Source organism: Necator americanus, chromosome IV, assembly GCF_031761385.1.
Source record: "Necator americanus strain Aroian chromosome IV, whole genome shotgun sequence".
Lineage (NCBI taxonomy): Eukaryota > Metazoa > Nematoda > Chromadorea > Rhabditida > Ancylostomatidae > Necator > Necator americanus.
In genome coordinates, this window is record NC_087374.1 from 9,545,063 (window position 1) to 9,616,115 (window position 71,053).

Sequence of the window (71,053 nt, forward strand, 5' to 3'; positions counted from 1 at the left end):
TTTTTTTCAAAGAAACCGTTTTTGTTTTAGAAATTTCAAATTAGGGTAAAATGTTAGACTAAGTGTCATAGGCACTAATTTTAAATAAGTTTGTAAAATCTTGGAATGAGGTCTTTGGTCCGTTAAATCTATCAACTAAATCGTTCAAAGTTCCCAGAACCTCTATCTTCTCTACCGTATCGATGTCTATTTGAACTTTTTGAATAGCTGAAATGAGAAGATTTCTCAGACATAAAAAATTTTTTCAAGGATTATCATGATTAATCAAAGCTCTTATAAGTAAATCCTAAACACATCCTTCTCGTTCGACACTTACACCAATTCATCAGCTGCATTTTCAGAAAAGAATGGAACTATTCTTTCTGTTGCTTCTTATGGTAGCAAAATCGAATACGGAGGTGGTTTGTTATCATTGTTACGGTAACTCCACAGATCATGGACAATTGTGCTCCATTGACAAATTATGCCTCGGGGAATCCTGCTATTTCAGTAAGTTTCAGCTTTATTTCTTTACGATCACAAGCGTTCGTTGTATGTCCGCTAACGTAATGAGGTTGATTACATCGTTAACTGAGGAGAAGGTGAAGAGTAAAATGTTTTACTAAAATATTTCGTCCATTTTGGGAAAAGAAGAGAAAAACTACCAACTCTCTAACACAGCTGAGTTATAGTTGAAATACGTGAATTTAAGAGTTCAATTGGTGGGAGGTTTTCATTTTAAGCGTTGCTTTTGATAGAAAATAAATCTTGTCTTTCCTGGAATTACAGAAACTCAACTTAGGAGTGGAAGAGAACGGCGAATGGTCAGCCGGTTGCGGTGAACAAGGAGCACCACCGATCCTCGTATGTGCAGCGAATGAGCTCGAAAGAGCAACCAGCTGTTACTGTGGAACTGATCTTTGCAATCAGTTCAAATCCGCCAACGAAACATTGAGAACGTTCTGGAAAAATCAGACAAATTTGTGAGTTTTTTCCCGTGGACTTCCCGTCGAAAAATCCCTTTTGATTCAGAGGCAACGTAACTTTGCAACTTCCGGAACTATCGGTGAATTGTATCGAATGCGGAATTGTTAGCATCGGTGGCCGTGATCTGAAAATTCCTTGTGCTGAAAAACATATTTGCAGAGGAGGCTACTGTATTATAAGTGAGGTTATTCCGGATATGGCTAGAATATCAGCGAATATTAGTCATTGACTCTTAAATTCTTTTAAGAGCGCGGCCTGAATCCACACTCCTACTGTGGAAGCATCTGGGAAGGTGTGGGAGAGGTAAGCCTTTGACTGGTCAGGATTGTTCCATAGATTAGCTTCTATCGCCACAAAACCTAAACAACTTGTTTGGTTTCACTTCCATTTTCTTTCATACTTCATTCTTTTCCTTTTTTCTTCTTTTTTTCTGAGTTTAGGCACGTTGTTTCAAGACACCCGGTGAAGAGGAGCAATGCGTTTGTACAAACAATATGTGTAATGTGATGTTATCCCCAGAAGCAGCTGAGGCAATGATGAGTAAGTAACAAATTACGCGACATACATATGTGGAATAAACATAATTAAGAATAAATACAAACCAAAAAATATATAGAATATATTATTGGGTTTTTCCATTATTGCCCAAGGGCCACTTATCCGGTACATACTACCAAGCGACACCGTTCTGGCTCTGACTCTTGGTCAGCTTCAAAACTCTTAGGAATTTATTATTATTTATTTTTATTCCAAGCTTAAAATTTTATCTCATCGCAAAAAAATTACCTTACCTTTTTTGCAATGAGTTAAACAATAGGATTTCTTCCAAGTTAATAAGCCCTAGAATAGTAAACTATGGAATTTATGATCCCTTCACTTCCTGTCACCTAAGAATATGGATTTTGTGAGGGCTCTTCACTACGACTTTTGAAGACACTTCATATTTAAATTACATAGAACTCAACAAAAAGGGATTGGAATGTAGGTATCCCCGATAATAAAAGGAATAAAAAATCAAAAGTGTAGAGGAACTGCTTAATTTCGAATAGCAAACCATTCATTCTTTTCTTTTGCAAGAAATCTCTAGAACCGAAGTAATTCAGTAGAATTACCAACAATAAATTAATATTTTTCCTGCATGATCGATCGGAGGTTCGAATCCGCCAAAGTGCTCACAAAGCCTTTGATCCCTCCGGATCAAAGAGGTCGATGAATTGGTGCAAGACTTCCCTGGGAGGTTAAAAACACTGACTTGACCCATCGGCCAGCCCCGCAAGTCATTGTATGGGCCAGTGACACGTTCATAAACCTCAAACGATTCTGAATTGAAGTGAACGTGGGAGAGCATCCCAAGCGGATTGATTAACGCCAGGAACTTTATCCTTTAAATTACATAGTATGCAGTCACCCCAGAAGAAATGCTGCAATGTATAATTTTAAACCTTTTAAATCTAAATAAGACTATTCTCCATTGTGATCTCCAGATTTCCTTCTAAAATTCACTCTTCTATGACGAAAAATAAAAGAAAAATCTACTTAAAGAAAGTGTATTATTTGTAGAATAATCCTATTAATAGAAACCGACTGCGTCATACGGGTTTTTGCTGGCGAAGGATCTCATTGAAGCAGCATACCACGAACCGGACGTGATGAGCAAAGCTGCAGGAGAAGGTAGAGATGGAGTTATGGATTTAGGAATCTAGGGTTGTTCTGCTCATCTTTCCCTGATCGTCGTAAGAAGCGGCGTGGGAACCGTTTTAGTTCCTACGAGAAACGTTAGAACACCCCTCGATGTCCCCTCAGCAGCTTATTCATTGTTTTCACCTGAATAGGCGATGAGAGGATATCAGCGATCATCGACCGCTCGCACTTGGATGCGGCGCGTGCGAAAAGGTGGCGCGTTGCAACCGAAATCGTAGTAGAAAACGGCATCTGGCACGCTCTTTTTCTCACGATGGGAGAGAGGTGAACAGTCCCAGATCCTGCAATCTATGACCCCATCAATAGCTTCTCCTCCGGATTCCCTCGTCGTTAGATTCGTGCTATGCTGCCTCCACCATCCTCAAATTTATGAATAGCCACATTAAACTGAAATGTTTCAAATAAAGATTGATGGAATTTTGAAAAAGTAGGTTTATTGATGATTATTTCAAAAAATTAGCTTTGTAAGTGACATACAAGAGAAAAAAGCGGTTCTATACCTCAAGGATATTTTTTCGCAGAAACGAAAAAATTCACAGAACATGTATACCATTTTTCAGCACCTACTTCTGCAACTCCTTTCGCCTCAACGATTACAATAAGTGAGTTTTGTCGAAAAAAAGCTCTAGCATTTCCAATTGTATGCTTACTTGCTCTCATAGAAAAACATATTTCTTGAAGGTTACAAGTTTTATGACCTCCAAGAGAACTAATTTGTTGCTAATGTTTTTTTTTTGAGAAAAAAAACCTTACTGGTTACCTAGACGGCAGAAATTGTTAGTTTTCAGTTCAAGTCTAATTTAAAAATATTGGAAATTCAACTCCTAGAGCGATCAAATCCTATGTCGTAATTGGTTAAGATAATATTTTAGAGTCATCCACGTTATCAGAGGAACGTTTTACCTTTGGTTTAACAACGGATGCTATCATTGCATTAAATACAACAGCGGCAGCAACAGCATCAACAACAGCAGCAGCAACAACAGCAACAGCAACAACAGCAACAACAACAGCATCAGTATCAGCAACAACAGCAACAGGATCAGGAACAACAACAACAACAACAACAACAACAGGATCAGGAACAACAACAATAACAACAACAACAGCAAGTAAGCTAGCTCATTAACACTTCAACGGTCTTCGACCTAACTTAAAAGGCTTACTTTAGTATTAGTTTACATTATAATAAGAAAAAAGGTGGGTGTAGTGTAGCGGTTAGAGGTTCCGCTTCCTCCACAATCGGTCGGAGGTTCGAATCCGTCCTAGTGCTCACCAAGCCTTTCATCCCTCCGGGGTCGATAAATTGGTACCAGACTTGTCTGGGACGATAAAAACACTGATTTGACACCCCCGCAAGAGCCCCCGCATTTCAATGTATGGGCCAGTTACACGTTCGTAAACCTCAAACGATTGTGAATTGAAGTGGACATGGTGGCGAATCCCGAGCGGATTGATTAACACCAGAAACTTTATCTTTTATCATTTACAATAAAAAAATAAGTAATAAATAACAATACATAAATAATAATAAATATGAGTAATTGTATAAATAAACGAAAATTGTGTAAATAATATAAGTAATATATAAATAGTAAATTATAGTTAGCAAACGCATGCTTGTGAAGAAACACGCATAGAAAATAGAAATAGAAAATTTTTCAGACCCCATCACGGCGACTCTTATTTTCCCGACGATTTCAATGAGTGAGTATTATCGAATACCTCGAAAATTTCAGGTATCATTGTAAATTCCGTTTTTAAACTCCTCAAACCACAAGAATTGGGGTGAGTTATTCCAAACAGTTGTTCTGAACATCACCAAATCACCTCCTTTTTTTATCATTTCACCGAAGAAAACGAGTGAAAATCATAAAACAATAATATTTTTTGTTCTTCAACAACTTTTCGTACTTTTTTTCTCGAATGTTGACTCAGGATTGATTTCAATTCCAGAACCTAATCAGGATCCTCAACCAAGTGAGTCGTCGATGCCAACCACAAGTAGGTGTACGATATGAAACCCAAGCGATAACTTGTAAATTTTGTTAAAGGCATCACCCCACGAATCTGAGGTGGTACGGATTTTAGGTGGAGCATTCGTATACGGGATAGTAGATTATGGAGAGGGGGACGATTCCCTCCATTTCTTCCTAGTTGCCGTTAAAAAACGGCCCGGAAGATACGGGTTCGAGCGATCCAGCGCGCTATTTTCTACGACGAGTTCGACTGGAGCGCGCCAGCCTTGTGCACGTTTTCTACGGCGATTAGGAAGAAATGGACGGAATCATCCTTCTCTCCATAACATACGATCCCGTATACGAATACTCCACCTGAAATCCGTACCACCTCAGATTCGTGGGGTGATGCCTTTAGCATAACTTATCCTTATTTTTATAGCGCCTTCAAAAACCAAGAGATGTAGGAACACCATGAAATTCTCACCGAACGCCCAGGCCGTCCTCATGGGTCAGAAGTTGGGTCAGCTTATCAGTGGAGGGTTCGGATCCAGCAGCAATGCTGTTCAAGTAAGAGAAACAAACCTTGGGATGAGAAAAGAGAGCCCAGTGAATCATCAATGCTTCGAAACGCTGACTAACATTCACGTTTTCTTTCAGGAATTCGCCCAGGGAATCGACACTCACAACTGCAATTACTCGGCATGAGTACATTAATGGGGGATTCGTGACGTTTCTCATAAAAAACCGTATTATCGTTCAATCGGCGTACCATGTCGAACGTAATAAATGTTTCTGTTGAGTTTTTCTTGTTGCCCTCTACGTGAATACACACGCACCCGCGACCAGTCAGTCAGCCGGCCGAGGTTCGCTGCTCGCCGATCCGTACGGCTTGATTGCCCTCCGACCTGCGGCGGATTGCTGGCCATCAACTCAGCAGAGACGCAGGGAGTCGCTATTGTTCGAGCTGCCCGCTCCGTTCCCCTCCTTTTGTACGGTCGTAAACCATCGATCTACGTCCATAAGTAGAAATTCAATTTATTTATTCAGGTTCACATTATCTGCTCATCTGTGTTTTATTGCAAATCAGTACTGTGATTAATAAAACTGGTTCAAAAAGATTTATCTAATCTATTTTCCATTACCGCGTCCGGATTTCCGGGCAAACAATTCCAGCAGGTTCTACGTAGAAATCCCGTAATGAAGTGGTGATATCATAGAGTTGTGAATGAATGCACGGATTATGACGGGGTTATTAATTTCAGATACTTTTTCAAGATTTCATCGATTTCATAGAATTTAGTAGAAATAGTTCTGCTCTGGTCCTCTTGCTATGACCGTTGATCTTATTTAGCATTAAATAACACTAATTTCTTTTTGCTCACACTTTACCGTAGTACGATTTGTAAGAATTAAAACTATCCAATAGGCGTAATTTTGCTCCAATATTCTGGAATCTTAGTTTTTTTTTAAAGCTTTTGTCGCTTATGGACATTTCTCGTGTACATACTCTCTTATTCTATTTTTTTTTCTAGAAAAATCGTTTTTTTGTTAGTTGAAAATTATTGGTCTAGAAATAAGTAGACCATTTATTATACTAATATTACATAATAGAATTTTTTATTAGGCAAATAGCGAAAAATGTCAAGATGTCCAATATAATACTTGTATCACTTGAATCCCACAAGTTGTGGGAAGATTAATCCGCTGGCATCACCTCTTCAATCGAATTTTTTGGAATGAGTTGACAAAATTCCAACCGTTTGTAGAATTGTCCAGAATTTTTTTGTTTTATAAGAGAACAGAACGTTGAAATTAGTGTTCAGTTATCTCCAATTATTTTTTTCCACCATTTTTAAAGTTTTTTTCTTCGAGTTTTAAATTATTACACAATTTTTCCTTTAATAACAACTGGTAAGAGTTGAAACAGATAAAACTCCGCTGTTTTAATATTTGTTCTTTTTCGGATTTAAATGTACTTACTTTTTGCTTTTGCTTACTTTTTGCTTAAAATGGTAGAACTGTAGTGTACAGTTGCAATGACGTAAACGATGATGTAGAATCGAATCATTTAATGTACGATCCTGAAAATGTATGTTTATATGCATATATTCCAGAGCATTTCAAATTTCCCTTTTTTCCAGTTCCTCAAATTTCAACGTTGGCTAGCTCCAGCCCTCCAGCAAAAATGCTCATTTTCTGACCTTAGTGACTAGAATCGTTAATTTTTTAAGAATAGCCACAGTCGGTCCTTGTGTCCTTTCACCCTTTGGAACAAATAGGAAACGATTACTGATTTACGGTATTTAACGTGAGAAGAATGAACTTTAATCAGCTCGCGAAGTTAAATTAATTTCAACTCCATTATTCATCCATTTTGCCATTTTCTTCACCTTTTCTCTCTACCATTTGTTTATTTTAATTTACCATGGGGCTGGTGTGTGAATCAATGTACCTTTTTCCGAAGTGCAAAGAAAAAAGATGCGTTTACAGTGTGATTACTGGTACATACTGCATTGTACATCGCACTGCTTCATTACGTCGGTTCCCTTCTCATGACTCATTGTACTGTACACAGGAAAATATTTGGAACAATTATCCTGTTCTCATTCGATCATGTCTGACATCACCTACATTTTGGATAAATTGGGACACATCGTGTAACATGACCAGTCCCTAAGTGGCACGCGATTTTTTTTCTGCCAAAATGATGACATGTATTTAATTAATTTTTTATATATTTGATGACGTGCATTCAATTAATTTTTTTAAAATTTATTTTATTTGTTTTGTTTATTTGTATTGTACAAAAAAATAAAAATACAAAAACATATCTGTAATTAATAGCGGAAAAATAATCACCCATAAATTTCCCCATTATGTTGCATTCGTTATCGTATCGTTAGACTGCTTAAAGGCATCGCCCCACGAATCTGGGGTGGTGCGGGTTTCAGGTGGGTTACGCCTACGCATACGGAGTCGTAGATTATGGAGAGGAGGGTGATTCCGTCCATTCCTTCCTAACTGCCGTGAAAAACGGCCTGGAAGATGCGGGATGCACAAGGCTGGCGCGCTCCAGTCGAACTCCTTGTAGAAAATGGTGCGCCAGAACGCCTGAAGCCGCATGTTCTTGGTTGTTTTTTACCGCAATTAAAAAGAAATAGACGGAATCACCCTCGTCTCCAAAATCTACGACCTCGTATAGGCATAACCGACCTGAAATCCGCATCACCCCAGATTAGTGGGATGATGTCTTTAAAGAAATACCTGGAAAAATAATCACCCACAAATTCCCTCATTACATTACATTCGTTATTGTATCGTTAGACTGCTTAAATATACAGCAAAATGATGATACTTTGATTGCAGCTCCATTTTTCTCTTTGATTTGCCCCATTTCCTATTTGCTTCGCATCACATGTAGTTTCGAGATTTCGTTTTTTTTATTATTTATTATTTAATCGATATTTTACATTATTTACTGGTATTTATTTATGTTTGTTATTTTATTTTTATATTTTGTATTTATATTATTTATTATTATTTATTCAATATTTCATTTCTGTCACTAAAGCTAAAATTATACATATAAATAGACAAATCTCAGCAAAACTTTCAGAAATTTACGGTTTTTGTTACGTGTTTCCTTCTGCACCATGGAAACCTCTGTAGCCTCCACGAAAAACTGCACCAATCCGTTTATTGTTTTCATTGACCCACACGACATAACGTGAAATTGGTTAGACTTATGACTTATGTTAGCTTACGGAGGAAGGTAATGTTCACAATGTTTTGAAGAAATAGGAGAAATTTATTGGCTTTCTCTCTACAGAGCTGAAAATATAAGTTATTATGCGCTGTGCAACCCTCCTACATATATATCGGTGGATTAGCACAACAAATAATAATAAAACTATAAAAATAATCATTATTTTTATTCAGCTCCTATTAAGGATCATGAAACAGTTTTTTTATTCAATCTTTTGTCGACTTTTTAGGCTGTATTTAAATTATGTTCCTTTCCATTACTACCTTATTTTCTTTGTTTTTATTTATTTTCTAAGAATAGTGAATGAAGTATGGGTTCTTTTCCTTGTTTCCTAATTTCAAGAAATAATCTATAAAGCTCAAATAGAGTTTGAGTTTTTTCTAATTAAATCTTAAGCGAATATTATACTATATTAATTTATTTCATCATTATTATTATGTTATGTTATTTATTTGAAATAGATCTCATTATTACCAATTTTTTAATTGCCAATTTTAGATCATTACCAATTTTTTCATATAAATATTATTGTTGTTGAAATAAAAATAATAAATAATAAAGAAATATTATTATTGTTGTATTGCTACATTATTCCTTTTTAACGCTTCTCGCCGGACAGTGACTTTATTCGGTTTTATGTCTGTCACATGACATTCCGTGTGTGTAAACATATTTCCGGAAAATTTGCTCAAAATTGTTTTTTTCCTCTGCTGTACATAGGTGTTTCCGAAGCGAAGACGGTGAATCGTCGTTTAGTCATCTTGATCGGTCGGGGAAATCGAAATTTTTCTTCTTCTCAGTGTTGTCTTCCTGCTTTTGAGCGAATATTGTTGTCCGACGACGCGACCGTTCAAGGAATTCTTTAAATCTTCATCCAGTGCGAGAGAATGCTCATTTCCTACGCAGCTCATAGCCAATTGTTTGCGGGACCCTAACTACGATTTCGACGTCATTTGGAGGTATGGATTTAAATGCACTTATTTTTTGGAACGTGGATTACAAACAGCTTTTGTCACTTAATTTTTTTTTTGTTTTTTTCCTAGGAAAATTTTCACGACACTCTTCATTGTTTTCTTCATAACTCGGACTTTTTTCAAATCTTATTTACAGTCCCGAACGTACTTTTTTCCAGGAATTATTGCATCGCGTGCATTCATTATTCCTCCCAAGCGTAAAACTATTATGAGGGGATTTTCCCTCATCTATTGACGACATTTCGGATTTTGTGCGTAACTGGCGTCAATCGAGTTTTGCAACCTGGATTTGAACAAGGAAATAATAGTAAACAATGATAAACCAATTAAGCATGGAACATTGTTAGGAAAATAAGAAAATCATGAAAAAGAACCGCTGAAAAGTACCCGGCCGCAATCTCCGACGCGAGCAAAAAAAGAAAGGAGAGAAGTCCACCGTTTAGCTGCGATGTCGTCAAAGGGTTAAGGGCACCGTGCCGTGAAGGTCCTTTTTACGCAACGTCAGCTTCAAATTTATTTTTAAACGACTGCTATCTTCATCATAGAAGTTCAGAATTGGAAGTTCACCTACCTATCGTCGTAGGAGTTAATGACGGCATAATTGACTGAGAGCAAAAATACGCTTAAAAAATTGACCGAAAACCATGAAAAATTACCCAAATTTTCGATTTTCTTAACAGCACAACGATAATTTCACGAATAAGAAAACAAAGGTGAGAACGATAAATTCCCAGCCATCTCGGATATTTTATGGTCGTTGTCCAAGCGATGTTTACCCTCCCACATACACGTCCACCCACAAAACGATTCACATCGTCTTTCGTGTATTGATCCTCAGCTTTCGTGTACAACACGATCATCTGCTCAGCAGAGTTGACAGTTCACAACAGAAATTCCATAGATAATCTCGGTTGAATGTGTACTACACCGAATTTGACTCCTCCACACCCTCTCCCATACCACCCTCACCTCTTTAGTTCCTCTTCAGTTGTCCACAAACCAATGGGAGTATCCACGGGACGTTTTGTGCCTGCACCATTGGGCCGATGCGAACGTGCTCTCTGTTGGATCGTTTGGCTTTTTCATTCAGCGGCAGCGTTCTTCATAGCGGCAAATGTAAGTCAAGGCAAACTACGACCATGGATTGGACATTGGCTTTCGAACAGCAGGTACAAGCTTTTAAGGATAGCCGGATCCTGAAGATATTTCAGAGATTTTCAGCTATGTAACCGGAATGAAGGTGGATCTATCGGACACAGAATGGCTACATTTTCGAAATACAATCAGCCATATGCTTTTGGATTATGCACTTCATAGTGTGATGTAAGCAGAGTTTTATGGATTTTTATGCAGACAACAGTTGAAATGTTATTGGATGAATTGCTTTTGAACGCAGCTAAAAAAAGGACACTGAATTCAATGGCTCTGATATTTCTCTCTTTCGGTTCATGGGAATTTTTGGAACTGAAATCCAGACAAGGTTCTAAGGATTTCGAAGCATACACTTGCGATCCGCACTTTCAAATCAAAACATTCTACCAGCGGAGGACTAGTTAAACGCAACTGGATCAGCTGCGTTATTTGAGGGCAGCATACCACGAATCTGGGTTGGTACCGATTTCGGGTGGAGTATCCGTATACGGGGTCGTAGATTATGGAGACCGGGGTGGTTCCGCTCATCGCTCCCTGAATCACTGCAAGCAGCCAGCTCCTGAATGCTGTTTCGTACGATGCCTTCTACTGCAGCGCGCCACCCTTGCACGCGTAGCGTCCCTTACTGCCTATCGAAGGAGTGCGAATTAATTTTCGACGAATCGCAGGGCGGAGGCGGCGCAAGGGGTGGCGCGCTGCAATAGAAGGCATCGTACAAAACAGCATTCTGGAGACTGCTGTTTACAGTGATGCAGGGAGAGATCAGCAGAATTACCCCCGTCTCCATAATCTACAACCCCGTAGACGAATACTCCACCTGAAATCCGCACCACCTCAGATTCCTGGTATACTGTTTTTAATGCGGAATTAATATTACAAGCAAAATAAGAACTCAGAGATAGCTGTCTCGTGTTTTTTGGGCCCTCACATACCCTTTTTTTCAACTTTTGATTTCAAATTTTGGCAAGACGAGGCCTCAGATACTGAGAAAGTGGCGCGAGATTCTCTATAGGGCATATGCTAGACGACCGCTTTCACTTTAGCTGTGGTTGGGACCTTGGTCCATTCAACGTTCACTATGTTTCAGGTCCTGAAGCACTAATTGCGCGAAAACAAAAAACCTTCAAACACCGCGAAGACCTCAGAAACGTACTCAACGGCTTTTGTAGTCGCACCCCCCTTTTTTCTGGAAGAGGGAGGCTCAAGCTATGCCCATTAAGTGGTTCGATGTTGCTAATTATGATGGTATTTACATTGTTGATACTTGATTTAATAATCCTTCATTGCCTAACTGAATTTAAAAAAAAGAACTTTTATTTTATTTTTCAAAGGTGGCAAAAAAGGTATGTGAAGATTCAATAGTATTTTCATTAGAAAGTTAAAGTTAAGCGCCTGACAGTTCTAGCTTTGTGGTTTTCAAATCAGAATATTCTTCCGATAAAAGAGACAAAAATCTGCCTATTGTCATTCTTTGTAAATTCAGTGTCATTTTTTAAATTCGCCCTTTGGTGCAGTTTCTGAAAATGTTTCACTTTTTAATATATTGAAATTGTTGAAACTGAAGCTAAAAGATCACTTTTATTCTGTATTCTGTAAGTTTGCGAAAGCAAACACTTTCAAGGAATTCTCCCACCACTTGTCATATTCTCGAACAAGTGACCCCGACCAAGCAAACAACCACTCATATACGGAATAAAATTAGACCGAACCATGTGAAGGTAAAAGATTAAAGAACAAAAATTGCCTCTCGAACAGTAAAGTGTTCTAGTGATCTCCTTTAATTTGAAAAAAAATAACCAATTAAAAAAAAACAATTAAACGACATAGAGAAAAAAACAGTTTTCTTCAATCCACTCTCTTTTGCACTAAACGCGGTCCTAGTTGGCTCACAACTCATAAATACCAGATAGTTATTTTTTTATTCCAAAGTGTTATCTGCTTCTAATTTCACTACCTTTTAAAACAACAAACATTGATATTTATTTATTTGAAGGTCAAAACTTTTTTTGTGCTAGGTTCTACGGCAGATTAAGCAAGAATTTTTAAGAAAAAGTATCGAGAAAGGAATAATAGTGCTCCTTAAAAAAAAAGAAAAATCAAGAAGAAGGAAAAGAAATGATAACCGCTCGGGAAAAAATCTCTGTGCATCCTCTGAAGAAACCTAGTTTTCTAAATTTTTTTCCTAGTATTTTAATATGCTATTACGTTCTGCTGATGTAGAGGAGAAATGTGTACGTGGACGGTAAGGAAAACTCACTGTCAACGTCCGTGCACCTGCTGCAAGCACATTTTCTACGCCTTCATTAATCTTTTTACCTTCCTTACGAGTATAAAGTCCTTACTAAGAGTAAATTAAGTACAATCTAGTAAGAGTAAATTATACTTGTGCAGCATGATAAATCCTCTCATAAAAAGTAACAGAGGAAAATTGATCATTCGTTCTTTTCAACATTTTTATCGGACGAAAAACTCCAAGAAAAATTTGGCTTCCTATCACTCGAGAACGCTCATCAGGAGAAGAGAGAAATTTCGTCCATGGCGGTAGTTTCAAACTTTCACTCGGCCCAATTTAACAAATTTTCACAAAAATTAGTTGTGGATTAGAATTTAATTGCATTGACCATCCAGTGATATCGCTTTATGTTAACTTTAGCTTTCAACTTATTTTGTGGTAGTCGTAACCCTACTTCGTAACCTAACTTACCGTAATCTCACTTCCTGGTAATCCAAGTATTTGGTGAGACTTATCCAGTATTTGTACAATTATTGTCATGCTAATTCCTATTCCAGGTTCTTTCTAATAATTCGCCATGTATCCACAAAATGGGTGAAATTGGCATTGTTTGCTGCAGGACTACTGCTACAAATACACATGACAAGGTACGGTCAAAGCATGTCCACCTATAACCTCCTCCTCGTCCCCAATTTCACTTCCAGCCCGACCTGTGTCATCGTTTTGATCGTGTTCGCCACGGCCGTCACCGGTCTGTCGTTGCTCACTCGAAACATAGCCGTGCCCTGGATATTGTGCATTTCGTTTGTGCTAAAAGCTAGCGATATCGTTCCGTTCACGATGACGAATCACACATATTATCGGGAATTCAATATTTACCTCTATGGCGCCATAAAGGTGAGAAAAACTGAGCATTTCTAAGGATTTATCTGTTCCTTCGCTGATATTCAAATCATTGGAAAAGTCTAGAAGTCTCAAAAAGTCCGTACAAAAATTCCCATTTCAGATCCTGAATTTCTCCTTGTATATGTGTAAAAACAAAGAGAAAAAATATGCTGAAGTCTGGGAAGATCATTTGGTCTATTTATCGTATCTACCGTACTCAATGACGTTAATAGTTTTGTTTGATGACTTCATCATTCAATTACAACGACGTTTACCTCACAAGGAGGACTGTGGAAGTTTCGTGGATCTCAGGTAAGGAACTGACACTATCAAAACGTTTGCATTAGAAAATGCCCATTACAACGAGAAGCTACCCAGATTATAAGGATAGGAAGGAAGCAAATGGTTGTATCCTCAATTATTCCGCCCATTCATAGTAGTAGGGCGGGTGTAGCGCACTCGGCAAGAGATTCCGTTTTGACTGCATGATCGATCGATGGTTCGAAATCGCCCTAGTGCCAACCAAGCCTTTCATCCTACGGAAGCCGAGAAATTGGCATCAGACTTGTCAGAGAGGATAAAAACACTGACCTGATACGTCGACTCAAGTCATTGTAAGGCTACACGCATCATTCACAGGCTTTTCTGAATTGAAGTCGAATGCGTAGGCGTGTCCCTGTAGAGATTGATCAATTCAGTGGAATTTATCCTTTTTTTTTATTCGTACTAGTACTAATACATCCTGGCAGCTGTTACCAGTTACCTGTTACCTTTACCACGACACAAACGAATTAAGTGCCTTACCCACGATAAAATCACCGATGTGAATTATAATTGATTCAGGGGGTATCGAAGCATCTAATAAATGAAAATAATTATCATTTGAAATGGAGAAAGGACATTTGTTACACGGCACCTGAGGTCTTCGATAAACACAATCGAATTTGTTCGACCAGGTGACCGCAACACGCTCGTAAACCTCTCTCCCTCGTTTCCTTCGGTAAGTTAAAGGCATCACCCCACGAATCTGAGGTGCTACGGATTTCAGGTGGATTATTCGTATACGAGATAGTAGATTATGGAGAGGAGGGTGATTCCGTCCATTTCTTCCTAATTGCCGTAAAAAAACGGTCCGGAAGATGCGGCGCGTGCACAAGGCCGACGTGCTCCAATCGAACTCCTTGTGGAAAATAGCGCGCCGAAACGCTCGAAGTCGTATCTTCCGGGCCGTTTTCTGCGGCAATTAGGAAGAAATGAACGGAATCGCCCTATAATCTACGAGCCCGTATACGAATACTCAACCGGAAATCCGTACCACTCCAGATTCGTGGGGTGATGCCTTTAACTTGCGACGATCACCTTCGAAGTAAATCGAAGTGACATCTGTGCAAAATTTTGTAGACCGGATTTACCAAGGATGCTGACTTTGGATAAACCATGACTTTCCTGACTTTTAATCGGCAGACCGGTACTATCGCTTCGCTACAGAATCCATCCATTCGTCACTATACAATATCCTTCAAGATAACAACAAGTGATCCGAGAACCTCACGTCGACAATTCCCAGCTGTTCAGCGGTGGCTTGGCGGTGTTCTGGAAAGCAGCACCTTTTTGTAATGTCTGGGTAACTTTCGCCATGGCAAATGCACTGTGCTTCACGTCGTTTTGAACCGACTATATATAGCTCATGCCTGGTCCCACCTCGATTCCACCGCGTCGCTTCGAGCGCAGCGCTTACGCAACGGTGCGAAGATCCATGTCGCTTTGACCCGACTGTAGCAATCGAACTCGTACGGCACCGAACTTACTATAACCACAAAAACCATAACATGACCCTAACTAGTTTTATTAATTGACCGACAACAAGAAACCGAGTACGGGATTTTTCAACAGTTTCCTCAAATCTATAATTTTGAGACATGCTAGAGGCTAGAAAGCTCTCGTACAGCGACTGAACTTAGAAGGGGTATGAAAACAAGTGTACATTTACCTTATGGGATCTGTTCTACTTAGTACTACTTAGTTTCATTTACTAGGCCAGAAATTTCTTTGTGTGGGTCTTCGTAACTTTACTTTTGTCTATATTCAAAAAGAAGTTGCTTGTAAGCGAATGTGGCTGACTGGCTTGAAATCTTTTTGCATCTTCTTATGAGTCCGTGTTTTTGCTTAACGTATAACGTAAAGTAGACAAAGAGCCCTCTAACACTCTAACAGTAACTTTTTTTGAATTTTACTGAGGGAACTAAGGACAGAAAAAAAAACATTTATTGGTTTTTGATTCGAATATGTTCGCTGAAAGGCGGGTGTGGTGCGGTCGGTTAGAGCTCGGTTGTAGCCACACGGTCGATGGTTCGAAACTGCCCTAGTGCAAACCAAGCCTTTCATCCTTCCGGGGTCGATAAATTGGTACCAGACTTGTCTGGGAGGATAAAAACACTGTCTTGATCATCGGCTAGCCCCGCAAGTCATTGTATAGGCCAACACGCGTTCCTAAACCTCAACGATCAGGAATTCCAGTAAAACGCGTTGGCGCATCCAAAGTGGATTGGTACGCCAAAGGCTTTATCTTTACGTTCGCTCTAAGAAATATGCGCTTTTTAGATCAGCCGCCTTTTTCGGTGTTCGTCTTTTGCTCTGGTATTTTGTGTTCGAGTTCATTCTTCACTTCATATATGTACATTCGCTTTTTAACTCCCCATTCACAATGGTTCAACACCTAGGTAACTATGAAAGTAAGTGAATTACTGTACATCTATTCCAATTAATCGTTACAACCACTTTTCTTCAGAATGTGCAGTGGCTTACGTTATTGGTCAACTATTTCACGTAAAATATGTTGTTCTTTTTGGTGTTCCAGCCTTCTTTGCTAGGATTGACGGTGAGTTCACGAGCGAAATACGGTCCAGCTAAAACCTTAGCGATCTCCGTGCAGTGTTCGAGTGTGTTTACAGCAGATCTACAGTAAAAGTTTGGGTAGGGGATCCTACTTTAACCCTGCTATTGCTGTGGACCCTGCCGATTGGCTATTCCTTAACACCTTGGTGACAATACAACTCACGAGTAGATCGTATACAAGAGATCAAAAATGAAGGTCCTATCTCTTGTCCCACAATGGAACATGAAACTCGTGCAAGCAATGTTGATCATACGGGAAATCTTGCTAAAATATGGAGAAATCCTGGAAAATGGAAAACCTCCTGTAATCGTGTCACCTTACACAGTCCCGTCAAAATGACCTAAAGCCTCGTGCAATTGTGAAGACGATTGTGTCCGAGATGGGACCTTCCTTAACTCCAATTACAGTGTTGGTGTAACCAATTACGATTGCAGGTAGCGAGAGTCCCACCTGTGCGCAATTAAATGCTCAACTGCATTATGCTTCAGGTCGCTTCGACCCGTCTGTATGCCTGCACAATATTGTGTTGTAAATCATAGGTCTTGTACAATACTTTGTTCGAGGAACTCTTGTTTGTAAGTTTCGGGAACCTAGGACCATGTACGTTTTTGAACTGACTAGAACCAAAGTGATAAAAACATTCTCAAAAAATAAATAAAACCAAGAGGTTCTTCAATAATAGCAAAATAAAGTGCAAAATGAAGATATTTAGGGATGCAGCCACCACCACCACCCATTTGTATTTCACGGGTCTCTCGTTATTCACGTATGTGGCGTCATTTCGACGCTGGGTTATATCAATTTTTAAAGAACCAGGTATGTTCTTACCAAATCCAACGTGATTACAGATTATAATAAAAGAAAATTGATTTACAGGTATATATACCTTTACTCAAGGTTGAGATTCCTACAGCATTGGTTATTATTAGAAATCTATGCACACTGGCAGCTGTTTTTGGAGTAGTGCTTGCTTGGCATGGCACTAGATCTCACTATGTTTGCTGGGTATGAAATAAGTAAGAAGACGTCAAGAATGACTTAATTACGTCTATTCTTTCCAGGTGCTTCTCTCAGCTACAGAACTAATAATGGAGAGAATAGGAAAACTAATATGGGATACCACATCTTTCCAAGAACTGCGTAAATCAATTGGTGAATTGAACACAAGAAGAGCTATTGCGGTAGCTATGATCTCAACTGTGATACCAGGTGGGTAGCACCTAAAATTTCCGGAGGAAAAGACCACAAAAACTTCCCTCCACATCTTAGGTTTTAAAAGACGTGAGTAATGCAAATCTATTTTTGGAAAGAAAAAAAAACGCAAAAAAAAAATAAAAAAAAACATGAGGACGGGAACATGATGTAGTGAAACATATAAAACAAATATTTTCAGGGATTTTTGGAGTGTTTTTCTTTCTTGGTTCGGAAGGGACTGGATCAATAATTCTCGAGCACATTCTTCTTGACGGAATGAAGGATGTCCTCAAAGGAAATGTGTTTCCTAACAAGTATCAGCAATACAGCTAGTTTCTTTTCCCGCAACAGAATGTTAATTTCCATAACATTTCAGCAGTGGTTTCGTATTTCTGCACATGATAGCGCTAGGATACTTCTTCAACAACGTGTGTTTGGAATTCGAACAAGCTGCGAAACCCAAGAAAGACGAAGATACTAAGCAAGAATGAAAAATTAAATAAATCTGTAATAACAATTTATCGGGCAAAACAAAACAACACCCAAAAACACGTAAGGCTTATCCTCCCTTCTTCTTCGACACACCAACAGTGCGTCCCTTGCGTCCAGTAGTCTTTGTGTGCTGACCTCGCACACGCAGACCCCAATAGTGGCGGAGACCTCTGTGCAGGCGGATTTTCTTCAGACGCTCGAGATCCTCACGAAGCTTGTTGTCAACAGCAGTGGAGAGGAGCTGAAAGTAAAAATAGGAGTTATAAAGAAAACACTATTTCTTAACTTTTCCTTTTGAGTTATGAAGTAGCAAACTCTGGGAGAAACATTTAACTCATTCGCAAATCTGCATATACACAGAAAGCCTTAGTCGAATGTGAGCGGAAAGCGCAAGAAGTTTACCAAGTGTTAGAGGTGAGCACTGGATGAAATTGTCGAGAGGCATGTTTTAGATGTACACGATTAATGTATCTACTGATGAGTCAACGATATCCTCAGATCTGACGAGTACTAGAAAAAAAAAGAAAAGAAAGAAGAGCGTATGAGTATAATCTCGTAAAATTCCTCAGTCTTTTTTTTAAGAACCATCTTCATATATAACAAGTAAATAAATTACACTCCAAACAGGAGGCGAAGAGTGCTCCTATCTACCAACATACAAGAGATATCAGAGAACAACAGAAACAAACGACTCAAAAAAGGAATTGTTATCACAGCGAGCACATTCACAAAAATGTGGTAACTACGAGAGAGGTTTGCAAGACAACGCAATGGAAGAATTTGACTTGTAGCGTTCACAGCATGAAGATTTAATTGAGCCCTCAGTTTTCATTATGTAATTCAACGCGCTGCAGTAGAGAATGGAGTTACATTAGACTTTGAAGAAAAGCAAATTGGCTACGAGCAAAGCAACGCGAGACTTCTTAAAAAAGGTTAAATTCAAAGATCTAGTCAAGTTCCATGGAGACGAAGTGTAGGGCAAGAGAAATGTAAATTTAGATTCCTGATGATTTTTGAAAAGTTCCTGGAGATAAGGTTCAGTAAAGATTCGTCCAAATTCTAAACATAGTAAAGGTAGGTAGAAAAGGTTCAAATAGCTCGCACGACAAATAATTGTTCTTGTTCTTCAAGGTGCTTAAAAAGATTTTCTTATTTGTCATACATATCCAAAAAAGGTTTTAGAATACTAAGAAAAAGCTCTCACGCAGAAGCAACTTTTAAAAATAGAGGAATTTTACACTTTAACTTTTGAAAACTTTTAAAAGTGGAGACACTAACTAGCACAAAATGTCTTGACCACAAAAAAAGTTCTCTAAGGATATGGGGCAGAAAACCGCTCCAAAAAGAAGAAAGGGTCTGAAATACTTAAAATGTTTGGACTGATAGCGAGGTACATCATACTAGGAAACAGGAGTCTTTCACATGCACAAATTGGATTGGTGGTTCTATGAGAAAATTAAATAACAGTTTTTGTGTAGTTTGCAATATAGGGAACGTTAAAATTATTTTTTAAATACTGCAAACAAGCATTCAGGAAAAAGATACAAGTTTTGTTTAACCTAAACATTAAGCTCTCCTCTACCTTTGGCAGTAACGATATAATACTTCTTACAGGCGTCGATCATGTAATCTTTAAGTTCCTAAAGTTCGCAATGGTGATTATTCCGCCGACAATTAATACGTGTCAAGAATCAACAACCGCGGCAAAGTATCAAAGGAATGATATGTGCGGACAATCACCTCTCCTTACATAAAAAAAAGGCGAAAAGGGAGCAAATGGTATCCATGTTACTTCACTTGTACAAATAATTGTACAGCGCAGAACAGCTCCTTAAACTATTAATAAATCCTACGAATTTTCAATTCACCCTCTCTGAAATCGCATAGTACACCATCCACAACGCTTCTTAACTAATTTCGTAGAGTGTACGCATATAGAAAACTAGTATATGCAAAAAATGTTCTTCGGTATGGAACTATACTGTTCAAAAATGAACAACATAGATAAAAGCCGAACATTAATCTACGTCAGCAGTGACCCTCGCAGCCCAGAAGGACTGCAAGGAAAAAAACTGACGTTGACAAAAACTTGATCAAAGAGAGCTTGAAAACAGTTAACGAACCTGCGAATATTTTCCGTCCTTGATATCTTTTTGTCTGTTCAGGAACCAGTTAGGGATTTTGTATTGTGAGGGATTCTGCATAACGGTAACAATCTTCTCAAAGTCATCCTCAGAAAGTTCTCCGGCGCGCTTCGACACATCAATATCGGCTTTACGGCAACAGAGGAACGCGAACCGACGACCAACACCCTAAATTCGTCGTCTAAAACTTTACAGTGACGAAACAAGAACAGAACTTCATTTTTACAGTCTAGAGGAAGAGAATGAGAAAATGAAAAATGCGAATAAACCAACTCACCTTAATTGCAGTAAGAGCGTATGGAACTTTGCGGTTGCCGTCGATGTTCGTGTTCATAACACGATGAATGTGTTGGAACTTCTCCGGGATTATCAACGACATGGCGTTGTGTCTATTACCACTGCAAAAAGAATAGGAAATAAGCGAGAGGAATTCGTAGTCAGTATCGGTGAAATAGGAACAGCTGAACAGCGTTCAGACAATATTCTAAACAGTGAAGAAACCAATTAGAAGTAGACGAAAATTCCATCGGCAGCTCATATTTATCTAGACATCCGGAGGGAAATACTGAGGACACTTCTCCTAACTACATTAACTTTCTGGTTTGTTTCATATAATCTTGCAATTCATACGCACTGGTTACAACAAAAGGCTCAGGTAGTATTTGAAATACATCCCACTGCAGATGAAATCTACAGTTCCCACACATCCAAAACATCAGATACGACGGGGCAAAATGCACAACTGAAATAACCAGAAACATAACAGCCACTCCTCCAGTGAACTACGAGAATCCCTCCATAGAGAGGGAATATTCGCCAACAAAGAGAACCCAAACCCCACATTCCACCAAAACCTAGTAAAGAAAGCCAAACTGTATGACTGGAAGGAAAAAGTAAGAAAGCAGAGTTCAAAATTAAAAATATGGAAGTACGGAGACGTCCGCTGCTGTATACGGTAGCGAAATCGTTGCAAGAATCCGCCAGCGCAAAGGGCTGCGTCCTATAGTTGAGCCGCGAGGACCTTGCAGTTCGGCCGCCCTTTAAGCCGTTTTCTCATTTCTAGTGATATAAAGATGTGCTCCTAACTTTTTGTTGTCTTTTTGACTGTCATTTTCATTGTACACCTTTTACGATTCATATCAGTAAGGCTCTGACATCAGACAAATGTCATATTTGCAGCAATTTGTAAATTTGTGCTCGTGCTTGTAGTTGATTACGGTAGCGTGTTGGCAGATCGCGCTTTACAGAGACGCGCCGGAGTTGGCGAGTACCTCAGTGGGTATCCGCTGCCTGACTTCTTTCGACTCGACTGATTGCCTGCTTTCGTCTCTACATAGCCCCGTATTTGAGATCAGAGCCAGTCGACTGACGCTAGGATGGGAAGTAAGTTTGTTCAGACAAATTTTTACTTTATTTTCAGTGTTACAATGGATTTCTGTACGGCGGATGTGTAACACTAATTACTTTGCTCTATTTCAGTAAAATTTCTTGAGTTCGTGAAGCCGTTCTGCGGCTTCGTGCCGGAGGTCTCGAAACCGGAGCGGAAGATCCAATTCCGGGAGAAGATGCTTTGGACAGCAATCACCTTGTTCGTTTTCCTCGTGTGTTGCCAAATCCCACTTTTCGGTGAGCTTCTGGGACTTCTCTCTCATGAGCACTCGGCTTTTGCGGATGACTTTATCATGTACTTTTAGGAATTATGTCCACCGATTCTGCTGACCCATTCTACTGGCTTCGAGTAATTTTGGCATCAAACAGAGGTACATTGATGGAACTTGGAATCTCACCCATTGTAACATCTGGACTTATCATGCAATTGTTGGCTGGTGCAAAGATCATTGAGGTTGGGGATACCCCGAAAGATCGAGCTCTCTTCAACGGAGCACAGAAATGTGAGGAGATCCCTTCTTCGTCCTTTATTTCACAGGATTCCAATATAACGTAGCACATAATTAGAAGTTTTGACTTCTACACATCATATTTAAGTGTTCGGTATGGTTATCACTGTCGGGCAAGCTATTGTCTATGTGATGTCTGGCCTATATGGCGACCCATCTGAGATTGGCGCCGGAATCTGCTTGCTCATTGTGGTTCAACTGGTTATCGCTGGTCTTATCGTTCTTCTGCTTGATGAGCTACTCCAGGTATGGTTCTCCTTAAAACTCTCAAAAATTGAAGAATCGTGCAGAAGGCTTCCGTTTGTACCTTGTGTTTTTCTTTGGAGTATATCCAAATTTTATTTTCGACCACTCAAATTTTTCTGCGCATTGATCACCTCTTTTTAAAGGCATCACTCCACGAATCTTAAGTGGTACGGATTTCAGGTTAAAGGCATCAGCCCACGAATCTGAGCTGGTGAAGATTTCAGGTGGAGTATTCGTATACAGGATGGGAGACTACGGAGAGAGGGGTGATTCCGTCCATTTCTTCCTAATTGCCGTAAAAAACGGCCCGGAAGACACGGCTTCATTTGTTTTGGCGCACCATTTTGTACAAGAGGTTCGATTGGAGCGCGCCAGTCTTGTGCGGCGCCGCATCTTCCGGGCCGTTTTTTTACGGCAATTAGCGAGAAATGGACGGAATCACCTCCCTCTCTGTAGTCTCCCATCCTGTATACGAATACTCCACCTGAAATCTGCACCACCTCAGATTCGTGGGGTGATGCCTTTAAGTATTCGTACACAGGATCGTAGATTATGGAGAGGTGGGTGATTCCCTCCATTTCTTGCTAATTGGCGTAAAAAACGTCCCGGAAGATGCGGTATGGCACGGCTGGCCCGCTCCAATCGGACTCGCTGTAGAAAATAGTGCGCAGAACCGCTCGAAGCAGCATCTTCTGGGCCGTTTTTTACGGCAGTTAGGAATAAATGGACACAATCACCCCCCTCTTCTTAATCTACGATTCCGTATACCTCAGATTCGTGGGATGATGCCTTTAAGTAACACAAAAGAATCAGAAGTTTTCTTGAAGGCGGTTTTTTATACCATGCTTATCATGTGTAGATCTCGTCTTTTCCTCCAGCATAAACTCTAAAGCTGTGCAAATTAGTTGAATGTAACGCTATTATAAATGCCCATGCTAACGTTATGTTTTTGCAAATTTTATAACATCAATATTTTATAACAAGCCATCCGCTCATTTTTCAGAAAGGTTATGGTCTTGGTTCTGGAATTTCCCTCTTTATTGCAACAAACATCTGCGAGACCATCGTGTGGAAAGCTTTCTCACCAGCAACTATGAACACTGGACGAGGAACCGAGTTTGAAGGTGCCGTAATCGCATTGTTCCATCTTCTCGCGACACGAAGTGACAAGGTAGTTTCTCTCGTTCTTGACTCCTCATTTACTACGTAAATTTCTCTTCTTCACACTCCACTTTTAGGTTCGCGCTCTCCGCGAGGCTTTCTACCGCAATAATCTGCCGAACCTTATGAATCTCATGGCTACTTTTGTTGTCTTCGGTGTTGTCATCTACTTCCAGGTACATTGTACTGTGTTGCTATCATATTTTATCTACGCATCATATTTATGTCTTTTTCAAGGGCTTCCGTGTTGACCTTCCTATAAAATCGGCTCGCTATCGTGGTCAGTACAGCAGCTATCCAATCAAGTTGTTCTACACGTCTAATATTCCTATTATTCTTCAATCAGCACTTGTCTCGAATCTTTATGTCATCTCACAAGTAAGTTATCCTCGTTGCTTCGTGGATGGTAAAATGCGTATGGTGTTGTTGTTTTGCAGATGCTCGCCGCAAAATTCGGAGGGAACTTCCTTGTTAACTTGCTCGGAACATGGTCTGACGCATCAGGAAGCTACCGCAGTTATCCTACCGGAGGTATGTTTTCTTATCATACTCGTGCAGTATGCAGAAGTATAAATTCCAAAAAATTTTAACGAATGCTAGACAAGGAGATAGTTTTGATTCGGCGATTTTAGCGTAGCGCAGTCCCTCCCTCAATAAAGAAAACAAAAAACAAAACAAAAAAAGGAAAATTTAGGGGGAGAAAATTAAAAAAAAAAAAGAGAAAAAAGGGGGGGGGGGGTGCCCCCCTTTTTCCCTTCTTTTAAAAAAAAAAAAAAAAAAAACGGGTAAATTCTTTTTTTGGGGCTTTTTTTTAAAAAAAGGTAAAAGGGGGGGGGGGGGGGGGGGGGGGGGCGCCCCCCCCCCCCCCATTTTAAAAAAAAAAAAAAAAAAAAAAAAAAAAAAAACCCCCCCCCCCCCCCCCCCCTCCCCAACCCAAAAACCCAACAAAAAATATAAAACCCCCCAACCTCAAAGGGGTGGGGTTTTATTTTTTTATTTTTAAATTTTAAAAAAAAAAAAAAAAAAAAACTAAACTTTAAACATTTACATTTCAAACTTCTTTTATTCTGGTTAGATGAAGAGGAGCGACTCTTGTGAAAAATGTCCCTAAAGTTGGGCATAATATCACTTCGTTACTTCTCCCTTCGACATGTTTCTATAGATTTTACATCGTGTATTTGTAGACACATTTTATGCAGAAGAGGACCTAATTTATATTCTGAACACAGCATAAGATACATTACAAAACATTACAAACTGATTTGATTAAAGTGACAGTTGGATAGTCATGCAGGTGTGAACTTAATTGTTACACTGTAGAAACCTGGTTTTTGCTGAATTCGTTGTTTGAAAGAAGAAGAAGAAAAAACGCTACATGTTTGAAATCTGCAGTGTTTGTTTCACATCAAAGCCACTTATAGGTGCACCAAGGTTTAGTGCACTTTGAAATAATGTTAATTTTCAGGTATCTGCTACTACCTCTCGCCTCCCGACACTCTTTCCCATGTTCTGGAGGATCCCATTCACTGCATCATCTACGTGATTTTCATGCTAGGATCATGCGCCTTCTTCTCGAAGACGTGGATCGATGTGTCTGGCTCTTCTGCTAAGGACGTAGCTAAGCAGCTGAAGGAGCAACAAATGGTGATGCGTGGTCATAGAGAAAAGTCGATGATTCACGAGCTCAACCGATACATCCCCACCGCAGCCGCTTTCGGTGGACTGTGTATTGGTGCATTGTCTGTAACTGCAGACTTTATGGGAGCAATAGGAAGTGGAACTGGTATTCTTCTCGCTGTGACGATCATTTATCAGTACTTTGAGATCTTTGTTAAAGAGCAACAAGAGATGGGAGGCATGGCAGCCATGTTCTTCTAATTTGTTCATATTTCCCTTTATAATTTATTTCCTTCACGTGTTTTTTGTTGTCTTTTAGATATTTGTAATAAATGTCTATGGTTTTCATTCATCTAGCAGCATCTATTTTGTGTTGTGATTGATTGTTTGAAGTGCAGGAGGTGTGCATTACAAGTATATACAGCGCGTTGTGATAGTATGTCATAGTGTCTTATAGCTTCATGTGCAAATGAAGATTGCGAAAAAATAATTTACTCGAGATCATATATCGGACCCGTTTTGCCTTTTTTGCCTTTTTTCCGGGCGTAGCCTGGTTACTCGTGAATTCTTCTCCGTATCTTGTCCGAATGGCTGAATAAGCCGTAAAGGTATGGATTTACGACTGAGTTGAAAACCATGAACTCGTGCAGGAAGTACAACTGAAAAAAGGTGAGTATTTGCAATATAATGTAACATTAGAAATACGCAACTTTAGCGGTTTTATCTCTGAACATGGAACCTAAGCACGGTGGATAAGAAGCATTTTTGCTACGGACTACGATCTTTACTTTCTTTCCTCATAAGAAGGAACAGCTAAAGCATGGCTGCGCCCACAATGGCGTTACCGGTGACGACATTTAGTGCGCAGTCACCGATCAACCAGTATTATTAGAGGATTGCATGAGAAAACTGACCTTGTTAAAACTATTGGCGAATAACTGTGAGTCGATTAGGTGCACCAAACTCAGTAAATTATACGGTAGCCAACAAATTATGTATGCAACAACCAGCAAAAACGAGACTCGAACTGCTCTTGACCTGAAAGAAGGAACAAATTTTATCTTTTTCTTTACACAAGCACAAAATGACGGAATTTCTGTGGGAAAAATCACGAGAAGTCGCTATTCAAGAGACGAGGGCACGCTGTAGTTCGTGCACAAAATTTCAATTTCACAAACTTCATGTTTCTTCGAGGAAATTGGAAGCTCATTATTGAAATCAAGTTTTCGTCACCGTATCACATCACACCGTCTATTCAGGTGTCTTTAAAAGCGGGATAATGGAGGATTTTCCATGTTCGATTCTCTCCGTCAGTATAGTGAAATCAAAGCGACATGAGGCGACAGCGCTCAAAGCGGCGCGGTAGAGAAAGCGATTGGAATCGAGGTGGGAATATTGCGAACTGCCGCCACGGGAAGTGCTAGCATGCGTCCCCACTCGATCCTAACCACTTCGAGCGCAACTGAACCGTGCTTTATGAGGATTTGACCCTACTGTACTTCCCTATCTACTAGTGGATAAAATCAAACATATAGTCGGGTCAAAACGACATGAGTCACGAGTGTAGTTGCGGTGCATTTGCGTACGCGCCCAAAACGGCGTGGTGGAGGCAGCAGTTGGTACAGAGGTGACCGAGTGGGACCGTCGCAAACTGCAGCGACATTGGTGGTGCCAGCAATGGTTTCACCTCGCTCCTAGCCGCTACGCTCCACCGATGCGCCTTGAGAGAACCCGCGTACGCAATTGCGTATGTGCTTTTGACCCTACAGAAGATTTCATTCGACGGTTTCTCTGGATAGAATTTACGATAGAGGTTGTATACCTGTTGACGCTTGCGTGGTATGATTGACTGTTATGCACACTAGTCCTGATCACAGCGCTCGCTTCACTGGAAGCGATCGATGGTCGTGACGTTAGTGGCACGGATGACTCGTCCGAGACCACTATCCGTGGAGGTCCTGCAGAGCACTACTGTGTTGACCAGGAGGATAAGGTAAAGCTATGAAAAAAGTTTCACCTGTGCACTTTTCTTCTTTCATATCCTTCATTTTCGTCAATGAAAACGTTTTCAGAGGATTCCATTCTGAAAAAAAAGAAACTCATTACAGATATGGTCCTAGTATTAGGAGATAACATTTATATATTAGTTCCCTCACGAGCATTTAGTTAGTTTAAATCTGTGAACGACTTAGAAATTACTGTCGTCATCGAAGGTACTCATTTTGGTGGACGCAGCTCGTCTGTTGCAAATCACACTCGTCCTTAACTCTTGACGCACGGTCTCCCTTTCCGCTGTCCCAACTAGTTGCGGCGCCTTCATCCGGTTGAACATAATCGAAGCCATTATGCTGATGTTCAACACCTCACTTGTTTTTGGCATCGATTGCAGTTGGTAAAATGTTGGTAAAATTGGTAAAATTTAATCAGTACCCATCTTAGTTTGTCCGGCTCTCTGAATAGCACAGTTTCCGGGTCATGTTGGAGCAGGGAATTCCCTGGGAATCTTTTTTTTTCTGGGAGAGTGGGGAGTGGAGGGGAAGAATACTTCTGTGGTCAAAAAGTAGTAGGACTTTCCAAATAGAACAAAAACGGTCATTATTCTTCAAAATGTACTTCATCTCCTTAAAAGTACTCCCCTTTGGCACCAATACACTTATGTCAACGCTTCGTCTAATCTCCGAAAGATTTGTTATACTCGATTTCCGGGATGGCCTTGAGCGCCTTCTTGGATGCCACCGCTCTAATCAATCGAGTCAAAACGATGACAGACGAAGTGGTTTTTTTTTGAGTTTCGGGAACAGCCAGGGGTTAAACGGAGCCAAATCAGGTGAATCGACTGGATGCGGAACGATATAAGCGGAATTTTTGATGGAAAAAGTCGCGAACAACTAAAGCCCGTGTGAGATGGCGCATTGAAGAATAAATTTCTGGAGGCAAACGTCAAGAAGCGTAACTCATTAACAACTGACGCACCTGTCATGAAATTTGACACAGATGTCAGTAAAGGTTGTGACAACATAAGAAATTTCTTTCCAGTGCATTTGGATATACCCGAGAATTTAAATGGAAAAGTCTTACTACTTTTTGATCGCGGTAGTATTCCGACGGAAACGTGGTCACCTAATTTCACTATCCGTTGGTCCGTGAAACTGAACTGAAAAGTTTTCTCTTTTATGCAAAAGAAATCCACTTTGGTGCTAGATTAATTACAATGAGTTTTGTTTCGCGGATTATTTTGAGCTTCGAAATTTTTTTGACAGGAAAAGCAAAGAAATCAAATTTGAGTGTTCCTGTGAATTTGAGCAGGAAGGGCCAAATGCATTAACAGTTATAGGTAATTATAACTGTATTGCTGCATCGGAGCTAATGGTTGGCTTCCTGCCAGAGAAGGAAGTTTAGTTTAATTTAGGGTCCCACGACGCAAACGTTTACTGTGGGTTCATTGGGAGCAAAGCAGAGTCTAACGCTATGTTCACGATTCTTTGACAGGGTTCCAGGTTGAGGTAAATGAGGCTTTTGAGAAGAATTCCTCTCGAATATAATATAGGAAATAAGCGGGAAAAAGACTGTACTTCTAGTCATTTCTACTTAGTCCAATTTTCTCCCGAATTTCAATTCTAAGTTTTTTCTTCTCCTCTTTTTTTTCGAAAGTAGGAGTTGTTGCAGATTTTCGGAGAACGAGTTCACCTGATGCTCTTGTCAACATCGTGTCCACCGTCTCGCAACCAGTTTGAAGGGATCCGGTACGTTTTCCTGATATAGAGATGGACGGCCGTGAATTGATGAAAACCCACGTCAGTACGATCACATAACACATCTGAACGAGAAGATCTGCATCTTTTGTCAAGCAATTATTTGACGTTGATTGAATTATGCGCTCGAGGATCATTATTATAAGTGTTTGATTAAGTGCTTAATCAAAAGCACAAATCTCTTTTTCTTTTCTCTTTACATAGATCGAAGATTATTGAACTAATTTGAATTTCGATTTTTTTTTTGAATTTCTCTGTCTTTTTTTGTTTAAAGGAAAATAGCACAGCCTAATAAATGAAACACATGTAGATTTAAGACAATGGATCAAATGAGCATTGAGCAAAAAGAAAATGTTTGAAGTTATCTATTAACCATCCAGTTATTATTATTATTATTATTATTATTATTATTATTATTATTATTATTATTATTATTATTATTATTATTATTATTATTATTATTATTATTATTATTATTGTATGGGTATGTCTATTGCTATTTCTGGAGTCCCATGGACAGAAAAGTGATGTGTAGTAGTATATGTATCATCTACGGGCCCTCGATTTTTTTCAAAATCCTAATGGCTTCGAAAAAGGAAAGTATGTATGTTGAATACGATTTTGACTCGAAAACTAAGCCTGTGAGCCTCGTACCTTCAAGATTATAAGTTGACTAAAGATGAAAGAATGTTGATCAAGAGATTAAAAATGGTTCCAGAAACTTCTGGGATTGTTGGTATCTGCAGAAGAAAAGTTTGTACTATCAATGTAAATAAAGTACTTAAAAGTCCAGGGTTACGGTCGACTTTTTGTTTTATGTTTTATGGTTCCTCAAGGAGGTGAATTCTGGTCTTCTCTGAGGTTTCCTTCCATTAAACTTATTATTGGGTGCATTAGCGGAAACCATTATACTATGTAGATAGAAAGTCGATTTCATTTTAGAAAAAAGCTAGTGAGTAGCTAAATTAATTTCTTTTTCAATTATGAAATAAATACTATGAGGATTTTTGAAATTTTAAAAGTAAGTTTATTTTTCTCTATATTCTACTGTTCATTGCAAGATTTGCATCTCTCATAGAGTGCCACCTCGTCGTAGGATTGGAAAAGATAGTTTCGAAAAAAATTTATGGTTTCCCACCAACAATCAACCAAAACTTTTGTATGACTTACCACTACAATCAGGGCTGGAATCCAGAAAACCAATCCAATATGAGCTATGGAGTACCATGATTCAGCATCGAATAGACGACCTCTAATGGTTGCATTCTCTATTCGTGCAATTTCCCAAATCTGAAAAAAAAATATTTTCTTAGAAAAGGTATAGGAGAAATCATATTAATCGAAGTTCACGCTATGATTCGATTGGATTGATCAACTGGTTAACAAGTTTGAAGAAAGATTCTTGCATCATTGTTTATCTTTTTAAAATTTTTCTTATCTTTTAGTTTTATTCCTTCCGGAAACCCCAACTACTTGCCAGTTCGTAGTTTTCTCCATTTCTTTGGGCAGTTCAGTCCTTGAAATCTCAAAATAATCAATTACCTACTTACTTATTACTCAATTAATCATATTTTTTGGAAGATCATATTTATTTATTTTATTATATTATTTTATCATATTGATCATATTTTTTTAGACTGTTGTTTTGTGAAGTAACTTTGATGAACACATTCTTAAATAACATTAATTAATACTGTGTAAAATTAATTAATAGCACTTAAAGGACCCTTAATTAATTTTATGTTCAGTACTAGTATTAATTAATGTTCTAATGAGTGCAGAAAAATCATTTGTCAAGAAATGGCGCAGATTTACAAATTTCCAATCAGTGCACTTAAATTTTAAGATTTCTGTTTTAAAATATTTATTTCAGTGAAATTCAGAGACAACTCGGTCACCGCGCGCGGTTCCATGCCAGAACTGCATTCCACATTCACATCACTAATACCTGCCCGGCTCATTGTCCTCAAATTTCTATTTTTCTCGGAACTCGGAAAGTTTCGACGACGAATCAACAATCTGCACGTTGATTGCAGGCACTTTTTTTTACTACAATTAAAAATTGCTACCTCTGTTGTTTTAGTTTGGCAATATTTAGTAGGTTATTAATGTTGATTAATTGATCGCTTCAGTGAACCATCATATTTTCTGCTCTTATTTATAATGGGTTTTGAAGCGAAAATCAGCTAAAACATATATTTTTGCTAGTCTATTTACATAGGCTACGGCAGTCCTAGTTGTGGTTTTGCAGTGCAATGAACTCGCTAACATTCTACCTTTAAAAGTGCACTCATTTGAGAATGTTTCATTTTTTTTTAGCGGTAGTTTCTCATTTTTCATTTTTGTCTTCAGAAAAATACTATTCTTTGGTGTTTTTAGTAGTTATCAAATAATAGCGCTGACAGTTATGCATTTGGTGGGACCCTCTTTCTCTTCAATCGAACGGCAGAGCTTGTACATTGTCCCACTTCGTCGTTCCGAGTGGAATTGTACCAAAAGCTGAGTCGTTTTTATTTGCACTATACTACTGTACTACAGAGTAAAAAAGAGATAAAGTGTTTGGCGTCAATCAATTCGCATGGGATCCGCCCTCATGTTCACTTCAATTCAGAATCGTTTGAGGTTTACGAACGTGTAACTGGCCTACACAATGACTTGCGGTGGCTAGCCGATGTGTCAGGTCAGTGTTTTTATCCTCCCAGGCAAGTCTGGCACCAATTTATCGACCACGAAGGGACGAAAAGCTTGGTGAGCACTGGGGTGGATTCGAACCTCCGATCGATCGTGCAAGAAGCGGAACCTCTAACCGACTGCGCTACACCTGCCCACCACACAGTAGTAGACGAAATACGTAATGCATTTTTTTAAGGAGATCTATTGTGTAACATTTTACCAAATCCTCGGGAAGAAATTAGAAGCGAACGTCAAAGATTGAAGTGTGAATGCGACACGTTGCTTCGCATCGTGTTGAATTTCTCGTTTGCGAAGGAATTGGTATCGAAAATAACCGTAATCGGTTGCGTAACGTGTACGAAAGTGCCGTTATCGACAGGGATGCACGGTTAGTCCCCCGTGAATCCGTTGATGATGTCGTGCGTTGGTTGCGTGACCAAGAACCAGAATGGCCCCGAGGGAAGTTACACGTTCCGTTCCAAGAAACAGAGATGATGTGAATATGAATTATACTGGGCATGGAATTTGAGTGATGTCCTGAATATTTCTTGATTATTATAGCTGGCGGAGTCTTCAGCTCTACTACTCCATTCTTCAAAGAAGTTCTTCTGTCAGCCCCTCTAACTCGATGCCTATGTCGGTGATAGGTCCAGGATTGTCAGGAAAGATAAAAACACTGTAATGATACATCGGCTGGCCGCGGCAGTCATTGTAAGGTTGCACACTCGCAATTAACTTCAAACGATTCTGAATAGAGGTCGAAAGCATAGACGCATCTCCATGGGAATTGCACTTAACGTTTATCCTCCATAATTATGAAGAGAGGCGAATTAACTCCCAATGACATCACACTAAACGGTTCTGCAAACCCCTGGCTTCTCGCAAACTTTCACTTCACTCCTCTGCAGAACACGTACTATTACGTAGTTGTTCTGATCCTTTTATCCGTTTATCCGTCCCACTAGCAAATAAGAACTGATCCAGGAAGGTCGTCATATTCATCTCGGTGGTCAGCTTACCTGCAGACATTGGCTCCAGTTGAGGTGTTCGAATGGTACGTAACTCCTCCATACAAATAACTGAGGAAGGCCAATCATGAAGGCGATTATCCATGCTACACGAATACGATAGAGATTTATGCGCAATTTTTTTTTGCTCCCTGAAGTAAACAATAAACAACACTACCTGCCGAGAGCATAATTCGGATGCGTCGATTAGCTTTGTCAGGAGAGTGTCGTGTAGCTGAGAATACGGAAAAGAGTCGATCCAGTGCTATACATACGATGACGTTTGAAGAGGACTGCAAAACAAACATAATGAACATAATTTGCATCATTTATATTGCAAATATTAACTCACCTGAAACGCTACCGTATGCATCATTTTTACGACTCGACAAAGTAGATCACCTCCTCGCCAATCATATGTCAATAACCAACATGCTCTGGATGGTACGTAGACGAAAATCACCAGCAGATCCGCATAGTTTAAGTTTCGTTTCAGTAGATCGAGTCGACTTGTTACTTGTCTTTCGGCTAACTGAAAACGTCATTATTTTTCACATTGAGTCCTTTAATGTATCCTTTAATGTGTTCCTTTGTGTTTTTAGTCTAATCCGCCATTCTTCCAATCCCCAATTTTCTTCTCTTTTATTTGAAGAGGAAATGTGAAAAGTGAACTTTTCAATACAGATGTTTCTTTGTGAAAGGATGTCATTTATTAATAAAAATATGAAAGATGTATGAAGAAAAATTGTATTTTCACCTTAAAGTACGCGTTATTGTTTTAGATAATGGCATATTGTCGTGAAGGCGGACATTTTCAAGCAACAATATGTACTTATTAGGGCACAAAAGATTGCATTTGAAAAAATTGAGGTTCTCGTAATGAGTCGAACTTTTATTAAAATGTCAAAAAATACTGGTTACGGTATTATGTTATCCTTATAACAGAGAACCTGGACTAATGTCGAACTGAACAAATAACTCCAATTCATCACGAGATCAGCTAATCAACTCAAATATTCAAATGATTCGAACAAAACATCTAAAAGGTCAATTGGGCATATGTAGGTGTACTCGAAAATGATTAAATTCGAATTCAATCACAGCTTTCATCGAATGATGTATAGGTATGTAGGTTGCTGAACTCAAAAAAAAAAAAAAAAAAAAAAACTAATCGAATAAATTAGTGGAATGGTCGTCCAATTTCGCTTCGTATTGGATTAAGTCGCATGAAGAAAAAAACAGGATTTTCCTGAGTTTTTTTTTTCCACATGAATTAACAGTCGCGGTTCTGAATCGCGGCAAGAGGGAATTTGACTAAATTTCAGATTTACGAATGATTGTCATCTTCGAAAAAGGCTTCAGATTTTTCAAATTAATAAAGGAAGTTGCCTCATTTGTATCAAAAATGATCGGAGAAAAAAGAGACCAATCAAAAATAGAATTTCTATTTTCTTTTGTATTTTTTTTTCTCTCAGACGAGCAACATATTTAAGATCCGAGAAAGACGGAGGGATATTCTTCTGAGATTTGCATCGAATCATTTGATGAAGAACTTAAACACATAGAGGGCATATGTAGGAGGATGTGGTTAGCTTTATCCGTGCGTGTTGAGAAGATGTGCGAAAGGTTGAAATCTACCATTCAACCTTTTGGTTTCGGATGTTTGGGTTCAGATATTTTTAACAAGTGGGGATTTATCGTAATGCTGTCTTTGCGACTGTTTACATATATACTCAAGATTAATTATCGCGGATAATTGACTAGCGGTGGGATTTGTCGTCTCCCCCCCTCCTCCCCCCTTCCCCCCACTATCTTTGGCTTCCCTTGATCTATTGCCTCCGTCGAGCTACATGGACAGAAATAATCAAATTCATAGTAATGTGGGTAATCAGCTATGGATATGTGTATGTCTGTAGCGATTGAAAATGCATGACACAGAGAGATCCATCATTTTCTGAACATTCGCACACCAGTTTTGGCTGGATCCTGAAGAAACGAAGCTTTGCTGGGCAAAAAACTCTTGGTATCGCATAAGCAGTAAAACTACTCGATTCATGTAAAATTAATTCATGTAAAGTAATTAAAAATACTTTGACTCTGCTAAAATTACATGGAAATCTGTCACTGCCTTTACAGAACTAGTTTATGTGTTTTTTTTTTCAGAATGAACATAGAAAAATAACAAATTCCTCGTGAACCATTATTGTTCTTAAAATGTCAGAACAAAATGTCAAAATGCCTAAAAGTGAATTTTGAAGCTGCATAATTCCCATAGAATCACAAATAATTTCTTTTGTTATTGTTCTTGCGATTCTTTGGGTGTGGATAGCGCACTCGGTAAGCGGTCCGACTGTTACTGCACGATCTGTCCGATGGTTTGATGCCGTTCTGATGCCAACGGAGGCTTTCATCCCCCCAAAGTCGATAAATTAGTAGCAGAGTTGCCTGCCTGTAAGAATAAAAGGACTAACTTGATGCATCGACTAATCCCACAAGTCATTACATGCCCTAACACACGTCGGTAAAAACTCAACGATTACGAATTGCACTTAAACGAGTGCACGGACGCATCCCTAGCGGATTGATACGCCTGAGGCGTTGTCCTTTTGTTGCCATTCGTAGATGGTTTGCTGTAGCTGTTCATTTTAATAACAGCGTCCTCTGCATGTTCTATTACGTGAATACGACAAAAGCACTCCTTTTTCAGATTTTTTTTTAAAGATTTTCCTTTAAGATATTCTCGATATAGAAAATTAGCGGGTACGCAGTATGTTTTGCCACATTTGCTAATTGTGCTCTACACATTTGCGGCACAAAGGGGCACAAAAGATATGAGCGATTCTGAGAAGAATCTGAAATGCTTGAAGGCATCACCCCACGAATCTGAGGTGGTATGGATTTCAGGCGGAGTATTCGTATACGGGATCGTAGATTATTGGGAGAAGGGTGTTTCCGTCCATTCCTTCCTAGTTGCCGTAAAAAACGGCCCGAAAGATACGGCTTCGAGCGTTCTGGCGCGCTATTTTCTACAACGAGTTCGATTGGAGCGCGCCAACCCTGTGCACGTGCCACATCTTCCGGGCCGTTTTACGGCAACTAGGAAGAAATGAACCCTCCTCTCCATAATCTACGACTTCGTATAGGAACTCTCCACCTGAAATCCGTACGAACTCGGAATCGTGGGGTGATGCCTTTAAGCCAATGTTTTCTTTGCATTCAGTGATTGAGGGCACAATTTCCTGCACGTAGCTGATAAGATACCTAATCCTGCTTAAACCGATTTATTTCTGCAACCATGACATCCAGAGAATGTTGATACGACGAGGGGTTTGATGTGCGTTTTTTTGGAGCGCTTTTTTTTGACGTAGCTCCAACGTAGTATGCCGTGACGTGAAATATTTATCTGTGTTCCGCGGGAAGAGATTAGCAGATTTTTCAGAGCTAAAAGCAAAACAATAATAAGTGCTTGTTGGCCTAATTTTTAGAGCATACATAGGAACGGTTTTACAAACTGGGACACCCTTATACCCGCTAAAAATTCTGTGAATTCGCACGGATAAGTATGAGAGTAAACATCAACGTAAACATGAGAACAATTCTAGGATCAAAAGGCCAAATAAATCCGTGCGAAACGTTAATTTTCATATGGAACTTCGAAGATCTTCCTGCCGAGGCCACGCGACCCAATGCGTGGGAAATTAAGGTAGATTTCTCATGAACCTTTGGGAGTTTTTTTTTTGCCCTTGTATTCCCGAGGGTAGAAAAAGTTCCCCAAGGCTTATAAATCTGAACAAAATAGAACATTTTTTTTAAGTGTTACGTGCAGTGTGAATCTTTCTAGTGGGATGGAGCTCCTAAGTTCCACCTGGAAACTTGAAAGTTCCATAAGCACTTCTTTTTGAACTCTTAATGAATGTGGAAATATTTCAAGCAATTTATGACAAATTCGTTGAAGGACTTCATAGAGCACATCGTAAATAGCAATACGATTAAGTGCGTACTTCTGAGATTTTGTTCTAAAAGTTGCTCCGTTGAATTATCCCAGCCAGTTAAAACAAATCCTTGGATCTTCATTAATGATGCTCAGGGGATTTTTCCCTCATGATTCATGGTGTATTTCTACTGCATTGCATCGCCTACGCTTACGTATTTGTATGTACTTCCATGGTAACCACAATTCTTCGTATATGTACTGAAGCGGATCTTCGTCTAAGCACTAGGATTCGGTTTCGTCCCCTTCATGTAGCATTTGCACAAGGAAAGACCACAATAACACATCGCTGATGTGTCATAATAGTGAATTTTGTGGATATTTCTTGCTGCTCATGCTCACGAGCATCGTGGGAATTTGCGAGGAGTCGTAGTTTGTCTGTGAGAGCTCTCCAACTGCCTAGATAGCTCTAAATGTGCTTTTGACCGAATAGACTCAAACATTTGAAAAATTCATTGTTCGGAATATTCCTAAAGTAGGACATTTTGAATTATTCAAGATCTTTCAGAAAATGTATTTCAGAAAGCACCTCAAATTTGAAATATTCAAGTTTTCAAGACTTCAAAGAATTCGAACTATTCGAAAGTTGGAGAGTACCCTGAAATCCCATGCGTAGTTCTCAAGAGTTGTGGAGGACATCCCATTTATTATTAGGTGATGGCGAAAAGTGCAATTTTGGTTTAGTAGAGGTTTTATGGGTAGCATTATTAGTATTCTTCTTTAACATTATGTACTTCTTACAATATCTACTTATTTAATTGAAAACACAAACCTGCTTGTCATGAACAAAGAAAAGAAGGATCGGAGGTCCACAGAATTTCGCTTAAACTTAAAAGCATCACCCCAAGAATCTGAGGTGGTACGGATTTCAGGTGGAGTATTCGTAAACGGGATGCGAGACTACGGAGAGAGGGGTGATTCCGTCCATTTCTTCCCAACTACCCGGATGATACGGCTTCGAGTGTTCCGGCGCGCTATTTTCTACAACGAGTTCGATTGGAGCGCGTCAGCCTTGTGCACGCCGCGCATCTTCAGGGCCGTTTTTTTACGGCAATTAGGATGAAATGGACGGAATCACCCCTCTTTCCTTAATCTAGAATCCCGTATACGAATACCCCACCTTAAATCCGTACCACCGTTCACCCTGGATTCGTGGAGTGATGCCTTCAATACATTCATAGCTATGCGTAGTTCATCCCTCACGCGTCTCGCGATCAGAGCGCACTTATCACTTTCGATTGTGTTTACGCCTTCGTTCTCGGAAATTTTCTTTGTTTTCCACTCATTTTCACTACACAGTGCCCGGGGCACGGTTCGCAGTTCTCAAGAATGGGCAGGGATGCCCAACCCTAATCGAAGGAAACGAAAATGAAAAGGGAAACAACCCTTTACTGCAACACGAGGAATAAAATCTACTTTATAGTGTTTCATTTCGAAGAATCAGATGTCTTAGAAGTTTCGCAGGTTCCTGTGTAACCAACGACGCATCTCTTTACGCTCATCGGATTGGAGAAATGAAACAATATAAAGTAGATTTTATTGCTCGTGTGGCAGTAAAGAGCTGTTTCTTGATGTTTGTCATCAATCTGCTTGATTCGTTTTCATTTCCTCACTATTACTAGCTGAAACTAAGTCAGAAGCAACATCAACTACTTGCAGCCACTTACGTTACTTGGGGCCAGTATCAAAAATTCCCGTAAATTACGTGCCCTAATTACTCATTCTGGATATTGGCGATTGCAAATTCGCTTTCAGCTAAAATTACCTCTTCAGACATTTATTTTAAATTTTTCCGACCACGGATAAACTATGAACTTGGACTATGGGGACTATGGGGATGAAACACGGCTGCCCACCACTAAAAATAACCTGTAGTTCTTTTGATTATGTCCCAAATTTGCTAACCATTTCCTTCCATAAAAATATTTTTTAATATCGCGATTTAATAGCATTTTGGAAGTCCGTTAGAAAACGCGGATAATAAAAATTCAACCCGATTAGTGAGTGTGAACAAATTTCGACATTTGTGGCGGTGATATTACATATTTTGTGTTACATAAATTGTATCCCACTACATTATAGAAAATATCATACCATAATATTTTGAAGTCTAATAATTTTACGATTTACGTTTTTTTTTGAAATTACAAAATTGAGACATACATATGCATAGACACGTTCAAGACAGTGCCACTAGTGTTTTATGGAGGTGGTTTGAATTTTCCGTTAGGTTCCTCCACTGATCTATAAACTGCCAGTCATCAAGCTTATTGTCTTCATTCAAATTCAAAATTCAATTCAGTGAGAATTCAAAGTACATTTAATATTCCATATATGTTCTATACATTCTATATATGTATTATTTATTTACTTCATTTAATAGTACTTCGGTAACGTTAAATTTCTATAAAAATTCGAACCTTGTTTAAAAGTTTAAAAACGACTTTCGAGCAAATGTGCATATGCTTACCGTTTGGTTATTCGTTCAACAAATTTTTTTTTGATACATCACATTACGCGGCTTCAACTGACTTCAGTTTTTAGTGATTCCCATTTCCTTGAGATTTGTTAATGTTCCATGCTTAATTTAGTAAAGTGAACGTAAACAGCATAACATCCAAATGTCGAAGCTACTCGGAAAAAATCAAAGACTCAAGGTAGAGAGGGACAAGCTACCCTTGTATACGTTTTTCTGAACAAACTTCATTGAATATTCGCCACATTCGTTAGCCTTGGACCAAAAATCTTCCACAGCTGCCAAACATCCTGGTAACCCTAGTGTCAACACTTTAGATGTTCTAAAATATTGTAGAAGTGCTTTCTTAGAACTCACTGCTGAATAGAGTTCCGAAAAATTCTCGGCTGGTAATCTCTCTTGTTTATGACTTTAAAATACACTTTTTTTTAGAGTTTGTGCCTACAACCAGAAGCTCTTGCTTGACTCTTCGCTTTTCTGAAAGCGCTGTTTTAGAATATTTTTAGAAAATTCGACTAAATCGAACTAGTAGCGGTACCTGTACAACTAAACTCAAAAGTACCACTTTCTAGGAGAATTAACGGATGTAGCTAAGGAGGACAATAAATGATAAAATAAAATGATAGTGATGAAATTTGATACATTTGCAGTGGCAGTTATGGATCCGTAGAGCTGACAACTTTGAATGTGAGTTAAGTATGTTTAGGATTGTATTAAAAAATGCAATTAGTACTGTATTTGTTCAACCGCGAAGGAGCTAAGCGTCCGCCGTATCGAAAACTTCTCCTCTGCTTAAAGACATCACCCCACGAATCTGAGGTGGTGCAGATTTCAGGTGGAGTATTCTTATAAGGGATAGTAGATTATGAAGAGCAGGGTGATTCCGTCCATTTCTTCCTAATTGCCGTAAAAAACGGCTCGGAAGATGCGGCGCCACACAAGGCTGGCGCGCTCCAGTCGAACTCCTTGTGGAAAAAAGTGCGCCAAGACGCCTGAAGCCGTATCTTCTAGGCCGTTTTTAACGACAATCAGGAAGAAATGGACGGAATCACCTCCCTCTCAATAATCCACTATCCCGTATACGAATACTCCACCTGAAATCCTTACCACCTCAGATTCGTGGAGTGATGCCTTTAACCCACGCACACACCCTCCCTTCTTTCTGTCCTCCCTCAATCAAACATGTCCCGTGCAAAACATTCAGCACTGACTAATGCTATTTATTTGGATTTTCTAAGTAATTCATCTCCTACTTTGCAGTAACAGATGAAAAAAGCTGCAATACTCTGACAGCAAATTGCCTGTGAAATAAGAGAAACGATCTAATTTCTCCAGATTAAAATGATGTTGCTATGGTAATCCGACGTTCTGCAATTCATTCCCCATTCGAAGTGAGATTAATCTAGGATGAAGGTGCAAAGAAAAGGAAAGGGTAGCGCTAAGCTCTTACCTGAGTATAGGCGGCAAGATTAAGTGGTGCCCCAATGATGAACATCAACACAAGTGAAGCCAACTCCAGATAGTCGGAGAAAATCGGTTCCGGAGGAGAAGCGAGTGCGGAAAGATTGACATCCAGCACTTCGCCACTATGGTTGAATGGGTCACGGTTGGATTTCATTCTGAAATTCGGGAATTCTGCTCAGGTCTTTCGAAAATACGAGGCGGTGCGAGCAATACAACTACTCGAAATCTACAATTTGCATATTTTCACGGAAAAAGGAAAAGAGTGGAATAATGGAGGTAAGAGCAATGAACTGAGAACGAAGTTCAGAACCTATTTTTGGTCTGCGTCTGAAAGAAACAGACTTGAGGACAGGTCTACGATGTTTTATGGAGAACAAACTATTATGCGATTTGTTTAAACGAGTCCATAAATGTTTTTCTACCTAAATGTGTCATGTTTTGATAGGATTTCAAGTTTTCAAGGATCCGTTACTATCAAAATTGTCCTCTATCAAGTTCTGGACAATTCCTTGATAGTCTCAGAAATACCAAATTTGAACAAAGTTTTTTTTATGGAGTCATTTAACGTGACGTTTTCGTTCACAAATTTTCGAAACTAACAGGCATTGCAAGAATTATCTGAGTTGTTAGAAAGATACGGTCGTAGTATAGAAACTTTTGGTCTAAGCAAACGACGCATGATCATTCTGATGGACGAATTTCTTCAGTGCAACATTTTCAGATGGTCAGGGAAATACTACTCTCAAATCAGAGGATTTGCTATGGGCTAAAGACTTGCTACAGCTGTTGCCATTTGCTTTCTGAGCAGTATAGAACAACTAATGATAGAACATCTCAAAAAGATGCACCTTCGAGATATCGATTATTGCTGTATTGTTACCTTAATGCAATCTGAAATGAATGAATACTTTAGAATTTTAAATGAGCAATCGCAGTACACAAAACTAGAGAACGACCAAACGATGGTTGGTTGCCTTATTTAAATGCTGAACTAAAACTGTGCATTGGCACTGCAACTATGGAATGGAACAAATGGTGTCACAAAAAAAAAACTCAAAAAAATTACTGATAAACACAACCTTGGTTCATCCTGTTGGCATTAAAACGGCTTGTCCACAATATGGTAAAAACAGATACAGCAATGTGCACAGGAGATAGAGGACGTGAGGAATCACAGAAACTAGCCATACGGGTAGCTAATTTAAAAGGTTACATGAGATCGAAACCCAACACTCAGTCTCGAATTACAAATGAAACAGTAAGGACTACGCTACGCGAAGTGTGAATGTCTCCGATTGTCTAAGCGCTGTGATCTACTGGATTCTTTTGCAAACAAGGTTGCAAGACGATGTTGTATCGGTGAATATTCCGAATGACAGCATCAAGAGACATTGGTTCGTAGTAGAATCGACGATAGGCAATGTCTATCGGAGTTTTGCGTTGTTTGCTCATTCGGTAAAATTAGAGATTGCCCGAAGATCGGAGTAATTTACCAGATAGAATCCCTGACATGAAATGACATTTATATTGGAGAAATGGAAAGGATGCTAACCCTGCGTATCCAAGAGCATTTGACTGGTAAAAGGCATGGAAACACGAAGACACCATCAGATGAGATAACATAGATGATAACATAGATGAGCACTTATCAATTACCAATGACTTTATGCGGTTCGTAACACTCTGTGCGCTATAAGATTGTCCCCACATGCTGTTCCTTAAAGGCACCACCCCACGAATCTGAGGTGGTACGGATTTCAGGTGGAGTATTCTTATACGGAATTCTAGATTAAGGAGAGGTGGGTGATTCCGTCCATTTCTTGCTAATTGACGCAAAAAACGGCCCGGAAGAAGCGGCGTGAGCACACGGCTGGCACGCTCCAATCGAACTCGTTGTAGAAAGTAGCGCGTCGGAACGCTCGAAGTCGTATCTTCCGGGCCGTTTTTTTATGGCAATTAGGGAGAAATGAACGGAATTACCCCCTTTCCTTAATCTACGATCCTGTATACGAATACTCCACCTGAAATCCGTACCACCTCAGATTCGTGGGGTGATGCCTTTAACATTATCCAGACATCAGTACTTAAGGATACTGCAGGTAATGCTTAGATCTCGTTCGTTTTGGTGACAATCTGTAACAACACGGTGGTTCATGAGCCCCGTAGTTGATACTGGTCAGTTTGTTTCTCTTTTGAAGTTTTTGCATAGTGTACTTAGGACGAAATTGAGGCTTGAGAAGAAGAGAAGGGCAGTTTGATGAGATATGGATAGGATCAAAAACTTTAAACCATTTAGGACCTTTGATAGAGACGAGTTTGAGGAAACGTCACACCAATAATGAAGTTTAACCAAAGCTTTGTTCTCATAACAAGAAAACATGAATACAGTTCCTAATGCCGAGGTTTCAAGAAAAGAGGACTTGGAGATTGTTATGTTCTGATGTTTTCCATTTAGTAAAACCCCTTAGCTACAAAAAATTCTTTTAAGCTTCAAAATAATTTGCCGGACAACTAATCCCCGTGATCGAATGCGTCATATGAATCAAGTTGTTTTTGCTATGAATTTGATATATGCATATTTTCACACGACGACGTACATGACAGCAGAGGATGGGGAGAATTCGTCAATCATTAACGACATTTTTAAGCTCTTGAAATCGCAAAAGCATCTAACCACGTTGTCAGGAATTAGTACGTCCAGAAATCTCGTATAAAACGATGTGCGTTGATGGAAGATTCTGACCACAACAAGAGAAGAGGAAAGTCAAAAGATAGACGACAGAACGCTGAGAAAAGTTATGTCTGGGATTTTTTTGCGAACAACTGCAGGAACTGAGGGTGTTTACGTCTTGTTTTCAAGTACATGTGGCTTTTTCTCAGCCCTCAGTGTAACTTAATTATAGAATGTACTTTGATAAAAGGCAATTCGCAACAGAACCGGTTTCTTTATCTGTAACACATGCTATAAAACGTAGTGGTTGTTTGTATGTTATCAAGGGTTAAAATTGAAAATAAATAAAAATTATGAGAGAGTCAGAACAATGGTTTCAGACGAAAGCTTTTAAACAAAAGCAAAATGTAAGATAAGTTGTGGACGTGTCAACTTGTGAATTGAGGTGAATTCCTCAACAGCGCCCAACTGAATTTTGTGGAATGTCATTGCTTTTTTCTAGCTCGCAAAATGTTATTATTTTAAATGTTTGTAAAGTCTTCTCGTTTGCATGATGCAAAAATTTTATTTTTTACTTCTATTTTCTTTCGGGGCGGGTGTGGCGCAGTCGGTTAGAGGTCCGTTGTAGCCACACGGTCGAAGGTTCGAAACCGCCCTAGTACAAACCAAGCCTTTCATCCCTCCGGGATCGATAAATTGGTACCAGACTTGTCTGGGAGGACAAAAACACTGACTTGATCATCGGCTGACTCCCGCAAGTCATTGTAAAGGCCAACACGCGTTCCATAACCTCAGCGATTACGAATTCCAGTAAAACGGGTTGGCGCATCCCAAGTGGATTGATACGCCAGTGGCTTTATCCTTTTATCCTTTTATTTTCTTTCAGTTTTTAGAATGGTTGTCTTTTTGAAGAGCATACAAAAATTATCGCAGTTGCCCTCAATTCGACAACTTTATACACCTCGAGTGCTCAGTGAAAGCAATGAATGCTCAAAACGTGGCGAATTATGGAAATTGCATGTCTCATTAATGTGTCTGATATAATTATAATATAATGCAATTTTAAACAAAGCCTCAACATCACAAAGTGAACGAAACATTCACAAATATTCACGTTAATATTCTATTATTGCTGGGAAAAAAATTTGGAGTTGTATTGAGAATATTGGCAGTATAGAAAATTCTCTTCTTTTCTTTCTTCCAATTTTTTTCCTCAACGAATTAAGGGAGGAATTTTCCAACAGTTTAGATCCGACTTTTAATACTTGTGATACTTATTTCAATATCATTTCTTACTTTTCATCTGCTGATCATGTCTAACTTCCTTCGCTGAACTGAATTAGATTTTTCTGAAATTTATTCCTTTTTAAATTTCAAGAAATTTATACAACATGTTACTATATTCAACATTATGTTTTGTTTACGTCAATTATTTCCTATTGACATAATCTGTTAACTAAACTCATAATTTCTCTAATTTCTCCATTTTATCAATTTAAAATAATTTTCTTTTCTAAAATCCCTTGCACGTCACATTTTCTTTACTGTAGCTAAGAAAAAACTACAAAAAGAAATTAAAGTTACCGTATATTTGTCGTTTTAAGTTTATGAGCAACACGAAAGCTAAGCGAGCTGTTCACCTGATAAATCAGATCAATTTCTACGAGAGCCTTAAAAAATCATGGAATCATTAATAGACTTAGCAGTTGTTCACATGAAATGCAATCAGGAATCATGCTGATTTCGCAGGTGATGAGATCATGGTGAGACGGATACGATGTGAAGAATTGATCATCCCCACTACATCCACAAAACAGAGAGTAGCGGAGTGAATGAAAAATTGAAATGACACGAGGACTAGGGTCATAAGTGAAGAATGAATAGAGGATCCAGTACAAACATTACTATTTACTACTAAACTTTACCGCTTACTACTTCACTTACTCTGGAAAGGAAGAAGAACGAAAAAATGAGACTCGAATAAAATAAATCGTAAGAAAAGCGCACCGGTCGAGAGTAATCAGGTTTTCACCTCATAGTAGGAAAAATAAATTGATACTAGATTTATTTGAGAAGACCCGAATACTGACTATTTACATTATCGGCTGATCCTCGAAATTTGTTATATACGTCGCAAATCATTCACATATTTGAACGATTCCTAATCAAAGTCGAATTCAATAGCGCTGCCACAAAGAAATTCTAAAAGAAGGAAGAGGATTTTATTCTTATATCCTTCATAGATTTCCTGCTGAAGAAGTATTATATTGAAGTGGACGTTGGTTTAAATTCTATCAAATGCACATTCAAGTGCTATGCTGTTTTCTTTTTCTTGAATACTTTAAAAGAGCACCCAAAAAGGTGAAGTGACCACATTTGCAAATAGGTTTAGTGGATTTTGAATCAATCTTGTTGTTACTTTACATATTTCTTTTGGAGAGCGGATAGAAGCTCAGATTTGAATTCTTAGAACTGAAAAAAGATCCTGGCCATCAAATCTGGGCCTTAACTCCTATTCTGACATTCTAAAAGTCTAAAAGTATTGCCACAAATAAAAATATTATGAGTGTTGTTATTGTGACAAATGTAGTACTAAAATTATCCCACCAAGCTATGAAAACATACTAAATATTTCATTCTTCGACGAGTACAGCTAGTTTTTTTTTCAGTTTCTGGTTTCTTTTTTCAAAGGCAGCATACCACGAATCTGTGATGGTAGGGATTTCAGGTGGAGTATTCGTATACGGGATCGTAGATTATGAAGAGGGGGGGGGGTGATTCCGTCCATTTCTTCCCAATTGCCGTAAGAAACGGCCCGGAAGATGCGGCGCGTGCACGCGGCTGGCGCGCTCCAATCGAACTTCTTGTAGAAAATAGCGCCAGAACGCCCGAAGCCGTATCGTCCAGGGCCGTTTTTTTTTTGGCAATTAGGAAGAAATGGACGGGATCACCCTCGTATTCATATACGATCCCATATATGAATACTCCACCTGAAATCCGTACCACCTCAAGTTCGTGCGGTGATGCCTTTAAAGTAAAACCCCGTTTCTTCGCTGTAACGTGAATCCATCATAAATATATGTATTGATTTGCGCGTAAGGATCGAAATTATGAATCCTTCATATGATTTATTAGAAAGGAGTCCCGTCACGAGTTAGAAATTTCACTTGATTTTTTCTCAAACTTCATAGAACCATACGCATTGGCCTCGGAAACATAGTGGTGATCTCTCATCACTCAGCTCTACGCCCACTCCAGGGGTGCTGTAATATTATGGTGCAAACCGTACACTTACCGTAATCAGGTTCAGGTGAATAAAGCGTTTTGAACAAGTTCAAATGCAAGCTTCATAGCATTGAGATACCTCTGCAAGTGTACGAAAGAACTATGAACGTCACTGAACCTTGCGAGATTTGCTAATTAGGGTTTCAAATTAAATTATGATTGAATGAAAAATTAAATTCTGAGCACAAAGAGAAGCTTTTCTAGAAGAAATAATTGGACAAATCATGACACAATCGTAATTTCTTTCAAAAAAAAGTAGAAAAAAGTATTAGTATTGTTGGAAAAGCAGAAAGTAGACTAATTGTGCTATTAGAGAGGAAGTTGAAGCAAAACTCTCCCCGGTTGAGCTTAAAATGGTGAAAACTCCCGTATGAGCGGTTTCATATGTCGTTTAGAGAAGCACCACTTTGCCACGCACGATTGGGCATAGTTTTGACCATTTAAAGCAACAGCTTCCAGAACGATCTCCAAGTCTGAGGAGCATGAGCTGGTGAACGATGGCGATAACCACGTTATGAGAATGTTTTATATGTAGCACTTAAAGAAACGACAATAACAACGAAGGGAAGATCTTTGATTTTGTGAAAATTCGAAGGGAAAAAGACATAGTCTAAAAGATTCTTTTGTTAAAGTACATCTTTCTCGAAAAAAGAAAATCTCGTGCACGTTGCGCCTGGCGCTGTGCCCAGAAGAACCTGCACCGGAAGGAAAGTGGACGGAAATGAGATGACGTACCAAAAATCGTCTCTCTCTCTCGTTAGAATCCTCTTCAGCTCTTGGGAACCTAACCGGGGGGTCTACTTCTTTTTTTTAAATAGAACAAATATTTTCCATAGGTACTCTTCAAAGGACAAAAATAAATAAACTATAAGCTGTATTTTGAGCATGAATAACATCAATGATTGTGCCAATTCATGTGAATGCGATGTTGGACGAAGCGGAAAAATTGGAACCGAGAACGAAAATACGAGTAACGAAATAATTTTCAAAGTACATACTAGAAGTGCACGTGAAAAATGGATTCCGTTACTTCACGCAGTGCGGATGTAGCGTGTATTAGCCATGACCGATACATTTGCAATATGCATGTGACGACTGGCAAATTACACGACGCTTGATGGAAAGCCAAGGAGGAGGAGGAGGAGCGTTAGTTGGTCTGCCGCCAGGTCGCCCATCGTAGCAAAGTGCCCCAGGCAATTAGAAGTGGAAAAAATGTTAGAATGTGTTTTTCGTGTTGGTCATAGAGCCTGATTTCCCCATTTTTCCGTGCATAAGACCATCTGAAAGATCTTTGAACTTTTTAAGATGAAAATGAAAGCTTTTTTCGTGGACTCAAGTGCCCCAGGCAATTAGAAGCGGAAAAATTTTCAATGTGCTTTCCGTGCTGGTCATATATAGCCTAATTTCCCCGTTTTTCCCAAGCCTTTTTTGGGGTTTTTTTTGATATAAAATAAGAAATTTTTTCGTGGACTCAAATTATTTTCTTATTATAGAGTTCTCCTCATGTTTATCTGTGCAAAGTTACATAATAAACGCAATTTTTTTTTGCGTGCATGGAAATGTCCGTCTATAAAATCTTAGTCTTATACACAGAATATTAGAGTAATTGAAAAATTGGTCACGAATGTTGAAGAGTGGAAAGATCCTTCCATAGTTGAGTAGAGAAATCGTTTGAAATCATTTGTGGAAGAAAATTGTACTGTGATATTTTCCAGTAAACGCTGGACATGTGTCGCATGTTATGGAACTATTCCTGAGTGTTTTCCTACTTTTTATTCGCTATGGAGTCTATATGACAGAATTATATCTACGTATGTAAATCCGTTCCGGATATGTTCTCCGGGGAATTGTTTGATTTTTGATCGTATGCATTTGGAAAGGAAACGTTAAAGGAACTCAAGCAAACAAGGATTTCCATCAAGTGAATTACATCATGAAAAAAACGTATCGCATCGAGGTTTATTCTCAGCTACGTCCATTTCAAATAAGATCCGGCCAGCTAGGGTGCAATTGAATCAACATTCGATAATGTTAATCTTTTATGCTGGCGAAATTAACGAAGCGTTAGCCATTCGCGCAAACTCGTTAGTCGCTGAGGGCGCCGACGTTGAGCAAAGCTTCATATTTATCCTATAAAGCTGCTAAAACTTCACTAAACAAATCCACTCAATCTTCATAAAAGCAATATTCTTGGGATTATCGAAAAAAAAAACAAAAACCTAACTCACAGCCGTTTATTAGAGCGTACAAGAAAAATGCTGTCTTCCTCATGTCTTCCTAGTATTAATTTAGTAATTCTTATCGGATTTAGAAACATTACAGGATAATCCTAGCAAAAAAAAAACTTGGACGGCAATTCTTCTGTAAATTTTTTTCTGCTCACTTATCGAGAACTCTATTTATTTTTCAATGAATTTAAAATGTGTATCACTTACAGAAATAAGAAATTAAATTCTGTGTCCATAATTGCCATTCCGATGATGATCTGTAGTGCAGTTACGCAGGGATGGCGTTTTTTGAACACAATCCTGAATCCGGAATAGCCTCAAGTCATTTTCTATGCTATGAAAGATGAGAAATTCCCACGCGAAATCCTTTTCCTGAGGTTTAGGACGTTATGGTAAAACGAGACGATTTGTAAATAGAAATAGAGCAAATGTGACTTATTTTGAATGTTCCAAGAATATTTTTCGGATCCCTTGATGAGATTGTTCTAGAGCCAGAAAAATAAGTGTATCAACAATTAATTCTCAGGTTCTAAGATCACAATGAAACCCAATCAAATTGTCTTTTTCCACATAGAAAACAGTTAAGGATACTAACACCTAGGGACTATGAGGGCTACAAAAAGAGCTTTTCATGTAGGTCGAAGCCAATGAGTACAAAAGAATAAAGAAGTAAAAATTAAGAAACAGTTTCCTATAAAATGTCCTCAAAACACCTTGGAAGCACATCTATTCTTCTCTAATTAACTAGGAAATACGACTTTCGGGATTGCTGTTACATGTTAGGAGGGGACGAATGTTTGATTCTAGAAAGCTTGTTTTTTTGCACATGATTAGTGACGGAGCAGGAGAAGATGTGGATGTGATTGTAGTTGGCATGTTGTTCTTAGAAACTGCTGTTCAGTTTCCTAAAAGAAAACGAAAATCCTGAGCTGAATGACGTCGAAGTTGACCAGCGTCTTGCACAATTCGGTTGGTAGTTCGGATTAAAGCTTAGTAGAGCCAACACATTTGCTGGATCCACTATCGTGGCATCGTGACTCTCGTTTCATTTCCTGGTTTCTCCTGCCCTACAGTATAAAATGCATCGTTTCGAAGGTAGAATTGAATAAAAATAAACACAAACTAGGAAAAAGAGTGCCAGATGTGAAGTCTTAATGGTCTTAATGGGCGTGCGCCCTCGACCGAACGATATTTTCAACATAGGTCACATTCAAAAACAAAAAAAGGAGGAAATTCGTCATCGTTCAAATCACTGGTTTTACAACGCAACAGAAAAAAAGAAAAGCTTTTTTAAACGTATAGATTCTGCGAGAATCATCACTTATTTCCTTTTTCTTTTTTATTCACTTAAAAATCCAACAGGAGTTTAGTCTTAGTCTGAAAACTTCAATGGTTTTCTTACCTTTGCTTTGTTTTCGTTTTTTTTTTTATTTTTCTTTTAAAATAGAGGATACCACAAATAGAATCCAATAAAGTACATAAAATACAATCAATTAAATATGAAAAGCCTACAGTTACTGCGTTTAGAAGCTCCTTTCCAGATTATTCCATTTTTTTTCTCATGATTAGATCGGTAGAAATGTATCTGCTTCAGGATTCTGGATTTTCACAGATTTTCACACATAAAAAAATAGTTGCACTATTTCTCAAGGGAGTATGTACACGAAGGATAAAGGATCTCATTTGTGAGCAGCCACACCATCTTACACTAATTGAATGAATGTTTTATGAGCATTGGTACATCCAGGAATCCCATTCTATTGTTAATCCTTGAAAAGAATGTTGAGAAAAGAAATATTTATTGATAATTAAGTTTGAAAAATAAAACAAAAATAAAATGAAACTGAAATAAATAAAATTTATATTGAGAAACTCTTAACAAAGAGTGCACTCCTATTGTCTATTCATAGACGCGAGATCTTTCATTTACCCATCTGTCTGGACGGATTCCGGGAACTTACGGATGGAAGTAGGTTTATATCCATACGGTGCACTCCACTTCAAATCAATATGTTATTTAGAGTACGACGCAGGAAAGCGATGATGTGATTTTTGGTGAGTGAACGGGAGTGATGTGTTAGTTGGTGCTTGCGTAGGGGAGCCAGGACACATCGAGCGCACAATAAGCAAACGAGTGACCAAGACATGAATGAGAGCATCCAGTGGACACAAAGTCGAGCAGATTTATCACCCAAGATATCAGACGTTTTATTTTTATCATAGAGTACATAGATGTTGTGAAAATGTTAGGACGGTGACGAATTAAAGGTATTACTCCACGAATCTGAGGTGGTACGGATTTCAGGTGGAGTATTCTTATAAGGGGTAGTAGATTATGGAGATTATGGAGAGGAGGGTGATTCCGTCAATTTCTTCCTAATTGCCGTAAAAACGGCCCGAAAGATACGGCTTCAGGCGTTCTAGCGCACTATGGCCAACCTCGTGCGGCGCTATATCTTCCGGACCGTTTTTTACGACAATTAGGAAGAAATGGACGGAATCACCCTCCTCTCCATAATCTACTATCTCTTATAAGAATACTCCACCTGAAATCCGTACTACCTCAGAGTCGTGGGGTGATGCCTTCAGCTGAAAATGCTGTGAAAACGTTAGGAGTGGTGCTACGGGTAGGGATTAACTTCGCTTATGCAGCTTTAGAGGACAACGAGCCGCAAGTCCGAGGGAAATCCGATTGACATAAGCATATCGCGGACACGGATGCTTGAAACCTCATCAAGTTATCGGAGATGGAAGAAGTTCACGACAGTTTTTTAAACATGGACAACATAGGGATAGAACATGGGGATAAACTATTAACGTATGCATATAAATCCAGAGATTCTGGGAACTCAACGCATCTGAAAACATTTCTAATCACATCCCAGCCCTATGGATAATGTTGCTTTGTAGGGAAAGATTAAATTGGAGTAAATTAGAAGTAATCCATTGTGTTCCATAGAAATAGCAATTCAAAATCGAAATAAATGAAAATGGTGACTATAATTGAATTTTGACACTAGACTAAACTATTTTCGTGATACTTAATGCCCCAAAAAATCAGTTACTGAGAATTTGCATCCATCTTGAAATGAGCTCTTGTTTTCTCTTTCGTATGCACTTCAGTTTTAGCATTTCACGGCATTTCGTTCATATGGCGCGGCGAGAGAATTTATTTTAGTTCATTTCAAGAACGGCAGCCTCTTTTTCCTCTTCATCTAAATAGATCGGCAGCTACCTCGTTGTAAACACGAGCGACTACGAAAAAACTGCTAGCGACTATTCTTGTCTTCGAAACGTAAAAATCTCACATTTTCGCTATCGGGAAAGTTCATGTGTAGCGGATGTGAAAGCAGAAATAATCCACTATCGAAAACATCACATACTGCTGTACTGGACAGTTGCTGCGTACGTAGCTTATTCTTGAGACTATGGAGGAATTTTTAATAAGCTGTTCATTTCAAAAGCTGTCCATAATTTTCAAATCAGAACTAAACTCATAATTTTTCGTGATTTTCCTTCCAAAATAAAATGATCAAAATGTTCATAGTTCTTCTTTATTTTATCATGATGTTTCGGGTAAACTTCCACATAATTTTTGATGAAATAGTAATGAGCTCTTCCTAATCCTTTCGAGAAAAACGCAGAAAACCACGTATATTCCCACTAATCATAAATGCGGGTCCATTAGTGCATACTTAACGTGTTTTGATCTTCCTCCTTCAAGATTCACTTAAAAAGAAATGCATAAGGGAGATTTAACCACTCAGATCACAACAAAGTAATGGAAAATATGAACATCAAACACATTGAAAAGGTGTTTGATGTTGACAGTCTGACAGTGGATCAATTTCTAGACGGGCAATCTCACGATTGATCGAGTCCTAAAAACGTTAGTCGTGAAATGAATAGGATTTTAAAAAGGCATATATTGAGGTTGCAGCTTTTTTTTTTCTGGAAGCCACATAACCAGTCCTCGGAAACACGGACACACAAACACACACAATTTGAAATAAGCAATTAAATCTAAACAAGCATCTGAATGCTGAATCGAGGGGAAAGATGAAATGGCGCTGGGTTCCGAAAAAAAAAAGAAGCAGCCCAACGCTCATGTTTATATTAATGATTTGTCGGAGGAGACCCTTGAAAAAAAAAGAGGTGAGCAGAAACCGAAAATAGCACAAAAGTGAAAATGGCAAGGAAGGAACGTAGCGTTAATAATCCCCCTACAACGGCTCAAGGAACAAACGAATGTGCTTAGGAGATTTTATGAGGACTATTCATAGCCAGTATCACGAAGCATTATAGGTCATTTAAACCAGTAAGTATTCTTGAACTGTGAAGTAATTCTGAAGAAAACTATCATGATATATAATAACGAGCTTAGTGTGTGTGTGTGTGTGTGTGTGTGTGTGTGTGTGTGTGTGTGTGTGTGTGTGTGTGTGTGTGTGTGTGTGTGTGTGTGTGTGTGTGTGTGTGTGTGTGTGTGTGTGTGTGTGTGTGTGTGTGTGTGTGTGTGTGTGTGTGTGTGTGTGTGTGTGTGTGTGTGTGTGTGTGTGTGTGTGTGTGTGTGTGTGTGTGTGTGTGTGTGTGTGTGTGTGTGTGTGTGTGTGTGTGTGTGTGTGTGTGTGTGTGTGTGTGTGTGTGTGTGTGTGTGTGTGTGTGTGTGTGTGTGTGTGTGTGTGTGTGTGTGTGTGTGTGTGTGTGTGTGTGTGTGTGTGTGTGTGTGTGTGTGTGTGTGTGTGTGTGTGTGTGTGTGTGTGTGTGTGTGTGTGTGTGTGTGTGTGTGTGTGTGTGTGTGTGTGTGTGTGTGTGTGTGTGTGTGTGTGTGTGTGTGTGTGTGTGTGTGTGTGTGTGTGTGTGTGTGTGTGTGTCACGAAATTACGAAATTCGAAAAAGGAGGTACGACGTGTCCACCCGGCGTCGGATTGGTGCCCCGGCTTCAGATAGCTATAAAATGGGTTACGACGGGTCCCACGGCGTCGAAACAGTGCGCAATAGCATCGTGTGCATGTCGTAAAAGGTAAATGGTTGCAGGTTGTTTCATAGCCGTGGCCACTGGGCGCGCTGCTTTTCAACTTTGTGCCTTCGTGACCCCTTTTCCCCCACACACACAGACACAGACACACACATACACACAGCCCATTATTCTATTTCCTTCTTCGTTCGCCTCAAGTTGGTAGCGTGCCTTCCTCAGAAAGTGGAAACATGCATGCAAACGGCTGCTTAAAGGCAGCATACCACGAATCTGAGGTGGTGCGGATTTCAGGTGGGGTATTCGTATACGGGATGATAGATTACGGAGAGGAGTGTGGTTCCGTCCATTTTTTCCTAATTGCCGTAAAAAAACGGGCCGGAAGATGCGGCGTCGCACAGGGCTGGCGCGCTCCAATCGAACTCATTGTAGAAAATAGTGTGCCGGAACGCTCGAGGCGGTATCTTCTGGGCCATTTTCTACGGCAACTAGGAAGAAATGAACGGAATCACCCTCCTCCCCATAATCTACGACCCCGTATACGAATACTCCACCGGAAATCCGTACCACTTCAGAATCGTGGGGTGATGCCTTTAAATAGTAGCGAACAGTTTACATGATCTGACATAGAACGTTATCTTTATCAGTAGGATAAAGTCTTTCACGTCATTTTATGCCAAACCTCATTCTTTGAAAACTGTTGGAAGGGAGGAATGGGGGGGGGATAGGGGGAAAGAGGAGGAAAACCCATACTTCGAGTAATGCTTTCAAATCCTGTCTATAAATACGATTAAATTGGCATCGAAGTACTGTTTGAAACTGAAGTTTGAATGTTCTCCAAATATAAAACTGACGCGTTTAGAAAGAAAGCTATGAAATCTTTCGCCTTTATTTATAATATAAATACGAAGAAAGAATGTTATAGAAACACAAGTCTAATTTCACAGAAAACGGCACTAATATTAATTTTGTTGATTAGTGAAGCGAGCGAAACAAACACCACAGAAAGCCTGAAGCATGGCTTTAGCCAGACGTTCAGACTGGTAAGTAATAAGTACAAAAGCGCCATTAAAATGAAGTTACACTTCTTTTGTACACCTCTTGAATTGCGTTGCTTTGCGGAAGGAGCGACATTTATCGAAGGGTTTATCTTTTTTTATCTATTCCTTTACCATCAACCGAAAGGCCTTACTGCTCTCTCTGCTTAGTTGGCTGGGAAATCAAAACCTTAGATATCATAAACATGAGCGAGGCCAGGATTTTTGAACATCACACAATTAGAGAAGCAGAGCATATCGTTCCAATTCGGGCATGGTGAAGGTTCCTGCGATTTTTCTTTTTGCTCACTGTGACTAGCCTTGATGTTTTGCCCACAAATTGTATAGAATTGAAATAAACCACTTCTGTAGCAATGACTTTTGCGTTCGCAGCAGCAAAAAATCAAAAAGATTTTAAAAAAAGATTTCCACCACCTTATAAACGGTGTTTATGCGAAAATGGCTCAAGTATAAACAAGGAAGTGCGGTCGATTAGGTCAACGAAGCAAAACAGTGAACGAATTCGTGAAAGTTGTGGGATGAAATTAATGATTGTTTGGAATGTGTCGGGTGTGTTTCTCGCTTCCGCCGCCCAGACGTAATTGCCCTTGTTAGTGCCGTCATAGTCCTGACACATGCCGTTGCAACTACATGCATGAATCACATTGAGATAAGAAACAAATGTCAGTTTCATACATTTAGCAACAGCAAAAAAGAGGAAAAGACAGCTGTTTTGAGTGGAAATTCTTTCAAAACACTTGGATGTCAAACAGAGATGCAGCTGAGCTCACTTCCAACATTCAGAAAATAGGAAATAACCCAGCTTCATCGAAATGACATGCAAAAATGGAAGAAAAGTCGAAACGGAACCGTTCTAAGCTGGGCTTTGTTCCCGCGCAGACGTCTAACATTTATTTTGAAGTCTGAAAATCGCCCGAATTTGAGGCACACTTGGTTGTTGAGCGTTCGTGGCAAATTCAAGGAATGGACGGAAAATTCTTAGCATCATGTTACATAGTCGTGCTAAAACGACTCGGCGCAATTGCTTAGGCGCTTGCGTTCGGAACGGTGGAGCATAGCGGTTTGGATCGAAGAAGGACCCTTGCTAGCACTATTCTTCGCTGTACATCGCGATGGTCCCACCTCGATTCCAGCCGCTACCTCCACTGCGCCGCTTCGAGCGCAACCGCCTACCGCGCTTCATTTCGCTCCTGACCCGACTATAGTAGGGTAGCATATGTATGTATTATGTTGTTCGTACTTAAAGGCACCACTCCACTAATCTGAGGTGGTACGGATTTCAGATGGAGGATTCGTATACGGGATAGTAGATAGATTATGGAGAGGTGGATGATTCCGCCCATTTCCGTAAAAAAAACGGTCCGGGAGCTGAGGCGCGTGCACATGGCTGGCGCGCTCCAATCGAACTCGCTGTAGAAAATAGCGCGCCGGAACGCTCGAAGCCGTATCTTACGCGCTGGTTTTTGCGGCAATTAGGAAGGAATGGAATCACCCCCCTCTCCATAATCTACTATCCCGTATACGAATACTCCGCCTAAAATCCGTACCACCTCAGATTCGTGGGGTGATGCCTTTAATGCACTAATGCTGAAATTAAATCGTAATGAAAATAATGAATAATGAAAAGGAACACACATGATTGGCGTCAAGGCACGACACATGGACTAAGAGCAACCGAAGCGCGAATGAAAAAAGAATCTAAGAAAGGCGATCCAGTAGTTGTCCACCAACCCAACACAATCATCCATAGTGTTTAAAAAAACTTAATAGAAGACAAAATTTTAATAATTGCCATGATAAGAAAAGGCTCTACTCGTTTCATTTCATTAAAGTTAGTGCATCTCTTTTTCAGGATGACCACTTTTTCCTCACTCAATATAAATCATTGTCGGCTAGCACAGAAGACTTCGGTGATTCTTCTTCACGAGGACCTGCATTGTACGTTGAACGATGAATTGGCGAGAGGAGGAATTTCAGAGAAGTGATTTTTTACGAAATCTAATTTGCTAATACTAATTCCGAATTGAAATCAAACGCGTAGGTGCATCTCCGAATGGATTGCACTTTAATTCGGGCAGACTATGAGAAGCCAAAGATAGAGTGCAGTGGGCTCTCGTTATGGACCAAACGAAAAAAGTGGCCGGGATCCTTCAGAACATTCCTTAGAATAGCTAATTATGGGTTCATATGTTTGCTTGTCACAGTTGTAGCAGTGAATTATGACTGTGAATCAAATCACCTTGATTAAGTCCGGCATGAGTTGTTTTTCTTCTTCCAGCTCTTTCTATCGTCTTCTGCAGACAATTTTCCTGATAATTAAAAGGGTTTCATACTTATAAATAGTATGAGTCATGAGGACAAATTTCATTAATGAACAGGTCCAGTACAAAAGCTAAATCCCCATAATCCTAAAAGCCAAGGAATCTGTAAGTCCAGCACAATTAGGTCCAAGCGCAAGAAATTCCAGTAGAGACTCGTTGAAGGTTGAATAGTGCAGCGTTTTTTCATTAATTGGATATTATTTCTTAATTCCCCCTTCCTTCCTCCCTCCACATTTGCGGAAAAATTAAACATGAAAAACTTAAAAATTGCCATAACAAAATTGCAGCGGACCTTCAGCTAACGAATTTTCTTCTTTTTTCAGAAATACTCAGCAAATATACATATACATACATATGTATTAGTAAAGTTAGTAAAGCACAATATTACCATTGGATCAAGCTAATTTTCATTTTATCCTTAGGTACCGCTAAGAAGTGTTAAAATGAATCGTAGAGAAACAATAGCCTGTTAAAACTATTACTATTACTACTACTACAAACTTTTAATGAAGACTCACACGGCGAGGGTAGCGCAGTCGGTAAGAGGTTCCGCTGTCTGGAAGATCGATCGGAGGTTCAAATCCGCCCCAACGCTCACCAAGTACCTCATCCCTCCGTGGTCGATAATTTGGCCCTTTAAGGCATTTTATGGACTGCGTACTCGTTCATAGACTTCCAACGATTCTGAACTGAAGTGAACGCGAAGGCGCGTCCCAAGAGGGTTGATTAACATCAAACACTTTAACCTCTATCTTTTATGAGGACTCAAAAACCCATAAGCGGATAGGTATTAACGGAAAAGTGAATAGCTTTGATGTTGACGAGGAAATGACCGACTTGCGATTTGCGCTTAAAGATTCCATAATTCGCTTTCTACTCAGTTTGGAAAAACGAGAGCTTTAGAATGAAGTATTGAGGGACTTTACTCTTGACCTCTGACTTTTTAACCGCTATAGGTATATACGAAAATAGTTAATGGTAACTTCCATGACATGACGATAAGAATCGAATCTGACAACACTGGAATCATCTGACGGGAACACTGACGGAATCGGAACTGGAGGCTGAAAAACACGAGTAGATGGAAAGAAGAAATAGAATTCATTACGTTGAGCTTGCAAGCTGAATATCGTTATGAAAGAAAAGACGATTGAGAATTACAGAAGTTTGAAGAAGAAACTTACGAAAGAACAGCCACCTAGAACTGCTCAGAACCTTATGATAGCACCCCAAAAAGTACCCAGGGTGATCCTCCAAACCACATTTTTCAACTGAAGAATTTATACAAAATAGATTGTAGTTTTGTCGTGTTTATAGGTTTAAGAAATAGACACTGACTCCATGCTGTGTTTGATTTAATTCCTTGTCGAAATATCCTAATCCACTCGTTATGTTCTTAAGACAACGAACATCTCGAATATGGATTCTGGATAGGCAATGTGAACCAATCAAACAAAATTTAGATAAAAGACTAAATGAAGCAAAATATTGAACGATCAAACGGGTGTCAATAAAAAAACGTCCTGATGGACGTTGTGCCAACGTTCTATCGGACCATCGCTTCTTCTATGGAAGATTTTCTTTCATACTGAGAGAAGAGAAAGTTTAGAGAGCGAAGTTCCAGGACTATCACTAACTGGGATCTCTTCGCCACGCTACCCGGCTCTTGGGAAGGTTCCGCAATGGACAACATCGACGAGAAATACGACGGCTCGTTGAAAATCTTCAAGACTGCACGAAGAAGCCTGAGAGTTATATAACCACCATGAGACCCTTGCTTCCAGAATCTCTTGGGTTGATACACCAGCTTGGAGCAGCGCAAAACCGGTGAAAACCAAGAACTCACGTCCGAGCTCGCAAGACCTTGCAGAAAGGCGATAAAGGAAGACATTAGGTAGAGAAGAGCAGAAGTGTTGGCTCAAGCTGCAAAGGTGAGAAAGAGCACTCGCTATGCCCTTCGAGATTTCACCAGTCGCAAGACAACGTTGAGACTGCTTTCCGGAACCCAAATGGAACAATCATTTATTGAGGAGGAATGGAGAAGATCATTCGTGACTTTACTCTGATCTCTTTGACACCAATGTCCTTTTGCCTCCTCACCATCTGAAGGAAGACGGACATGTAATTCTAGAGGTTCTCCCGTCCAAAATACGACGTGCTATCATGTCGGTAGGACGTCGTACGGCACCTGGTCCCGACAGGATAAGATCTGAACATCTGAAGAATCTTCTGAAGAAGTGGAAGACCAGCAAGACCGTGTTGTTGTATAAGAAGGGAGATCCACATGACATCAGCAACTATCGCCCAATCTGCTTACTATCCGTAATCTACAAGCTCTTTATAAGCGAGATCCTTAATAGGATTGAAAAGTCTTAGATGCAGGACAGCCATGCGAGCAAGAGTACAAGATGCCGCTACGTCTCACCTTTGTCAAAGAGTGTGGATGAGTGATACTAGGAGCATCCCGCTTTACGCAAGTCAAAAAGGGGATCGAAAGTTCACCCTCACGATCTACGATCAGAGACGCTACCGCATTTGCTAATGAGAGTAAATTAAGGTGGCTCTGGTCCAGCGGTTCACGTTAATGAGCACATGATGTGCGTTAGCGATGCCGTTGCACCGGAGCTATGAGCGACAGCGGTCCACGCGGTATTAAGCCTACTGCAGGAAGGTCGCCGACCCGATGGTTGACTTCTTCGCGAAGACTTTCAAAGAAAATTTCGCTCCTCTTCGCGTCCCGCGCGAAAAGAGGAGCCATGGGCGACTTTGGCATGGGATCGGGACAAGTGGAAAAATTATTGGCGCCCGCTCGACCAGTTCGAAGAACAACGGGAGTCAAAGTAAATAAGGTGCTCTTGCTTGCAATGGCTTTCATTCTGCCACTCTTAGTGTCAAAGGCATCTAAATAGCTTTCTGAGCATCATAGAGCTGCGTTGGAGTGTGGAATGTGTGGAACTCCATGAATTTGAATCCTTTTTTTTACTCTGACTCCACTAATGTCCAAAGGGGCTGGAACTAATTCTTTGTGAGTAGCCATATAGTCATAGTTCCAATCCAGAAGATCACCAGTTGGATTTTGCCCATTGTTCTTTTCTCCCGCATACTCCTTGGAACTTTAGACCTTGCGAGGGAATAGGTCGGATTTTTGAAAATCGTATATCAGCATTCTAAGCTAAATGCTACTTTTACATTCTATGAAAGATTTTTTTACATTCTCTTCTATTAAAGAAAAAGAAGAATGCACATAGTTGATATTTTTAAAGTAGATAAATTAACTCTACCGTAAGCTGTTCTCATTTTGTTAAAGAATTGCTCTATCGCAGCACTTCCGATGTTCATTGCATTAATTAGCGAGGGAACGGTATTGTTGCAGCCGGGATGAATGTTATGAAGCGATTTTCAAGAAAAACGAATTAACCTTCCATTTCTTGCTCTCATACAAGGTTTTTGAAAAGTTTACGCAAAAGCACAGTGGTTATAATTCAATCTGTCGAGGGTAGAACCGCATTCTAGCTTTGCAGGGGAGTCCATCAAGGTAGCACAACCTCAACGAAGCTGATCGTAACCATTTTTGAAAATATCTTTTAGAAAGTAGCGTGAGATAAGTATGGGACCTCAGTGAACCAGATAATCAATTGTCCAATCAAGCAAAGAGTCCTATTAAAGGATCTTTGTTTTGCGGTCGGCTCGAATAATTCTTATTGTAAAAGAACTGCAAACCATTATTGTTTATTTTTTCATTACCAAATTATTGATTTCAACGAACTCTGAGCCGGTTACTGATCTGAAATGAGCTCCTTTTAACCAAAAATATGGTGGCACAATGAGCTCTTTTAAGGGCGCTTATGTCAATCGCATCATTTTTTTTTGCGGATTTCGAGCAGGGAATCTTCCTTTGATTTTGAGCATTCCGGAAAAATCTTATCTAGAATACAACCTGGCAACCAACGTTATTTTCGTCTTATACGGATTTTGCAAGATCAAAAAAGTGCTGAAATGAAATGAAAGACATATATTTTATCTGAATATTACGCGGAACTGAGAGCATGGATGCACAGAAGAGTGAAGGAGTGACAACTCGCTTCTATACATTGATTGATGTTCATCAAAGTTTCTGGTTATATTGAAAAAATCGCACAGTAACGAAAATATGTACGATGAAAGTGGTGAAATCAACCAATATCGAAGAACTGATGGAATGATGTCAACACGATCAGCGAGAAGATCAAAAGATAGCAGTTTATGTATTCGAGAAACAACTGAAGACAGGCAACTGAGGAAAAATTACAAGAGTGGTGTGATAAAAACAATGAACTAACTTGGTAAAAATGAAAACATTCTGTAAGATTTCAGGTAGCGGTTACAGATTCTCACCGTCACTCGTTAGATTCCTACACTCTATGAAAAATATTTAGTAACAATGGATATCGATGACTAATCCGCTTCCTCCGCAGTGGAATTCCGCCTTAAAAAGGATTTTATATCTTCCAACAAAAAATTACTTTGAAAGAGTTTGAAAGAAAGCAGAGGTGCGCTGTGACTTCTGACGATTGAATAAGGACGCCGTTTTAGTGGTATCCTATGAAGCATGGAATTTTTCCATGAATGCAATCTAACATCCTTTTAAGGGTTTGCCCATGGCAAATTGACATTTTTCTAATCTATTTGAAAATGTGGCTTACGAATAATTATTTTAAAAATCAAAAACATGAACTACAAAAAAACATTTCCACTCATTGGAGAAATAACAGTCTTCTTCTTTAAAATTGAATAGTGAATGAATTAAATAATGGTTTTTTTGTTAATAGGTTACAGCTTGAATAAAAAAGAAGGATAAAAAGGATAAAGTCACTGACGTATCAATCCACTTGGGATGCGCCAACGCGTTTTACTGGAATTCGTTATCGTTTGGAACGCGTGTTGGCCTATACAATGACTTGAATCAAAAAGCAGACTAAATTTTGACTAGACAAAGATTGAGATTCCTTAAAATTTTTGAAAATTACAGCTGCACAGATTTTCGAGCGGCTAGATTCATCCAATTTCACACATAGTTAACGAGTTCTCCTATTCTCAATTTTAATTGTTTGCTGTAGGCGACATCTGGCGAAGTGGCAAAAAAAAACAGTTGAGAATCACAAATAGTACTACAGTAAAGTAATATAGTACAATCTTATCTTCTAACGACATTAGAAGTTCCAACAATAAATGTTTTTGAGTCTATTCCTTTTGATTTCGTGCTGATAACCACCGACAAATACGGTATAGTTCGAATGAGCACTTTAAATGCATGTTTAGACTGGGAGAGTTGTTGAAAAAAGGATTTACTAGTTGGAATCACGTCGAATTTGAAAGAATTCAAGAGTACTGTAGTTTGTTAGGCTCACTTAATATTCAACAGTCAAATTGTCCTTGACTTGTGATCGAAGAACAAGTTGGAGATGTATATGACTTTCTGGATGATGGATAGCACTTTAAGGATAAATGTCACCTTGATTGCGGTTCTGCATGAGAAAAAAAACCATTCTCACTGCCCCAGGGATTCATAGACAGACAGTATCCTCATGGAAATCTTTTTGCACATCTTCATTTACCACTTGCTTCAAACTGAATCAACGTTTTGTGGATTTCATCGGCTCATCAACTTCGAACAGCGATTGTTTTCAGCGTGGACAAGGACGAGAAGATTTTTTCCTGCGAAATGATATGAAAAGAAATATTTCGGAAGAAATTTCATACTTTCCATGGATGACACGTTTGGTAGTGGAAAGGATTGCGCTCCGTTATGGGCGGTTACCATTTCAAAGTATAAGAAATTGAGTTCACCAATTTTCAATAAATATAGAATAAGTACAGTCCATAAATACATATACAGCTTATATTTCGTTAAATTAAGCACACCTACTTCAGTTGTTTAAACAATAACCGTAAACAATTTTTCAGAGAGACACAAAGAGTGATGATGAAGTGAAGATCAAAGAATAGTGATGAAGTGATGCTGCCAAAATCGACACTCCACGGAGCCGAATTGGCGAAATCCTCGGGGATAAAGTAATTGACGTCGCGAGCAGTAAAACCTATGGAAATCTCTGGATAGCCGCACAAATGTGAGAAGTATGTTCAAAAAGACTAATCGTATTCGAAACTTTTCAGTAGCAATCAGACGTTTCGTTCGTTTTCGTTTATTTCGAATCCAACGGCTCAACTTCAATGCATACATTTTTCGCATCTTAGAAGGAACATTTGGGAATTTTCTATTCACTAGGATACATTCGAATGAAAGAAATACGTAGCTTCTTAAAAAAGGAAACATAGAATTTAAGAATGATCAAATGTAGATTTTTGAAAAAAGACTTGTGAATGATTTTTTTTTCAAGATTTCAATTTCTTCCTCCCTTTTCTTATTGCCGTTTGATCTTAGTAGATTTGCTCATTAATTAATAATTTAGCCAATTAACTTGCCTTATTGAAAAACGGGTTCTAAATAAATTCTACACTAATCACTCTTAAGAATTTCCATCTGCTCATTCTTAAATTCTATTGGTGACTTTTGTTTGCAGAAAACACATCTTAGAATAATTATTTTCTCGAAAATCATTCTTCATGGAAAAGGTGGGTATGAACGCCACGTTCATCAGGTTGCAGGTTAAAATCAACAGCTGGCTGACATGAAACTCAATCCTGGTGTCATCTCATTTCATTTCACTGACAAATCAATGATTTTTACACTCTCTTTCCTAGTTTAAACCTTCAATATCCCATGATTTTATTCACAATTTTGAGATTAAAGGATCTTTAAAGGCTCCAAACTGCTTGTCACCTAGTATTATGCAGTCATATGTGTACAATACTTTAAGCTACGCTAAACAGTTGGAATACTGTAGGACACCGTCACAAGATAAGAGAAAATAATCATTAGTTGCATGAACTGCAGATTTACGAGTGAGGTTTTAAAGTTCAGATCACTTCAAACATAAAACAAGGATTTTAGCGAAAAATGCAAGAAAAAATGATGTTTTACATGTAATGCACGCACGTACGTATGCGATAACTTAAACGTAGATTCGAATATACATATCCTAGGATAATACGAATACAGTAATCTCCGATTAATCCATAAAGACGGCTCTAGGCTGTTCTATTTCAGGACAGCCATCCTTCACTGGGAACACGCTTCGTCTGTTAATCAAGGCAGAATCAATAATTAAGGAATAGGCCGAATTCGCAACAGAATTCAGTTTCTAACATGGTTTTGAAGAAGATTCAAATTAATTTCTGCATTCTGCGCTAACAATAAAAATTATCGAATAAGGCACATAGGATAATGAAATGATGAAAAAAGAACAATGACTAGGTTCTTACATATGCCGGAGAAATCTTCCAGAAAGTAAAAATTTCTTCTCGTCGAAAATAGTTCTAGCATTTGGTCAGTGCTATTTGCATCTGGCATTTCTCATCAGATTATGCTTTGTGATCCGCGCAAAAAAAAAAAGAGTAATCGGTTTCCTCCATCAGATATTTGCTATAACTATTTTCTTAGAATCTGGCAACCCTATCCTTCATCTGAATATTTCATCCTTGAATTCGCGTACCGTAAAAGAATGAGATGAATCCCATTTATTTATCATTCTAAAACACAGAAAAACCATTTTAGAAGACTTTTACGCAAAAAAAATAAAATAAAACAAAATGAAAAAGAAAAAAAACGTGATTTTGATGAATTCTCCGAACAAATTTCTCGGCGTAAAGTACATTTTTGCTTGTCATGAATTCAAAAATGTACTAATACTACTTAAAATACGTCTGTTTTCCGGCTAACTAATTGAAGTGTGTACATGAAAAGTAATTTTCGCAGAATGTCAAATACATATAAAAAAGTTCGCTTTTTTGTTGTAAATGTAATATACAGTAGGCTGTTACACAAACGAACATATGTGATTACTTTTTAGTGATACAAACACAAATAAATTATTGATTGCGATCAATAGATAATTTTGATCTTTGTGAGGTATCCGAAAACGACGGACGTTTGTCCATAGTTCATGTTCGCCTGAGAAATGAGAGGAGATGGTACATTCATGTGTATACTCGCCAAGCTACATGTGTTGGTTGAAAAAGAAAACAAATTAAGCTGAGTTAAACTGAAGAATTAAGAAAATAGCAGCACATATCTGAAAACGTATGTTTTATTGACGTAGCTACATTGATGCCTTGTTAACTTTCTACGCCGCTGATTTCGGTGTTGTTTGAAAGCGGCTAACACTCCCGCTGATACAATTCTAAACTTTACATCGGCTTCACGAAGTTTCTCATGGTTCAGGTTCTTTATAAAAAGTACGAGGGACCGGGACAGGTGGAAGTGGCTTCCTGCTTACAAGCGTGGATTGTGGTGTGTTTTCATGTTTGGCCTTGATCCTAAGTTGGTCTCTAAGTCTTTGAAAGCCTACTACAACTTTACGAAAGACCGCCCCATTGACATTCTGAGCTCTCGAAAATGAGGGTCCTAGGCTTAAGCAGCCCATAGCATTATTGGAAACATGAGCATCATTAATTGCTGTGACTCTGGCCGTTCGATCAGTGTTTGTATTTTCATCAGAGCTTATTGATAGTCAGTGGTCTGTGAACGTATTGTATTGACGTAGCTATAGTTTTTGTTGGCATGCCACTCTATTTGAAGAGAATAATTTCGAATCAGGAACATCTCGGTAAATTTGTCAACAAATTCAAGTGGCTAGGTGGCTTAGAAAAAAGAGGAAGCAGGAAAAAAAGTAGTGAATAAAAAATGAACAAGTTCAACCGTATCCGAAGAATTCTAACAGAGCTATAATAATTTTTAAAAAAATGGCTATCTTTTCGCTTCACGAATAATTGAAAAAAAGCCAGTAAAGGGATGTTTTCATTTACAGAGTGGAAAGATGGTATACGGTGAACCTGATTCGAGTGTTCGACAGCTATGACGCAAAATGATTATGATGTAAGTATTTTATTCGAATGTAAATTCCCAGATGTTGAGGGGATCTGATCTCATAAAATTAGAGTAATAAGCGTTGAAAGACTATAACCTTATTATTGTTATTTGACGCAAATGACGTCTAAAAAGAACGAGACTTTTATTGCCGATCGGGTTTTGTGTTCGAGTGACGTCAGAAACATAGGAAAGGAAAGGCATCGTGTAATAGAAGTAGAAGAATAAATAGAAAAGATTCTAGAGGAAGAGAACAAAATTGAATAGAAGAATAGAAGAATTGAATAGATAAGATAAAAAGTGGAAAAACTAAAAAAAAAAAAGTGAAATTAAAAGAATAGGCGAAATCATGGACAAGCGTCTATAACTTCGTAAAATCGTTTAAATACGAGTCTGCAGCCTCGAACTCCTCTTCTTACGCGATGTGCTTGATGTGTTTCTCAAAGGAATCTTCATCGTTCCATGAAGACCCCAGATTTCTAAACTCTTAGATTTATTTGCTTATCTTAGTTTGAGGTTTCGATAAAGAAACGAAAAGCAAAATAACTGAGAAAGCTATACAATCAGAGATCTCTTGTGTAATATTGAATAAGCGCGCATGAAGAGATTCATTATTCACCGTAAAAAAACGTATTCTCGTTCCCTCAGCAACCTCATCTCACTCACAGCGTTTCAATAAAGCGTTTGATCATCACTGAGATCTAGGATAAGGGAGCGTGAGCTTAGCGTGGCATGTGGAAAATGTGGAAAAATTGAGTTTGCCTACCGTTTGGCTGCTTTCTGTAGGGTGATGAGGCGCTAAATCACTAATGGCTTTGATTTTTTCCAGGCTCTGACGAAGGCGATAACGCCGAAACGTTAGCCGTTGTTTAATAAGGATGATCAACACCTATTTTGGACACAGCTCAAGAAAATCAACTAAAAATTCAGACCATTTGTGGCGCCGGCGCAAGTATGTACATATGTTCCTGGGTCAGCCACTTCAGTACATAGATAGAGATTCTTATTCCAATACATACAGAAAGTACCGCAAATTAAATTTAAATGAAATATTATGTACAAAAACCAAATACGATAAATGTTTTACAAGAAAGTCTCGAAAACTAATAAGTAGCTGATCATGGCACGGCAGATAAGCGCTACAGACTTCAAACTACTCATTAGAATGCTCCCAAGAACGTCTCCGTATCAATGTTATTTGCTTTTGGCCTCATTGGTGAAAAATCATGAACACCCTCAGGTTACTCATTAATCTATTTTGGTATCTTCCCTTTTTCACAACTAATGAACTCCATTACGAACAAAAACTGAAAGGAGCATGGGTTTAGTATATTGAACTTGTAACGAAACAGAACTTTCGTGAGAATCTTCGAAAAACTCTGTAAAAAAACTTTCGTGCATGAAATTCTGGTGTTTGATGATGAGATTTCCGATTTTAGAATAGAACCACTATAAAATTTCTTTGCTACCGTCGATATAACTACATATTATGGTTGCAAGAATGGGACCCTTACATGTCCATTCACTTTTTCCTCAGCCATGTCTGTCACTGAGCAATTGTTGCCAAAACTTAACAGATTTATAACTACTGTGGGACTTATGTAGGAGGTAAAATAGTAATAGTAGTAATAAGTAAACAGTAGATAGTAATCACAAGATTAATTGTTTCCTATCAGCGTCCCTTTATGGTTTTTAGATTGATCCTTTAAAGGCACCACTCCACGAAACTGAGGTGGTACGGATTTCAAGTGGAGTATTCGTATACGGCATAGTAGATTATGGAGAGGTGGGTGATTTCGTCCATTTCTTCCTAATTGTCGTAAAAAACGGCCCGGAAGATACGGGTTCGGGCGTTGTGGCGCACTATTTTCTACAACGAGTTCGATTGGAGCGCGCCAGCGGTGTCCACGCGCCGCAACTTCCAGGCCGTTTTGTACGCCAATTAGCAAGAAATGGACGGAATCACCCCCTCCTCCCTCTCTCTCCATAATCCACTATCCCGTATACAAGTACTCCACCTAAAATCCGTACCACCTCAGATTCGTGGGGTTATGCCTTTAATATCCTGCCATTTCGGCTTTTCGCTGTTTTCAGAAGGCGTAAGTAAGCTTAATAGTAATTGTATCAACTCCAGCAGAGAAATAAATAGCGGTGTGTATGTAACCACACACACACACACGTATGTATATGAAAATTAATTTATAATTCGTTCCCGGGAAAATATGCTTGCATGCTCATATATATGATTGTGTTGTCGTGATTACGATATAGCAACGGAATAAGTGAAATATTCATATGTTTACAGCTTGTGATCTAACGAGTATGTTTACTCGTTATAAAAAAAACCTCACCTATTGTTTGATTATAAGCTGCATCGGATTGAAAACGACCATAGCGTCATTCACAAAATGAAAGGGAAAAAAAATCCTCATCCTGTCTGGATAAACCAAAATGAAACAGAAAAGTGATTGCGTACGCTACGCATTGAAATCGTTTGTTGTGCTACTTGTGTGAGTTGTTGTTGTTATTGTTTTCTTCAAAAAACCAAGTACATACTTCAGTTGGTAAATGCATCAACAACACGACGGCACACGACAGAATCCATTGTCGATCAGCTGCCGCCTTAGATGTAAATAGCTTGACGAGCGCCCAGCCATTGAATGTTGGATTTTCACCGAAGCACATATGGAAATCGCAGAAATAAACTTTTTTTTTGAAAAAAAAAATAACCACACTGCAGCAAAGTGCAATATGGTAATGAAGAGGAAATGTTACCGTGAAAAAATTCACAGCATTGGTCCGTACGTAATCTACATTTTTTCTTGGTGACTTTTAATGAATACTGATGAAGTGAATGGAAATGTAATGATGTCCTTTGAAATTGCTCATTTCCACAATATTTTATAAAAAAAGAGATTCACACGCATGAACTTTTTTCTATATTCTAATTATCACAGTGTTGTAGCACTAAAAGTCACAAGGTACACTTAAAGAAGAAAAAAAAGCAATTTTTTCGAGTTCAAAAAGCACACATTTTTGTTTTCTACGCAGATAATTTCCATGGAGAAATTTATTGCAGAGCGAAATCACAGTGTCTGTCTTAGTAGGATCGCTTTCTTGCATTATTATAATACCAGAAGAAAACCACAATAAAGGGAGAAATTTTTTTTGTAAACTTAATAAAAAATAATTCTTGGAGAGCACACAGAGTTCTTGGAAGAGTTTCTTGGAGTTTCCGCTCACATTGTGTTGTCAACGAGAGAAGAACGATTTTTGAGAAACCAGGTGTGAGAGAAACATTTTTCTTCGAGAATAATCGGATTGATTTTTTTTTCGTGAATTATTATGTACATATGTTATCTCCCGGAAACACACAGGAACAGCTGAAGAGGAAATGAAATTCCTTTGGCTTTTCATAAGAAGAAGTTTGGGATTGAATAGAATTTTTGTGAGAGCATAATTGTAATATAAGCGCTTTGTAAACATACTCTGAACTATGACCAAAAGAATAGGCTAACACAAATATCCTTAAGTAAACGATGTTTAAGTCCACCATCCAAATGCAGCTCTTCAACGCGTTTCTGCAAAATATTCCCGAGTCTTGCAAAATTTGAAGCATATATGTTCTTATTCGAAAATTCTGCGTTAATAACGCAGCACGTACTGCTGGCACGTGAACTCTTCAAAGAATACTTGAGAGATGCAAAATGTGTGAAGTGGACGGTTCCGGTGATGGAGAGCCTCAACCGGTGATGGATGCACCTCCATACAACGACCACCTAGGATGATAATAAGAGGTTTGAAAAGGCAGAATAATAATTTCGCGTTCGTCGTTTATGTCGAGAATTTGTTTCTCAGTGGCCGCTTTTTAAAACCAATGACTCCCTCATTTTTCTTTTGCTGCTATCGGAAACCACATATTTCCCCTTATTGGGACCTTTCTTCCCTTTTCGTAGGACAGAAATGCATGAGATGGATTGAAAGGGGTAGAAAAGGACAAAAATTTATCGAAATTTTCCTTAGTAAACTAGACTTTTTAGCGAAAATACAAACAGATTATATCGCACAAATAATCCGTCTCTTATTTTTGCTCTAACTGTATATAACATTTCTCAAAAATATAAACAAATAATTTCTCATAGTAGATCAAAGATGAGTTATTTAACTGACCAAATTGTCGAGATAGCATCTCTTCAACCTTTAGATGGAAGGATTGTGCCGAAATATTGGCTAAACAACATATTTACGTTAAGTTCATGTATGATTATCGGAAGAAGATATTTAAGGGTATCACCACACGAATCTGAGGTTCAGATTTCAGGTGGAGTAATCGTATACGGGATCGTAGGTTATGTAGAGAAGGCTGATGCCGTCCATTTCTTCCTAATTGCCGTAAAAACGGCCCAAAAGATACGGTTTCGAGCGTGCCGGCGCGCTATTGTCTACAACGAGTTCGATTGGAGCGAGGCAGCCTTGTGCACGCGCCGCATCTTCCGGGCCGTATTTCACGGCAATTAGGAATAAATAGAAGGATCTCCACAATCTGCTACGCCGTATACGAATACTCCAGCTGAAATCCGTACAACCTCAGATTCGTGGGGTGATGCCTATAACTAAATTTTGTGCATAAATCCACCCGACGACGTCCACAACGATATTTATCCATTCTTTCATCATCGCGGTGATTTTGTCGCTGAGATCTACTACTTTCTCACTGGATTCTTATGTTGATGTCGAAAAATCTACCATGATGTTCCTCCCAGCTAAGGACTACGAACTGCTAAACTATGAAGTCGAATAAATTTGCATAAGTTATGCTTATGCTAGTGACAATAATTATTTATTTATGTATAATAGGTGATTATTTTAGGTATGCCTATAGATATTTACTTATTTACATTTCT

At 38.9% G+C, this 71,053-nt stretch overlaps 7 protein-coding genes across 10 annotated transcripts; 5 read left to right on the plus strand and 2 right to left on the minus strand.

Annotated features, from left to right (window-relative positions):
- Window positions 1-347: 347 nt before the first annotated feature.
- On the plus strand, window positions 348-5,333 carry RB195_000767 (uncharacterized protein; the record flags this gene model as incomplete). 2 transcript variants are annotated; one of them, XM_064197275.1, is made up of 11 exons in its annotated part: window positions 375-489; window positions 782-962; window positions 1,012-1,145; window positions 1,214-1,269; window positions 1,407-1,506; window positions 3,228-3,269; window positions 3,540-3,779; window positions 4,333-4,374; window positions 4,624-4,671; window positions 5,068-5,195; window positions 5,286-5,333. In XM_064197275.1, the coding sequence occupies 11 exons, from the start codon at window positions 375-377 to the stop codon at window positions 5,331-5,333; spliced, it is 1,134 nt and encodes a 377-aa protein (XP_064053156.1). The 2 variants fall into 2 exon arrangements, with proteins under 2 accessions (XP_064053155.1, XP_064053156.1); XM_064197274.1 differs by lacking the exons at window positions 3,228-3,269; window positions 4,333-4,374 and having other exon boundaries at window positions 348-489; window positions 4,606-4,671.
- A 3,708-nt stretch (window positions 5,334-9,041) lies between these two features.
- RB195_000768 (uncharacterized protein) lies at window positions 9,042-18,219 on the plus strand (the record flags this gene model as incomplete). 2 transcript variants are annotated; one of them, XM_064197276.1, is made up of 14 exons in its annotated part: window positions 9,042-9,134; window positions 9,308-9,353; window positions 10,357-10,537; window positions 10,590-10,691; window positions 13,311-13,400; window positions 13,458-13,650; window positions 13,760-13,950; window positions 16,240-16,370; window positions 16,427-16,516; window positions 17,247-17,350; window positions 17,411-17,539; window positions 17,596-17,743; window positions 17,928-18,042; window positions 18,105-18,219. In XM_064197276.1, the coding sequence occupies 14 exons, from the start codon at window positions 9,042-9,044 to the stop codon at window positions 18,217-18,219; spliced, it is 1,728 nt and encodes a 575-aa protein (XP_064053157.1). The 2 variants fall into 2 exon arrangements, with proteins under 2 accessions (XP_064053157.1, XP_013296732.2); XM_013441278.2 differs by lacking the exons at window positions 9,042-9,134; window positions 9,308-9,353 and having other exon boundaries at window positions 10,371-10,537.
- Window positions 18,220-18,287: 68 nt separating this feature from the next.
- On the minus strand, window positions 18,288-20,743 carry RB195_000769 (uncharacterized protein; the record flags this gene model as incomplete). Its single annotated transcript, XM_013441277.2, has 3 exons — window positions 18,288-18,461; window positions 20,344-20,532; window positions 20,642-20,743. The coding sequence occupies 3 exons, from the start codon at window positions 20,741-20,743 to the stop codon at window positions 18,288-18,290; spliced, it is 465 nt and encodes a 154-aa protein (XP_013296731.1).
- Window positions 20,744-21,740: 997 nt separating this feature from the next.
- RB195_000770 (uncharacterized protein) lies at window positions 21,741-25,547 on the plus strand (the record flags this gene model as incomplete). Its single annotated transcript, XM_064197277.1, has 9 exons — window positions 21,741-21,747; window positions 21,844-21,990; window positions 22,059-22,256; window positions 22,351-22,508; window positions 23,512-23,679; window positions 23,747-23,845; window positions 23,907-24,047; window positions 24,107-24,200; window positions 25,135-25,547. The coding sequence occupies 9 exons, from the start codon at window positions 21,741-21,743 to the stop codon at window positions 25,545-25,547; spliced, it is 1,425 nt and encodes a 474-aa protein (XP_064053158.1).
- A 293-nt stretch (window positions 25,548-25,840) lies between these two features.
- On the minus strand, window positions 25,841-40,803 carry RB195_000771 (uncharacterized protein; the record flags this gene model as incomplete). Of its 2 annotated transcripts, XM_064197279.1 has the most annotated exons (12): window positions 25,841-25,945; window positions 26,201-26,324; window positions 27,109-27,244; window positions 27,304-27,369; window positions 28,974-29,103; window positions 30,209-30,328; window positions 32,731-32,825; window positions 32,897-33,011; window positions 33,071-33,250; window positions 34,528-34,628; window positions 34,689-34,704; window positions 40,636-40,803. In XM_064197279.1, 12 exons carry the CDS (start codon window positions 40,801-40,803, stop codon window positions 25,841-25,843), a joined length of 1,356 nt encoding a protein of 451 aa, XP_064053160.1. The 2 variants fall into 2 exon arrangements, with proteins under 2 accessions (XP_064053160.1, XP_064053159.1); XM_064197278.1 differs by lacking the exons at window positions 34,528-34,628; window positions 34,689-34,704.
- Window positions 28,977-31,068, plus strand: RB195_000772 (uncharacterized protein; the record flags this gene model as incomplete). The annotated part of the gene is made up of 2 exons (XM_064197280.1): window positions 28,977-29,029; window positions 30,912-31,068. The coding sequence occupies 2 exons, from the start codon at window positions 28,977-28,979 to the stop codon at window positions 31,066-31,068; spliced, it is 210 nt and encodes a 69-aa protein (XP_064053161.1).
- An 18,544-nt stretch (window positions 40,804-59,347) lies between the features above and the next one.
- RB195_000773 (uncharacterized protein) lies at window positions 59,348-59,560 on the plus strand (the record flags this gene model as incomplete). Its single annotated transcript, XM_064197281.1, has 1 exon — window positions 59,348-59,560. The coding sequence occupies one exon, from the start codon at window positions 59,348-59,350 to the stop codon at window positions 59,558-59,560; it is 213 nt and encodes a 70-aa protein (XP_064053162.1).
- Window positions 59,561-71,053: the final 11,493 nt, after the last annotated feature.